Source organism: Panthera onca, chromosome E2 (assembly GCF_046562875.1).
Source record: "Panthera onca isolate mPanOnc1 chromosome E2, mPanOnc1 haplotype 2, whole genome shotgun sequence".
In the NCBI taxonomy this organism is placed as follows: Eukaryota; Metazoa; Chordata; class Mammalia; order Carnivora; family Felidae; genus Panthera; species Panthera onca.
The window spans coordinates 54,192,439-54,253,386 of record NC_138353.1 but is presented as its reverse complement, the minus strand read 5'-3'; the positions used below and the strand labels follow the sequence as shown (position 1 = coordinate 54,253,386).

At 43.2% G+C, this 60,948-nt stretch overlaps 2 protein-coding genes across 12 annotated transcripts; one reads left to right on the top strand and one right to left on the bottom strand.

Moving 5' to 3' along the window:
• Positions 1 to 248: 248 nt before the first annotated feature.
• CENPN (centromere protein N) lies at positions 249 to 26,965 on the bottom strand. Of its 6 annotated transcripts, none has more exons than XM_060650077.3 (11): positions 26,662 to 26,773; positions 22,379 to 22,559; positions 20,249 to 20,294; positions 17,598 to 17,657; positions 16,841 to 16,917; positions 9,830 to 10,006; positions 7,120 to 7,221; positions 6,010 to 6,070; positions 4,401 to 4,513; positions 1,662 to 1,788; positions 249 to 1,427 (listed from the first exon to the last, which is right to left on the bottom strand). In XM_060650077.3, the coding sequence occupies exons 2-11, from the start codon at positions 22,547 to 22,549 to the stop codon at positions 1,345 to 1,347; spliced, it is 1,017 nt and encodes a 338-aa protein (XP_060506060.1). In that variant the 5' UTR covers positions 22,550 to 22,559; positions 26,662 to 26,773; the 3' UTR covers positions 249 to 1,344. The 6 variants fall into 6 exon arrangements, 5 of the variants coding, with proteins under 5 accessions (XP_060506060.1, XP_060506059.1, XP_060506061.1 ...); XM_060650076.3 differs by lacking the exon at positions 26,662 to 26,773 and adding an exon at positions 26,391 to 26,618; XM_060650075.3 differs by lacking the exon at positions 26,662 to 26,773 and adding an exon at positions 26,786 to 26,965 and having other exon boundaries at positions 250 to 1,427.
• CMC2 (C-X9-C motif containing 2) lies at positions 26,954 to 44,663 on the top strand. Of its 6 annotated transcripts, none has more exons than XR_009615255.3 (5): positions 26,954 to 27,428; positions 34,603 to 34,717; positions 39,269 to 39,340; positions 43,134 to 43,295; positions 44,384 to 44,663. XR_009615255.3 is itself a non-coding variant. In XM_060650080.3 (4 exons), exons 1-4 carry the CDS (start codon positions 27,247 to 27,249, stop codon positions 43,218 to 43,220), a joined length of 456 nt encoding a protein of 151 aa, XP_060506063.1. In that variant the 5' UTR covers positions 26,954 to 27,246; the 3' UTR covers positions 43,221 to 44,663. The 6 variants fall into 6 exon arrangements, 4 of the variants coding, with proteins under 4 accessions (XP_060506063.1, XP_060506066.1, XP_078295136.1 ...); XR_009615254.3 differs by having other exon boundaries at positions 43,134 to 44,146; XM_060650080.3 differs by having other exon boundaries at positions 43,134 to 44,663.
• The last annotated feature ends 16,285 nt before the right edge of the window (positions 44,664 to 60,948 follow it).

The window sequence follows — 60,948 nt, the reverse complement described above, 5'->3', positions numbered from 1 at the left end:
AATTAGTATTATTGAGCCCCAACAGACTCAGTGCCTCACTCTGAGATTACTGAAGTGTCTATGCCACTTGTGAATGAAATCTAAAAACATATTTTTTCACGTACCTATAATCTATAGACAATACCATTAAATTATAAAGCACTGTTTAGCCCTTCTCTGATTGTATTTACATTTTCGTATACTGAGCCTGTTTTTGATTCTCATCAAAAGTAACTGATGTACCAGTTTTTATTTTTTTAAGTGTTTATTTTAAGAGAGAGAGAAAGAGAGCAAGTGGGGGAGGGGCAGAGAGAGAGGGGAAGAATCCCAAACGGGCTCTTTACTGTCAGTGCAGAGCCTGATGCAGGGCTCGATCTCACGAACCGTGAGATTATGACCTGAGCTGAAACCAAGAGTTGGATGCCTAACCCACTGAGCCGCCCAGGCGCCCCTGATGTACCAGTTTTTGAATATCTTCATTCACAAATGGTGTTTTCTTCTCTGCTCGGACCACCGGCTAACATCGCTCCAATTTTTCAACCTTGTAACAGATGGAGGCACTCGTATCTTGTTACATGGCAGTTTTATCTCTACCTTTATTCGGTCCTTGCTTTTTGTTTGCTTTCCCATTTGCCCAGACTGCCTCACCTTTTAATTTTATCGTAACTGTAATAAACGTTTTTATACCCCAAATCCTTTGTGGAACACAACAGGGAGTAGAGTTTGAAATGTTATTAAGAAAGGACATGCTATATTGTGATGATCACCGAAGAATTTCCATCAGAAGTGATGTACCAGTTTTTAAATCTTTATTCACAAATCAGTAGAGTATGGTGAGTTTGAATGCCATATGTAGGATAAAACAGACTATGAAAAGTATCATACTTACACAGCAACTATTATATTACTGAATCATCTGATATTGTACTTCCTGCAATAACTTAATAGACCCAACTCTACCCTTTGAAGGGACCAATTTTATGATTTTCCTAGAAAGTTTTGAGTTGAGGATAGTTTCTTGCTATTTCTTTCCATGATCCAAGGCTTCAGACAAAATCACTGGAAACAGCAATTAGAACTCAGTCTCTCCAGGATCGAGGAGAGACAGGAGTGAGAAACAGGACACCTAGTCACTTTTTAAAGGCCCACAATTGCTATGCTTTGCAGGATATGGGGGAGCGGGGTGCACACTGGAGGAGGAAAGAATCAGTCCCAACAAGCATATTGAACATTTCTGGACTGTCAATATTAAGAATGAATTTCTAAAACACAAGTTCATACACAGAAGCTGTCCAGCTAGCTGTTAACTGAAATGCATATGCAATATATTCAAGGAAAAAGTGTGCTTACAAAACCACACACATCCTATTTGTCTCTAATTTTAAAATAATTCATTCCCTTATTGGGTATGCAAGTGAGCAACGGAGAAAGTGGTGCGTCTGCAATACCTGAAATTAAAAAAACAAAACAAAAAAAGTCAGTTTAAAAATGGCCAAGATTAGAGGGTGGGTGGATCATGGACCCCCGTGACGTACAGAAGGAGAATATACGCAAAATAGGGCACGCGGGGATAGCAGATGGGAGCCAGGAGGAAGCTCAGAGGTAATTAGCCAGCAGAGAGAGAGGATCAGATATAGTGTGTCGTGAATTCTTCCCGCCTGTAAGATAAGCTGACTACTTACCAGCTGGTGCTAAGGATTTCAATGCTTCCAGAAGATGCGGGCTAGAGAACTTTATTAGGCACCGGAGGGGCTCTTTTCTCTCAGCCAAGATGCCTCCATGGAAGTCACTTTTGAATTTCGTTTCAAGCTGTCAACAAATTTATTTATAAATAACTACTAAATATATCAGCTGTGATGGCAAACTGTAATTAAATCAGGTGATGTGTTTCATTAATTCTTGTCCTCAAGAAATACAGGGATCGACGGGGGCGGGAGCCATTTAATTTGCTAACTGCAAACGTAGAGGGCAACCCGTGTGTCAAAAGGCATCATCCACAAAATGCCATGTATGCACAGTGCCCGCACACAGGAGACCTTGGAGGTCAACTCTACCCCCAGGTGATCTTCACCTGAGTATTTAGTTTGCATTCTTACTGGCAAATTTGCACTATCTTTTGAAATCTGTCATTTCGATGTAAAAATGTCATGTCTTTCGAGTCACTACCATGGTTTGTTTTTACCTGATTATGGAAGATTTCAAAAATACACAAAAGTAAGGAGCACAGGCAATGAGTCCCCATGTGCACGTCACCCGGCTGAAACCATTATCAGTTCATGGCTAGTCTTCTACCAGCCCACCTCCTGTTCCATACTGACCACTGCCACGGGACTATTCTGCAGTAAACCCCAGACACGATGGTATTCCATCTGTAAACATTCAGTACCTAGAAAAGACCTAAGAAGGACTCTTTTTTAATTTTTTTTTTTAATGTTTGTTTATTTTTGACACAGAGAGACAGAGTATGAGCAGGGGAGGGGCAGAGAGAGAGGGAGACACAGAATCCAAAGCAGGCTCCAGGCTCTGAGCCGTCATCACAGAGCCTGACATGGGGCTCAAACCCACAAACAGTGAGATCATGACCTCAGATGAAGTCGGATGCTTAACTGACTGAACCACCCAGGCACTGGTCTTTTTTGTTTTTTTTTTTTTAATATTTTTTTATTTTTTAGAGAGAAAGCATAAGTAGTGGAGAGGGGCAGAGGGAGAGGGAGAGAGAATTTTAAGCAGGTTCCACACTCAGCACAGAGCCCAACATGGGGCTCGATCCCACAACCCTGGGATCATGACCTGAGCCGAAATCAAGAGGTGGAGGCTCAACCAACTGAGCCACCGAGGAGGTGCTCCAGAAGGACTCCTTTTAAAACCTTCACCTCCGTAACAGTATCAGACCTAGAAAAATTAGTAACAATCTAACAGTCCTTTAATATCAAATATCCACTGGCTGCTTCAATAGGTACTGGAGTCTTAGATTCTAATTTCAAAATTCTTTTCCTTAAAGTGCCTCTTAAAATTTACAGGCAGTATTTTGAAATGTTTAGAGGGTGAGTATTGTCTGCAACTAACTCAAATGGTTCAGAAGAAATCAAGAAAAAGAAGGAAAGGAAATGTGCAAAATGTTAACAACTGGTGAACTGAAGCAAAGGGAAAATGGATGTTCATTGCAATGTCCTTGCAAGTGTTCTGAAGGTTTGACGTTTTTCAAAATAGAAAAGGTAGGGAAAATTAATAGCAGGCATGAATCAACGTGCACTCTGACTTACAGAACAGAGCGATTCTAAATTGTATCCACGGGGGGCTTTGCAGATTCTTACTTATTCTCAGTGGTTCTCTTTAGTAGGCAGAATCAGCCAGAGAGCTTGTAAGAACAGATGGCTGGGTCCCACCTCCAGAGTCCCTGATCCAGTAGGACCACGGTGCAGTGGGCCCAATAATCTGCATTTCTTACCCGTTCTCAAGTGATGCTGATACGGTGGCTTCAGAGACCACACTATGAACCAGTGTCCTAGACTATGAGTTGTTCAAAGGAACTGGGTTAAAACTGTCATGTAGGGAGCCCAACTTGAAAGATAATAGCTTTTCCCACTAAAAACAAATCAAAGAAAACAGGTGTTGGGCCTGGGTGAGCAGATCAATGGCGGATTTAAAGCACTGCCTATAACTGTAGAGGGTGCAGAGCAGAAAGAATTTACTAGAGGGGAGGAGGGTGTTATGAGTAGGAGTGCCAGTATTAGATTGGGGCAATCGTGATATAAACCTTGAATTTTTCTAATGGTGGCAATGGGCTTGCCCCCAACCTGGCTTTCCTGGTGGGCAGTGGCACAGTTCTGGAATGAGCTAGGTTTATAGTATTGACTAGGCTACTTACTGGTTTCTCTCCGGTGATGCCAACTGGTCTAGGTATGTCACGACTTCTTTATTCACTCTTTTATTCAATGAATATTTATGAGCACCGACTACAGGCAAGTGTGGACGGGCTAGAAAGGGGATAGCTCACAACTTTTTTCCCCTCAAAAATACAGATCACAGCTGGTTACACAAAACTAAATGAGTACCTAAGATGAAATCAAAAGGCAAATTCAGAATTTCTAGAAGTCTCCTTCGCTACCATGGGAACTTATTACATACGATAAAGACGTCTATTTTAACTCTTCAATTTATCACACAGAATACAAAGTGATAGTGACGCTACTTATCATGGTGAGCAATGAGTGATGCACAGAATCAGGCACCATGACCATACACCTGACACTGGCCTAACCTTGTGGGTCAACACCACTTCAGTAAGAAAAAAGAGAAGTTAAAAAAAGAAAACAGTGATAAAGGAAAAGAAAGTTTCTTATTATCGTTTTCCACCTAATTTTTTTTTCTTTTACAAACATATGGGTAACTCACAGTTCATGTTTATAGCAATGTCCCACCTTATATTGTGCAAATTCTAGTCTTGGTTGAGGATAGTCTCCAAAAGTTTCTTGAGTCACTCTCTGGACTCTCTCTTTTTCGATTCTGTTTTCATGAATGATCCTTGAATCCACTATACATGGAAGATTTCAAAAGAAAACAGACATTAGAAATATCTTTCATCCATAAAGTATCCTCCTTTCCTTCCTAACTTTTCAACTGGCTCGTGTCATTTAAAGATAACATTTACTGGGGTGCCTGGGTGGCTCAGTCCGTTAAGCGTCCAACCTCGGCTCACGTCATGATCTTACAGTCTGTGGGTGGACCCCGCGTTGGGCTCTGTGCTGACAGCTTGGAGCCTGGAGCCTGCTTCGGCTTCTGGGTCTCCCTCTCTCTCTGCCCCTCCCCTGCTCACGTGTGCATGCTCTCTCTCTCAAAATAAATAAACTTAAAAGAAAGTTTACTGTTTCTTCTCTTGATTGCAATAATTCCTTACTATAGGAAAATCTGAAAGCGCACGCTGGTAAATAAAATAAAAATCCCCAATAATTCTACCAATGAAGGAAAAGCATTGTTAATGTTTTAATATATTTTGTCTAGCTCACCCCTCACTTCTTAAAATTATTTATTTATTTATTTATCTCGAGAGAGGGAGCAAATAAGTGAGGGGCGGAGAGAGGGAGAGGGAGAATCCCACAAGGGGCAGAGAGAAAGAGAGAGAGAGAGAGAGAGAGAGAGAGAGAGAGAGAAAGAAGCGAGGCTCACCCAAAGTGGGGCTTGAACACACGAATCGAGATCACGAAGTCAGATGCTTAACCAACTAAGCCACCCAGGCACCCTTAGCCCCCTTTTTAGCAAATAAAAAGATATGTATTTTTAACTGGGATTATAAAATACACAGAGTTTTGTATCCTGCTTTCTTTACTTAACATGACATCAACAGCGGTTCCTATGCCATCAGAAAGTCCTAAACGTATTTAAATCATAATTGCTGTACTATCTCATTTTATCGCCAAATCATTGCTGAGAGACAGGAAAACGTTCATTTCCATAAATGTAGGCTGTACCCCTCCACTCTTCTGTCGTTGTTTACTCTGCTGTCCTGGGTTTTCCACGGACAGACTCGTGCCACCTGTGAGGAGCGACACAGTCACAACTGAGTATTCCAGAAGCAGTTTATCCAGCGCATTCCGAGCTGGGGCTCCAGACTCAGACAGACTTGGATTTCGTCTCTGGCTTCGGCAATTCCTAGCTGTGTTAACTTTGCCTGGCAAGTGGCTAAACCCATCTGAAACCCAGCTGCCCGATGAAGAGATTGTTCGGGCACTGCTATGAAGATGAAGGAAATGATACCTGTAAACATCTTTGTGTGGTACCTGGCACTAAAGAAATGCTTGACTATTAGTTAATTTTTGTTTTTAGTGTTACTACTTGCCATTCTAGTAAATGCTAGAAAGAACCTACGGGAGCTCGGTTTCCCCCTTTCAGCAGAAAGTTAATTTGCAATTTTTCGCAAAGCAGTAAATAGTTTTGAATCAGGCTCCTAGTGATTAGGTGTTTTACCGAGTGATAGAACTCTAAAAAGGAATGATGCGCTTCCAAATTTGTTTTATCTTAAAACACACATACTGTGCATGTCCAGCTCAAGGTTTTCTTGTAGAGGCATAGTGGAGTTGTGAGTTTCAAACTTCTAAAAAAAAAGAAAGAAAGAAAGAAAACTGAATCTTTTCCTAATTTTAACATCTTGAAATATAAATAATAAATGGTGTTAGGACACAGGTACTAAATGTATTTGCAATGTGATGTTTCTGCTTGATAGCTACGCCTTCATCACCACAAAACACCTGCCGACATTCCTTTTAGAAAAACCACTTTCCTCCTGGAAGCCAATCTCTCATTCCCTACTCACGCTGCAGCAACTGTTTTTGTGTTTGACGATGTGAATTTTCCTAGGAATGAATGCAACTGTCATAGAACAGGTGGAAGGGTGGTGGTAAGGCAGGGGAGTTTGCTATGGGAGAAAATCATTAACTTAATGTTAGATTTTTTTTTTCTTTAAAGAGTGGCTTGCAGAGAGCCATCACTTTTTTCTATTTAGAACAGATGAAAATACGTAAGTGTAACATATCTAAGGGCTCAGAGATATACAGAGAGCATCAACAATCCACTTACAGGGGTCTAAACATATGGGCCCGCAGTTGCCATGCAGAGCGAAAAATAACCCTGAGTCTGTGCAAAAGGCCAGATCTACTTTTATCATTAGAGGAAACAATGCATTCAAATAATCTTAAGAAATAAATAAATTGGGGGGCTTAATAAACCGACGCTTTCTCCTTTCCTTGTAACCCCTCTATTACCTGCTTGACTGATGGGACAAAAATTAATTCTGCTTCTGTCTTGCATAATGGAGTAATAGAATTTAGCTTCAAAAGACAGTGTCAAGTTACTGTAAAGATAAAATAACTTCTAACTGGAAGAGCTCATTTGGAAGCTGGGCTCTCTCACGTAAGCTCTAATGACTGATGAGCAGTATAAAACACAATGCAATTATAACAAGATGATAGTGGGGGACTGTTGTTTCCTTTCATGTTGACTGAGAGCTTTCTCCGCTTCAGTAATATCGGAAGTGATCTCCTTCTGTTGGAGGTGGACTTTCCCACCTGCCCAGATGCTTCTAACTCAAGTGTGAAAGAGAAAATGGAGACGCACACAACTTCACAGAGTCACTGATGGGCTCACCTGATTATACTGTTTGAAAACAATAGCCTTCAGAGAGTCCAGATACCGGCTTCTGAGGTCCATTTTCACAATCTTATGGTGATTGCTAGCAACGGTCAGCGCCTGGAAGTGAAAATTACCAAGACCATGAGGATTACCGTGTTTATCCTGATATTTATAATATCTATGGTATTTGATTGAATTTTTGCACTAAGCACACGTGACTTCTTCCTTTTCTTATATGTAAGGTAACCATTTGTTTATTTCCCAAACAAGGAAATGACTGATGATGAAAGGTGACAATAATAATACTTTAGAAGGCAGAATCCAAGACTCTGAGTTCGACAAACTGAGGTTATATCCTACATATTTTGTGATTTACTTTACAATAAGGTAATCACATGAAAATATAATTTTATGACTGTTGGTGATACAAAATAACCACAGAATTCACTCCTTCAGTGGCCATTTTCCAGTGATGTCAGTATCACATGTCCCTTTTTAACTTTAGAGAGAGAGAGAGAGAGAGAGAGCGTGCATGCGTGAGCAGGGGAAAGGGGCAGAGAAGAGAGAGAGAGAGAGAGAGAGAGAGAGAGAATCCCAAGCAGGCTTCACACTTGGTGCAGAGCCTGACGTGCATCTCGATGCCACAACCCTGGGATCATGACCTGAGCTGAAATTAAGAGTTGGATGCTCAACTGACCGAGCCACCCAGGCATCCCTCTGTTCCCTGTATTAATAATTAAAATTCAGCATCCATTCAGAAACCAAAATGGCCCCGTGCAAACAGTGGAATCTAGCACCGCATGCCAAGGGACCCAGAAGGGTTCCTGCCTTGTATACTGGGTAACAGGCAGACAAATCATGGGACAGGCTGTCCCTTATTAGACCTATCTTTTGCAAGTATTTTCTATCACTCTGTGGCCTACATTCTAATTCTTTTGATGTTTTCTTTTGCACAGCTGAAGTTTTAATTTTAATGAAGTTCAGCTTATCAATTATCACATATTTTTCTATAATGGATTGTGCCTTTGGTGTTACATCATTGCCACACCCAAGGCTATAGAGGTTTTCTCCTATGTTACCTTCTAGGAGTTTTTTGGTTTTTTTTTTAATTTTTTTTTAATGTTTGTTTATTTCTGAGAGAGAGAGAGAGAGAAAGAGAGAGAGAGAGAGGGAGATACAGAATTTGAAACAGACTCCAGGTTCTGAGCTGTCAGCACAGAGCCTAAACACAGGGCTCGAACTCAAAGCTTGGAGATCATGACCTAAAGTTGGACGCCCAACCTACTGAGCCACCCAGGTGCCCCACCTTCTAGGAGTTTCTGTAGTTTTAGATTTCTATAGTTTCTATAGTCTTAGATTTACTGCTATGATCCATTTCTGAGTTTATTTTTTGTAAAGGTACAAAGCCTACACAATCTTCTTTTTTTTCTTCCTTGTGGATGTCCAGTTGCTTTACCCTCATTTGTTTTTAGTTTTTTCTTTTCAACATTTTATTTAAATTCTAGTTGGTTAACATACCATGTAGTATTCATTTCAGGGGCAGAATTCAGGGGTTCATCACTTACATATAACACCCAGTGCTCATCACAAGTGCCCTCCTTAATACCCATCACCCATTTAGCCCATCCCCTACCCACTTCCCCCCATCAACCTGGAGTTTGTTCTCTATATTTAAGAATCTCTCATGGTTTGTTTCCCTTTCTCTTTTTCCCCCTTTCATATGTTCATCTGTTTTGTTTCTCAAACTCCACATATGAGTGAAATCACATGATATTTGTCTTTCTCTGACTGATTTATTTCACTTAGCATAATATACTCTAGCTCCATCCACAATGATGCAAATGACAAGATTCCATTCTTTGGATGGCTGAATAATATTCCATTGTATGTAGACACCACCTCTTCTGTATCCATTCATCAGCTGATGGACGTTTGGGCTCTTTCCATACTTTTTGGTTATTGTACACAATGCTGCTATAAACATCAGGGTGCATGTGCTCCTTCAAATCTGTATTTTTGTATCCTTTGGATAAATACCTAGTAGCACAATTGCTGAATCAAAGGGTAGTTCTATTTTTAGTTTTTGAGGAACCTCCCTACTGTTTTCCAGAGTGGGTGTACCAGTTTGCATTCCCACCAACAGGGCAAGAGGGTTCCCCTTTCTCCGCATCCTCGCCAACACCTGTTGTTTCTTGCGTTGTTAACGTTAGCCATTCTGACAGGTGTGAGGTGGTATCTCATTGTGGTTTTGATTTGTATTTCCCCGATGATGAGTGATGGTGAGCATCTTTTCACGTGTCTGTTAGCCATCTGGATGTCTTGTTTAGAAAAGTCTCTATTCATGTCTTCTGCCCATTTTTAACTGGATTATTTGTTTTCTGGGTGGTGAGTTTCATAAGTTCTTTAAAGGTTTTACACACTAACACTTTTATCGGATATGTCATCTGCAAATGTCTCCCCCCTTCCGTAGGCTGCCTTTTAGTTCTGTTGATTGTTTCCTTTGCTGAAGCGCATATTTCTTCTAGACTGAAAGACAATAAGAGAGCTCCAAACCAATACTTGTGTTATGCTCCCACTTGTAGAACACTTTCTGCTCCTTATTTTAGGAAATCAAGGATTACATGTGGCATTTTATATAAAACGCTTATTGAGCAGTTTAAACCTACATAGACCTCGGAGATAAGGGTAATAAAAATACTATAGCTTATAGTAATTGGTTCCATACCTGACTCAGAAGGGGTGTATTGCTCTTCAGGTGGCAGAAGGAAGTGAAGGCATAGGGAGTCTGGGAATAATACACCACAAAAACCGGTTTGTACTGGTTTGGCTTTCTGTACTGTGTTCCCCAGGCGATTCGAATCCATACTGCATTCTCCTCAGCGTCTCTGAAGCTGACCGTCACCTTAATAAAAAGAAGATTTAAGTTTCCTAATTAAAATCTGTGGCACCAGGGGGCCTGGCTGGCTCGGTCGGTAGAGCATGTGACTCTTGATCTTGAGGTTGTGAGTTCAAGCCTCACATTGGGCATAGAGATTACTTAAAAAAAAAAAAAAGTCACATTAAAAAAAAAAAAATCCATAGCACCAACAACAGGTGCTCCTTAGGGGTGAAGGATGTCTGTATAACCTTGCACACAGGCAGAGATCTGGCAGAGTCTGTAGTTTTCAGTACAGTGTTCTGGGAATCTTTGGGAAAAGGTTTTGTGGTTGTTTGGAATTCACATTTATGCCTTGCAAAGTCTTTTGGAAAGAAAACAAATTTTATTTTATTAAAAAAAATATTTATTTTTGAGAGAGAGAGAGAGCGTGAACAGGGGAGGGGCTGAGAGAGAGGAAGACAGAGGATCCAAAGTGGGCTCTGTGCTGACAGCCCACTTTGACAATCCCGCTGACAGCGGGGCTTGAACTCACGGGCCATGAGACCATGGCCTGAGCCAAAGTTGGACGCTTAACTGACCTGGCCACCCAGGCACCCCAGAAGGAAAACAAATTTTAAACCCTACAATCAGGGTATCACAATTTTTCAACAATTTCTTGGGCTTGTCCTGAAAAACTGTTCACTGACCTGTAAGAGTTTATGAAATAAGGCAAGCTTACAAATGGCATACCTGATTTATAAACAAGACTTTTTGACATCGAGCACAGACCTAGCGTGCACTATAAAGTTTAATGGTAAGATTTCTCTGGAGTAATGGGCTCAAATATATTAATCCAAATGTTCTTATGCATTTAGCTCAGATGCTAATGATTACTCTAAAGTTATGTGGCAAGAATATAGAAAATTCTACTTGGTTTCCATTTCATGGATAAAATACAGATCTTTCTAAACCGTTAAACGTAATTGCCAGTTGGGTTAGAACTTAATGGCCTCCTCCTAGACTCTTAACTGCCCCCCAATTCAGCTTCCCCTTGGAAGTCAGACCCTGGACAGGAGGCAGCCGATGCAGATGCATTTGGCTTGCCCACGTCTCCTTACTTCCTCCCTCTTGGATCCCCAGAGAAAGCAGGTGGTAAGAAGGCAGTTACTCCGACTCCGCCCACTCTTCATCTGGCTGCTTTCCCACATTCCCTCCGTATATGAGACAAGGAGCCCTCCCCAGACTGGGGTGTGGAGTGTGCGGGGCTGTCTGACCTGCCTGAGTGAGGAGCCATAGCGCTTGGCCCCGACAGGCACCCAGTGGGCCTCTGCTGGCTTGTGTCACATTATAAAAGCGAAGCCTGTAAAATCAAGATTGAAGGCACTACGTGGAGGGCTCACCTTTACCAGAGGGAGAATATCGGTTGCACTCAACATATTCAGGTTAACCTCTCTAGCCAACAATGAGGATAATGTAAGCAAGGGCTTTTGGAGAAGCTTAAAAGAGGTCTGTGTCCTTCCTAAATTGGATGTGTGGTTGGGCACACATGTACGCTTTCCTGGAGAGGGGTGCGGTATCATTTACCAAAATTTTCATAAGAGTCTATGATCCAAAAAAAGGTTAAAAATCAACGGGCTAAGATGTTCTATCTCACATTGTTCTCGTAAAGATGATATTCAGATACCTGAAGAGGTAAGGCCCAGATGCAGACCTTTGCTATTTTCCCAAGAAACTACCTTGATAGATATCATCCTTCAACAGCAAGGATAAAGCACGCTTCACTGAGGATAGCTCAGATTAATACTGTCCAAGCTGAACTAGGAGGTGAGTCCAGCCAAGTGTCCTAAGTGGTTTGGCTAACCTGGGATGGTACTGCTGGCCAGCGGTACCCTGGCCGTAAACTGCTCATAACTGGCTACTGAACATTGCAGAAAAAAGTTTAGCATGGGAAACAAATGAAGCTTACAACACACAGAATTGCTACATACTTAACTATGTTAATATATTTAGTACAGATTACCATTATTGTGCTATATGATGTATAGGTAAAAAAAGGAGAGTAAATGTGCTACCTTTTTACAATTGAAACATATTTTTTAGTTTGTCTCTTTTTTATAAGTTTTCTTTTTAATTTTTTTAAATGTTTATTATTTTTGAGAGAGAGAGAGAGACAGAGCACAAGCGGGGGAAGAGCAGAGAGAGAGGGAGACAGAATCTGAAGCAGGCTCTAGGCTCTGAGCTGTCAGCACAGAGACCGTCGTGGGGCTTGAACCCATGAATTGTGAGATCATGACCTGAGTTGAAGTTGGATGCTTAACCAAATGAGCCACCTAGGTGCCACTCTTTATAAGTTTCCTAAGAACAACGCATTTTGAATAGTTTTACCTGGTAAGACATACGATTAATGACTCTGCCTCTCTCTCCGTGTCTCTCTCCCTGGCATACAGAGAGCATACTCTCAAAGGCTCTGGATCAGATCCCCCGTAGCACAGGCTCCATCCATTACCCCCCAAGTTAGGCTCCCAGCTCCCTCTGTCGTACCAGCTTCTCTACCCCATTGGTTCAAGGGCAAGAGTTCGTAACCTGAAGGCCCTGATCAAAATCAGCATGTCTACAAACTAACTGAACTTTGGCATTTCCTTCAATCGTGAAGGTAGGCAACGAAACGGTAGAATGTTAGGAACTATTACTCTATTGTCTGGACAAATTTCTCACCCCATTATAGCCTTGCACATGCCTCAAAAATATCATTTATGCCATCACTACTTTGAAACTAGTTGTTTTTAGACCTACTGTGAGATTATTTACTGTGTTAATAAAGAAGCACATGAGTACTACAGCACGACTTCGTATTTTAATACCTTAATAATGGTATTTTCATGTATTTGGTTTTCCTTGTAATTCTCTATATTATAGCATTTAAAAACGACTTTCAAGGGGCACCTGGGTAGCTCAGTCAGTTAAGCATCCAACTTCGGCTCAGGTCACGGTCTCACAGTTCGTGGGTTTGAGCTCCACGTCGGGCTCTGTGCTGACAGCTCAGAGCCTGGAGCCTGATTCAGATTCTGTGTCTCCCTCTCTCTCTGCCCCTCCCCCACTCACACTCTGTCTCCCTCCATCTCAAAAATAAATAAACATTAAAAAAAAAAAAATTTAAAAAAAAAATGACTTTCAAGAAGTGGCCTATAAGCGTCACTAACAGCAAAAGGGGTCCTTGGCACAGAAAGGTTAAGCCACCTCCTGTAGAGCAACAGGCAAGTTACTATTCAGTCCTGGGCACCAGGAGACTCTACTTGGCATGACATCACCATCAGCAGCCTTTTGGAAAGTGGGGTTATCCAGCTGCTAGTTAAGTCAGGAGGAAGAAAGCGAAGTCAGCTGGGAGTCCTCGGGTAGTTGAGAAATGGGGCTGGCACACGTGGTCCAGCTCAGGGCAGGGGAACAGGGGAGACAGAGAAGACACCAGAGTGCTGGGCATTTGCCGGCCTTTCAGGCAGGAAGATCTGACCAGTAAAAAAGCTCCTTTGTTCACTCAGCCTTTTCCACTAGTCTGCCTGAAATTCATTCAGGAGGGAAAAGCTTTTGGAATGCAGAAGTGATGGAAGAGAAGAAATCTAATAACTGAGGCGTGTTTGGGTGGCTCAGCTGGTTAAGCATCCGACTTTGGCTCAGGTCATGATCTCAAGGTTCATGAGCTCAAGCCCCGTGTCAGGCTCTGTGCTGAGAGTGCGGACCTTGGGATTCTCTCTCTCTGCCCCTCCCTTTATTTTGAGAGAGAGAGAGAGAGAGAGAGAGCGAGCGAGTAAGCACAAAGTCCGATGTGGGGCTCGAACTCATGAAACTGTGAGGTTATGACCTGAGCTGAAATCAAGAGTCAGACGTTCACCCGACTGAGCCACTGAGGTGTCCCTAAATATTTTTAAAACTACAGCTATTAAAGGAATGAGGAGGTGGATAAGGAGGTGGCAAAGCCTGTGCCCAGTCCATTCATGCTGTCAGAGGGGAGCAGGACGGTTGGTTTCCTCTCAGGGAGACTATGGGACCGGAGGAAGGCTGACAATTAAAGCAGGAAGTAGGAGGCAAATGGTGACAGGAGCACAGGACAGAGGACCACCTGCCAGGGGGATCAGGGACACTCCCTGAGGGGGCCAGAAGGATATGGAAGAGTGAGCTGTGCAAAGGCCGGAAGGATAGGGAAGAGCGAGCTGTGCAAAGGCCAGGTCGGGGAGGTCGTTCCAAGGAGAGGGAACAGCCTATGGCGAGCTCAAGGGCTTGAAGACTGGTTCGGTTTGGGTGGAGTGTAGACTACAGGTGGTGACACCTGACAGGCAGGCAGGGGATCCAGGAGGGCACGAGGAGAAACACATCAGGAGTACGGACCCAAAGAGTGTGAATGAATCTGAAGAAGCCAACGATTATAAGCCAGCGGAAAAGGCTAAATTAGTCAACAAATGGTGTTCGGACAACTGATTAGCTTCTGACAGGGAAATGAGAAAGGACTCTGTCACCACCTCCCCCATCTCTCGCCGCAGCCGAAACTAACCAGGGCAGGGCTGAGTGCAGAACCTTGTGGTGATGCTCCAGTGAAGAGCAGGAGGAAAGGAAAGAGGGTGGTCACGAAGAGCAGTTTAGGATGGGCTGACGACAACCGGGAGAAGACGAGAGATTCAGGATCAAGAGGGTTTGGCTGTTCTCTGACATGTGACCTTCCCGAGCACAAGAAATGGATGCTGTGTATCTGGAACATGGAAGGTGGAGGTGTGAGACCCTGCCAGTGTAGATGTGAAGAGCATGACCTCGAAGCCATCTGCCTGCGTTTAAATCATGGCTCTGCCGCTCTGCCCCTGTGGGACCCACCTTGCTTCGTCAGGAGGGTGCAGTGAGTTAGTGAGTGGCAAGGGCTCAGTGCAAGGCCCGACACACAGAGGTGTTTGCAATCGGCGTTACTGCTGAAAGAGAACAGGCCATGGGATTTTGTGATATCACTGGTGCCCCTGAACAGGGAGGTTCTCAAACTTGACTGGGCATTAGCAAGCGCCTGGAGGGCTTTGGCCCACCCTTACAGCGTCTGAGGGAGCCCAGGTATTTGCATGTCTAATATGTTCCCAGGTGATGTTGATGATCAAACTGTGAGAACTGCTGCCTTTAAAATTCGGTTTCAATATGGCGGCAAGAGCGGTGGCCAGAATGGAAAGGGCCTAAGCATGAAGCCGGTGAGGATGCATTACCCTTTCTTTCTTTTCTTTTTTTTTTAAATTTTTTTTAATGTTTATTTATTTTTGAGAGAGACAGAGACAGAATGCAAGTGGGTTAGGGGCAGAGAGGGAGACACAGAATCCGAAGCAGGCTCCAAGTTCTGAGCCATCAGCACAGAGCCTGATGCAGGGCTCGAACCCACGAGCTGTGAGATCATGACCTGAGCTGAAGTTGGATGCTTAACTGACTGAGCCACCCAGGTGCCCCTGCATTACCCTTTCAAATGGTCTTTTGGGGAAGGTTTTTGAAGGGGGCCACTAAATACCACCCCTCTTCCCTGTCCTTCTGGATCAACTGAGAAATAAGGCAAAGAGTTGGCAGGTGAGGCCAACACATATTTACCAAGAAATGGGGACTGGCTCATATCCACAGGCAGGTGGCCCTCCAGATAACAAAATCCAGTCAGGCAGACCTAACCACATAAGTGGTGGCAGAACCACTCCGGGAAGTCTCCACTGGTAGGGGCAGAGCTGGCCTTGGATGAACAGATCAGAACGGGTGTCCCTGTGGGCACCTGCTCTCACTCAGGTTAAGTTGGCGCTCCTTCCAGAGAAAGGTGAAGGGGATGGTGGAGGGACGCCGGTGCCATTGGGCCTATGGGACCCCCTCCCTGTGAAGGACACATCGGGGGCAAGAAATAAATATTTCCTCCCAAGAGTGTTGTGGTAGAAAGAACAGAGCTTGAGGACGAGCATGGAGAATGGATGTCGTTCCACCAAGACCGGAGCATGCTTATAAGCAGTAGAGTGGGAAGCGGTAGAGAAGCGATTACAAATGGGATGGAGAACAGAGAACAAGGCAGGTGGGCCCTCTGAGGATGCGGGGGTAGGGCGGGGATTCAAACATCACACAGAAGGGTCTCCGTAAGAAAAGAAATGAGGGAAGATGCTCAGTGACGAGGGTGTGGATACGAGTATGGCAGACGTCACAAAGCGTGAGCTGAAGAGACATAAAGACCACGTCGCGGAGTCTGCATATGAAGAGGGAACGCCACTCTTCTGGAGCGGGCAGCCAGAGCACAGGGACAGTGATGGGTCCTGTCTTTCCAAGCAAGCAGGACTGAGGCAGATTGAGGTGGGAAGAGAAGGAAGTAAGGGAGGCTGTTAAAAACATGATCGCCTCAACCTACGAGAAGGTACTCGGTGGTACCTGTGGACAGTGGAGGGGAGCTGAAGATTCTACGGGCGCTCCAGAGTGACACCGACCGATACCGTAGCCATTGGCCTGAAATTCACTACAGTTACATGAGATTAATGTAGTAGTTTCTCGGTCATGCTGGCCACATTGCAACTGCTCCATAGCCACACGTGGTTACTAGCCCGTGTACCAGATGGCGTGGACACAGAACACTTCCATCACTCCAGATAGTTCTGGTGCGTGGTGCTCCTCTTGAGAAAGAAGCATTTGGCCTCAAATTGACAAGTAAGGGGTAGGAAAAGTTTCTGTAATGAAGTAGGATTTATCTCTGATCTGGCCTAGAATAGTATGGGATATTACTAATTAAAATTAATTAAAATTCTTACAAATACAAAAACAAACACAAACCAAGGTAGTAGCAAATTTTAACTGCACAGATGCCTTGAAATTGAATTTCGTGGAGATTCAGATGAATTTTATTCTTACATTTTTTAATGCTCTCCGAAGAATTTTCTCAAATGAACTTTTGAATTGTTCCATATCAAAAAGGTCAACGTCTTCACCTGTCAAGGTCAAAAGAAAGTAAAGACAAAACAATAAAGACAAATGTTCAAGAAATACATGTGCAAGGACTCTGAAGCTAAGCATTTTGTGGAACGTCAAAGAGGGACACTGATCTAATCAGACCAATGCTGCCGGTACCCCGGATACAGTGTCACTGAATATACTTCTCATGTTTCCCACAAAAGAGTAATTTTGAAATTGCTCATTTTGAAAGAAGACATTTAAAACAAAATTTTTTTTTAAGTTTATTTATTTATGTGAGAGATAGAGCGAGAGAGAGAGAGAGAGAGAGCGCGCAGAGCAGTAGCAGAGAGAGGGAGAGAGAGAGAGCCCTAAGCAGACCCCGCACTGTCAGCACAGAGCCTGACTTGGGGCTCAATCCCACGAACCATGAGATCATGACCTGAGCTGAAACCAAGAGTCAGACACTTAACCAACTGAGCCACCCAGGTGCCCCTAAGAGACATTTCAGAGGAACATATTAGCATTCCTTTTAAAAATGCCAAAATATAAAATATAAATTTCAGTTTAAGATGGAAAACACCGGGGTGCCTGGCTGGCCTAGTTGGAAAAGCATGTGACTCTTGATCTTGGGGGTTGTGAGTTCGAGTTCTGCGTTGGGTGTAAAGATTACTAAAAATAAAATAAAATTAAATTTGAAAAAAATGGAAAACATTACCTGGTTCTTTACTCATTTGAAAAACATCCCAAACTTTCTGGTGCCGATGAAATTGAGTATCTGAGAGAGGGGGGAAGAGCTTATTACTATCACATCACAGAACTCTCAAGTAATGTGCTTATACATACCTATTTTAAATATGTATTTAATGTAATATGATGCCAGAGAAAATAACAGTAACTTATCAACTAGGTCATACACATTTTTATTCAAATATAAATTTTACGTGGATTAAATCTCCCCCGGACAACTAAAACAAATCATAAAGAATTACTCAATATAGTAGAGGTTTCGCATCTACTCTTACTTAGACCATTTCTTCTATTCCCACACGGGTCTCCTCCATGGAACCCCTCACTCAGCCAGCAGAACAGGGATGCTGTGCTCCTCACGACTGGTGTTCGCACTGGCTGTTCCCTTTGTCGGGAGCCCTCTTCTCCGAGCTCGAGGTGCCCCTCATTCTGGTGTCTACTGGGAGGCCACCTATGCACAGCAGCCTGCCCAGATCCCCTGCCCAAAGCACCCGCCCACTGCGCCCTGCGCTGCTTTCCTCCGTAGCACTTACAGCTACCCGGGAGCTCACTCTGCTAGGACTGAGCTACCAGCCAAGTCCAGTCCGCTTTACCCCTTGCATTTCCTGCCCCCGCTCTCTTCTCTCCATCCCTCCACGCCCCCATCTCACTCAGGCTATATCCCTCTCTTGCTTGGCTGCTCCAACGGGCTGCTGTTGGGTCTCTCCCATCCTCCCTCATCCCTGTCTCTGCACTGAGAGTTTTGAAAAAACAAGAACCTGATTCTTTTCTTGCTCATAATCTTTGGAGGGCTTGGCTTTATTCTTAGAATAAAGAGTGAAATCCTTCGAGGGGCTTCTGAGTCTCTGAATTGTCCCCCTACCTATGCCTCATTTGTTTTGACCCCCTCCTGCAGCACTGGACTCCCATCTCCCGCCTTCTCTCTGCTCCCCTACTTACCCTCCTGCTCCAAGACCTTCTGGTGCTGTGCCCTATGCTCTCCTGCTCTTTATGTCCCCTTTCCCCTTTGCCTAGTTAATGCCACTCATCCTTTGTGGGTCTCAGCTCACGTCTTCAAGGAAGTCTTTCCTAAACCCTTGGTGTGGCTGACCCCACTCTGGTCTCACAGACCCCCTGCCTTTTCTCCTTCCCAGCACTTGCGACAGTCTGTGAGAATGCATTTGTGTCACTCGGTGACCTGTCTCCCCCCTGAGACTGGGGCCTCTCAAGAGAGTATGAATCAACCTGTTGGACCCAGCAGTGCCTAGCATATAGCCCACTGCGTGGTAGTAGTCAAAGAACATGTGAACAAATGCGTGAGAAAGGGAAACTATGTGGATCTACCCTTTATGGTCTAGACATCATCCAGTCACTGAAAATGAGACACACTCAACCGGAGGCAGATGCGCTGAATGAATTCAGCTATTTCGTAGTTGGAGCGGAATATAAAGCTGAATGTGGTTATGCCCCAGGTCACAGAAGGCAGTGAATATCAACTGATAATGATTAATTAGTAAATACCAGGGTTTTTTTTTTAAGAATTTTTTTTGTTTTTTAATGTTTACTCTTTATTTATTTTATTATTATTTTTTTAATGTTTATTTATTTTTGAGAGAGAGAGACAGAGTACGAGTGGGGCAGGAGCAGAGAGGGAGACACAGAATCTGCAGCAGCCCCCGACTCTGAGCTGTCAGCACAGAGCCCGATGTGGGGCTCGAACCCACCGCCCCAACTGTAAGATCATGAGCTGAGCCCAAGTCAGAAGCTTAACCGACTGAGCCACTCAGGCACCCCCTTGTTTACTATTTATTTTTGAGAGACAGAGTGTGAGCACGGGAGGGGCAGAGAGAGACGGAGACACAGAATCTGAGCTGTTGGCACAGAGCCTGATGTGGGGCTCGAGTTCATGAACTGCGAGATCACGGCCTGAGCCGAAGTCAGACACTCAGCCAACTGAGCTACCCAGGTGCCCCATACCAGACTTTGTTTTAAGAACATGACATGGACTCATTTCATCCTCACTGTCACCTTATGCGACATCATCATTATTATAAAGGTTTGTCCAATGATAATACAGAGGCAGAGATGTCAAGGGCCTCCACCAGGACTCACAGGGAGACAATGACAGAGCCATGAACTGAACCCGAGAAATCTGGCCCTGGAGCCTGTGTTCTTAGACTCCACAGTTGCCTCCTGATGAGGGAAGTAAACATCTTAAAGAAGAAAATACAGAGAAGAAACCTAGGATACAAAGGGGGGAAAAAAAAAGAAATGGAAGGGGAGGAGAGGTAACAAGTTACACCGTAATAGGAACAAATTCTCGGAAATTTATTTTCAATTTCTGTTAAAGATACAGAGCCTAACAAACGTGCTTAGTGTGTGCCAGTGACCGTGCTAAAAGAGCTTTTCAAGCATTATCTTATTTAACCCTCCCAACGACCCTGTGAAGTAGGTACTATTGTTTCTCCATTTTTCTTGGGAGGAATCTAGGCCTAGCAAAGCCATGTGACTGGGTGAAGGACTGGAGACTGGTAAGTGACAGAGGAGGGACTGAAACCAGGTCCACCTGACTGACATCCAGAACTGCCTCTCTGACAAAAGGGGATGGGGTAAGTGTAAATACAAATCACCAACACTCACAAATGATGTCTAAAAGGGCTGCGTCACGGAGACTTGCACGCTTATTCTGAAAGAGAAGATAAAACACTGAGTGAACGTGGGGGATAGTTGGGTTCTGCTACATTTACAGCACATTTTAGAGTTGCTTAGAACGAGTGTCACCGATCTCTGCTCTCCTGCCAAGTAGCAGATACACCCGACTCATGTCTCGGTAAAGGCACTCTCCTCTCCTCCCCCCACAATCTACTCTTCATTCAGCACTTTCAACTTCCTGTTTTGTTTTTTAATCAGCTGTATCCCTCTAAACTTCCTCTACATCAGGGTTTCCCAACTGGGCATTACTGACATTCAGAGGCGGATAATTCTATGTGTGGAGGGCTGTCCCAGGGTGTTAAGGAACATTCCGGCCTCTGCCCAGCATGAGCCAGTAGTATTCCCACAGCTTTGACAACCAAAAATGTCTCCAGACCTGCAGACAAAATTGTCCTGGTTGAGAACCACTGCCCTACACACATCCATTGACATACATGCATATTATATATCGTTTTTTGATGTTGTACATAAAGATCGAGTTTATCTTATTTAATGGCTGAAGAATATTTTGTTATGTGGACGTAACATTATCCTCCTATGTAGAGCTATTTCCAATTTTTTATTTTTTAAACAAGGCTACTTAACATCTTATTTATGTATAAATACTTACATGTTTGTACCTAAGTATATGAGTATCGATTATAATACTTATACCTCTTTTTTTTTTTTTTTTTATTTTTTAATGTTTATTTCTGGGAGAGAGAGAGAGAGAGAGAGCAAGACACAGAATCCAGAGTAGGCTACAGGCTCTGAGATGTCAGCATAGCTGACGCAACGTTTGAACCCATAAACTGTGAGATTATGACCTGAGCCAAAGTCGGTCGCTTAACCGACTGAGCCACCCAGGTGCCCCACCTCCTTATTTTTTATTAATTTTTCCATATAAATCTCTCACAGTGGAATTGCTGGGTCATAAAGCATATCTATTTAAAAGTGAGTGAGGGAAGAATGTACAGGAATAGGGGCGTTCTTTATTCTTATGCTTGCAACTTTTCTGAAAATCTGAAATTGTTTTAAAATGAAAAGTTGGGGCGCCTGGGTGGCGCAGTCGGTTAAGCGTCCGACTTCAGCCAGGTCACGATCTCGCGGTCTGTGAGTTCGAGCCCCGCGTCAGGCTCTGTGCTGACAGCTCGGAGCCTGGAGCCTGTTTCCGATTCTGTGTCTCCCTCTCTCTCTGCCCCTCCCCCGTTCATGCTCTGTCTCTCTCTGTCCCAAAAATAAAAATTAAAAAAGAACGTTGAAAAAAAAATAAAATGAAAAGTTAATAAATATACGTGAAAGAGGGGGTCTCTTCCCATACAACTTTACCAACACATCTGAGTATTAACCTTTTCATCTTTAGGTGCAAAATCTAATAGGTAAAAAAAGAATACTTCTCATTATTTTAACTAGTATGGATTGTATTTTCCCCCATGGTGGTCACTTTCTTACTGATACGTAGGCATTCTTTGGAAGTTGAAAAAGCCAATCAAAAATTAGCTTCTTCCTCACTGTAGTAGTAGGTAGCCCACATCCCTTCACAGCTTAGCAGCTGCACTAAATTTCTTTTAGACTCAAAAAAGGAAGTGGGGCGCCTGGGTGGCTCAGTGAGTTAAGTGTCTGACTCTTGATTTCGGCTCAGGTCATGATCTCACAGTTCCTGAGATCGAGCCCTGCTCTGGGTTCCGTGCTGACAGAAGGGAGCCTGCCTGGGATTCTCTCTCTTCCCCTCCTCCACTCATACTCTCTCAAAATAAATAAACACTGAAAAAAGAAAGAAAACCTTTGGAGCACCTGGGTGGCTCAGTCGGTTGAGCATCTGACTCAGGTCATGATCTCATGGTTTGTTGAGTTTGAGCCCCATACTGGGCTCACTGCTGTCAGTGCAGAACCTGCTTCAGACCCTATATCCCTCTCTCTCTCTCTCTGCACCTCCCCTGCTCATGCTGGCTCTCTCTCTCTCTCTCAAAAATAAACATTAAAAAAAAAAAAAAACCTTATTAAAAAAATCTTATTAAAAGAAAAAACCAAAGGAGTTGCATGATGCTTAAGGTTCATCATCTTGAACACTGTTATCACCTCACAGAGCAGAACCAAGTCTTGAACGAGAGATTCCTTTCTCTGCCGGAAGTTTACTGTCTGCAGTTGATTTTCAGGCAAAAAATCCCAGGCTTTGAGGATTGTCATCATTTCAGTCATTGGGATTTTCAAGATGGTCCTCTTGATAAACTCGGCAACAGTTTCATCCATTTCTTTGGCACTTCAATAAAAACAAAAACAGCACAGCAAAGTATTAATCAAATATCAAAGGTTAACTTAATGGAATTTTTCAGCATGTTTTTAGCCAGGATTTTGATTTGTTGGTCAAACACCCAAACGTTTACCTTTTTTTTTCAGGCATTCTGCAAAGTGTTTCAAAAGGAGGATTTGATTCTTCTCTCCTTAAGCCACATATTTAAATGGCTTTGGAGGTTTTAAAAATTAGTGCTCCCTCTCCTTGACAGGCTAGAGTATTTTAATCTTTGATGGGAATGACAGGTAAATCATTCATTCATTTACTCATTCACGTAACAAAATCTGAGCACCCATGTGTGCCAGGCACTTTTGCAGGCATGGGGGAGAGATACACCTTTAACCAAAAAGACAAAAATCCCAGGGCGCCTGAGTGACTCAGTTGGTTAAACAATGGACTTTGGCTTAGGTCATGATCTCACAGTTTGAGTCTGAGCCCGGTATTGGGCTCTCTGCTGTTAGCATAGAGCCCGTTTCAGATCATCCACCCCCCTGCCCCCGCTCTGCTCCTACCCTGCCCATTCTCTAATAAATAAATAAAAACTTAAAAAAATAAAAAGACAAAAACCCTGCTAGTGTGAGCATCCATTCTAGTGGGGAGAGAAAAGCAACAAGAAAATCATAAACTGTGTTAAAAGTGGTAAGTGCTGCAGAGAGAACAGAGCAGTGTTAGGAAACGAACCATAGTTAAAGTGGAGCAGGCTGGGAACAAGTCGGGGTGGTGGGGATGGAATGAGTAGGCCTCATACAGGTGACGGTTGAACCCGTACTTGGAAGAAAGAGTGAGCCATGTGGCTGGCTGGTGAAAGAACTTGCTGGGCAAAGGGTACAGCAAGTGCAAAAGCCCTGGGGCTTTCAAGGAACAGGGAAGGATGTGAAGGATGCCTCCAGTGAGGCCACAGTGTAGACAGTAAGGAGGCACAGAGGAGGTAATAAGGTCAGAGAATACGGAGGGCCCAGGGGTCACTGCCACGATGATGGCTTCTTCTCTGACAGACACTGGCTGCTGGAAGATCCTGAGAAGAGGTGGGATATGCTCTTGTTTAGGTTTTCTACCAGGATCAATCTGGCTACTGTCTTGGAGGGGGTGGAGGGCGGAAGTAGGAAGCCAGGTAGGAGGCTGCTGCAATGCAGATAGGAGATGATGGTGGACCGAGGGGGAGGGGTGGGAAGAGGTCAGATTCTGGATCTGCTTTTAAGAAAGAGCCCACGGGATTTCCTGATGGACTCGATGTGGGGTTATGAGAGAAAGAGGGACCAGAGGTGACACCAATGTTTGTACCAGGCAGCTGAAAGGACAGAACTGCTATCCCCTGAGTTGGGGAAGACTAGAGGTGTGGGCAGAGGCAAGCTCAAGAATTCCATTTCGAACATGTGCGTTTGAAGGTTGTTAGACTCCAAGAGGAGATGCTGCTAAACAGTAGGATGCAGGAGTCCAGAGGACACAGTAAGAGACAGAGGTGAAGAGGGCTGCAGTCTCTTTCTCATTTAAGGGATTACCAGCTAACATAGTGTTATTACCTCACTTTCCCTGCCTGCTGCCGGACAGGGAGAGTCTTCAACCATCCTAAAGGTCTTGAGCCCCAAATCTGGCATGGCTCCCTCAGCAACAGACAAGGGCAACGATCTTCAGGAGCATCTCTTAGGGGCTGTCTTACAGCTGTGGCACTGGGAAGGGGGGTTCTGAGCCCTTTCATTACCTTCCTCAGGGCAGAAGCTGTGGGCCAAGGGTGGCAGCTGATCTCAACTGTTACCTCATCTGGGGGCGCTGATGGGCATCTTCCCACTGCCCCCCATTTTAAAATATGGTACACAGGCGTGCCTGGGTGGCTCAATCAGTTAAGCAATGAACTCTTGATTTCGGCTCAGGTCATGGTCTCGCCTTTTGTGAGTTTGAGCCCCACGTCGAGCCCTGTGCTGGCAGCTCGGAGCCTGCTTTGGATTCTCTCTCTTTCTCTCTCTCCCTCTCTCTCTGCCCTTCCCCAACATGCGTGCGGGCACGTTCTCTCTCAAAAGAAATAAACTAAAAAAAAAAAAAAAAAAAAAAAAAAAAAAATATATATATATATATATATATATATATATATATATATATATGTATATGGCACATCAAAAGCAAGCATGGTTTCTCAACAAAGATGAAGCAAGGTGTCTGCAGAATTTAAATTTAAATTCTCTGCCTATCTGACAAGAAAGAGCATCGAGACCTTGGTATCCAAATTTAAGAAAAGGGGCAGAAGTCAGTCTGTCTATCTCATCTACTTCCACCACGCCTAGGAGATTAGCAAAAGGACAAAGAGAGAAGTATCCCCCTATGGGAATCCAGGCTGTGACTCAATGCTACCACCTGAGTGTTTAACATTGCATACAATCTATTACCATTGCCCATTTCCAAAAAGATACTGACAGTCGACATGATTTTAAGAAGATACTGAAAACAACACTTCCAGGAAAAAAAAAAAAAAGTGGGGAACTATTAGGACTTTAGAAAGAGAAAAATAATAGAGAGAACAGAATCAAGATCATGAAAATGGACTCTGATTAGTTTTCTTATCCAGATACAGGACCAACCTACCTTAATGTCAACACTAAAATCCTCACCATGGTCTATAAGGCCCTGGGTTTGCTTCTTGCCTCCCTCCCCATCATCACTCTCTCTCTCTCTCTCTCTGGCTTTCTGAACTCCAGCTACATTGGTGTTTAGTTCCTCTAGTAGAGAAGGATACTTCCAGAGAAGGCTCATTGTACCTGCAGTTACCCCTGCCTAGAACATTCAGGTTCATCATGCACATTATTCACCTGGGTAACTCTTGAATTTAGGTCTCAGCTCGGATGGCTTCTACTGAGAGAGCCTTATTCTGCCCACCCATTCTTTTTTTTTTTTTTTTTTTTAATTTGTTTATTTTGAGAGGGAGATGAAGAGAGTGAGCAGGGCAGGGGCAGAATTCCAAAGAGGCTCCAAGCTGTCAGCGCAGAGCCCACTCAGGGCTCGAGCCCACAAACCCTGAGATCATGACCTGAACTGAAAGCAAGAGTTGCACATTTAACCAACTGAGCCACCCAGGCGCCCCTGACCACCCATTCTAAAGGTATCTCCCCACCTTCCATTGCTTACTGTCTTTACAAAACTATCTAAAATGATCTTGCCTATTGATTACTGTCTTAAAATATTGAGCCACTAGAGTAGGAACTATGTTTGCCTTATTCATGGCTATATCCCTAAATGATAAATACATGTGGAATGAAATATTAGATATTCTCCGTAAGCAGTGTGTGAGGAGATACCCTGGGAAAAAATAGGGTCCAACAGTCACTGATATATCAAACCAAATTCTCCCACTGAAAACACTGGCGCGGGGCAGCGGGGGGGGGGGGGGGGGGGGGGTGGAAAGGGGGTAGGCTTGTAAAAATGCATTCCCAGGGCTCCATCAATTTGAACTGGGGGGAGAGGGGTGGGGGTGGAGTCGGGCACCCAGCTGCGCGTTGAGAGCTTGCACTTTTAGAATGCTTCAGAAGATTCTTCATTTTGGGTTAAGTTTGCAAAATGCCATTCTACAGACTTCTGGTAGAGAGCATTCAGTCTCACCAATAAAGCTGGTAAACCCTTGAACAAACTCCTGATTCCCTGTGACTAATTTCTTTTTACTTCTAGTTCTTAGTAGCACAGTGCCTGGCATATATATATATATATATATATATATATATATATATATATATGTATGTGTATATATATATATATATACATATGCATATACACACATATATATACATACACACACACATATATACATATACATACATATATATAGCAGCTCCTCAAGACATCTGTTGAATGAATACATGACAAGAGCCCTTTTAGGTAACTTTTCTGTAGATCTACATGGAAGGGCTGCCACTGGAGCATTAGGAAAAATACGACAGGCGCACGGACGGAAAAAAAAACGGATGCCAAGGCTGACTTAAAAAAAAAAAACCAAAACACCCGACTCCCAGCACAGCAGCAACCCAAGGGTCGGATAGCAGAGTAACCCGCCACGTGACAACTGGCGGAGGCTCCGGAACTTACGTACATCCCAGTAAGGCCCCGCCCCACTGCGGGCGGAGGTGATGTCACGGATAGTATCACCGCCCTCTCATCCCGGCCTCAACTGTAGTCCCCCACTTCTTGCCTGAGGCCCAGCGCCAATCCCGCACCTTGAGACGTGTGGCAGACGTGAAAAAGTCGCCCCACAAGCCTGAGATGTGGCTTTCTCGAGACTCCCGCCACACTCAAGGTCCCGATCCCACGCCGCGCGCGGGCCTCTTACAGTCGGTCATCTCCAGCAGTGTCTCTTCTCGGCAGCCGTTCCCGCCCGCTGCTCCTTCAAAGCCACCAATTGCAGTTCCCGTTGCCCTCCAGCCCCGCCCACCCCGGAGCTCTATCTTTGGACTGTACCCTAGGCACAGGGAGCTGCGTCGGGGAGCGGCAGAAGTGAAACTCGCCAAGTCCCCTCATTACTCTTGTTGGTAGAGACCATTAGTTAAACGCAGTTAAGCTCAGCCACGAATCTGGCCTGTTGGCTTGGTTTGCTGTTTTTAGGCCCGGCCGTGCCTCAGTGCACTCGCTCTCCCTCCCCCCAGCGCCCGCAAATGGGCCCGTCCAGGCCGGGTGGCGCATGCGCCTCAGAGGCCGGGAGCAGCGGGGGCTGGCCGCGCCGAGCCGGGTCAGCTGTGGAGGGCGCGGGGGACTTTGCCACCCGGAGCTGCTGCGACTCCGGCGCCCAGGCCGCCGGCCTTTGGATTGGGAGTCTTCGCTGGTGACTGTCACTTCAGTCCTCCCTGTGTGGCTTCGAGTCGGGTGAGTCTCAGGAGTCCCGGTCGTTCCGAGGAGCGCTCTCTTCCTGGCCGCGGTGTCCTGGGAGGCCGCGGGACACCCACCTGTCCCTCCTCTCGTGCCCTGCTCGCGCGCGCCCCGCCGTGTCCCTTCCTGCCCCTGTCGGAGGTTGGGACCTTGAAGGTCAGGTCCCTGGTCCTCAGGGCGGCCGTGGCTCGCTCTGCTCCGAGGCAGACCACCGCGCGGGGGGCTTTGCGGTTGTAGCTGGAGGCGCGTCCGGGCCCTTCCACCCGCAGGCAGTTGCCGAGGTAGTTTAGAGAATGTTTTGGTCTAGACCTTTCTCTCTTCGCTGCAGTCTGTCTCGCCACTCGCGAGCCTAGTGACCTGGGCGGGGGATGGGGTGGGCTCCTCCCCTCCTTGAGCCTCGGCTTCCACGCTTGTAAAATGGGTACAACCCATCGCATCGATGGTCAGAAGGGAAGCCATTCACAGCGTTTGACACTAGGAGCGGTGAGCGCTCAATGAATCGCATGATTATTATTATCATCTCGGAGTTAGAAATTGCATGTAGCTGCACCTGTCAGCTGCAGTGAAAGTTGCCACCAGTCTGTCTTGCGAAGCGAGAATCCATGGAGATCCCCATCAGTACACTTTGCAAGGAAGGTAGACATTCGGGTCCCTTTTATTGGAATTAAAAGTTACCGTGTTTGTAGGTTCACGCAAGGTGCTTAATGAAGAGTCTTAAGTAAATCCGCGTTCTGGAAACTTTCATTTAAAACCTTAACTGCATAAAAGAGGTTGGCGCTGGCGAAGGAATTCTGTTGTGATACCCATGTATCTCCTTTCCTGTACATACAGGCTTCTGCACGTGTTTAGTTTATTTAAAATGAGCCTCACTCATTTCCATTCTTTTGTTGTTGTTGTTAACTATGTTGAGGTGTGAACCAATTCTCAGTTCTACAATAATCCTGAATTCAACTTTTGGCAAGCATTGATTGGGCATTTACTATGTGCATTTACAAGAACGTTCCCTCACTAGCCTTTGCGTTCTTTGAGGTATATGGACTGATTCTTTTTTCTCTGAAATTCAGGTGATTTGGCAGAATGCCCAGCATCTGCTGAGTACTGTTGTTTGTTCAGGGAGAGTTGCAGCTTCCATTCCTTAGGAAACTATGTGGTGGAACTTGAGAGCCTTACGGATCTTTCCCCCAGGCAGCCCAGGGGTTCCTTTCGGTGGCAGTGGGGCATGGTCTGTGTTTGGGAGCACTAGTCACTCAATAGCAGATGTTTAGATTTGGTCCCTTTGCAACTGTGATAAGTAGAAGACTGTAGGGTAGGCGGTACCTTGCTGCGTCTGCTACTTCTGCTGAATATGGTGCATAGTTTGAAATAGTTGCAGAAATACTAATTTAACTAATTCCAGGGCTTTCTGAAAGTAGGCCTTAAAAAATGCATGTTGTAAAAAGCATTGTGTATTAAGTTTACAGTTTTTCCTGGAGAACAGATTTTTCAAACTCTAAACAAGGGACTTTTCTGGATTTGTTTTACTTTTTTTTATGTTTATTTTTGAGAGACAGAGTGCGAGCAGGGGAGGGGCAGAGAGAGAGAGAGGGAGACACAAAATCTGAAGCAGGCTCCAGGCTCCGAGCTGTCAGCACCAGAGCCTGATGCCGGGCTTGAACTCACGAACCGTGAGATCATGCCCTGAGCTGAAGTCGGACGCTTAACCGACTGAGCCACTCAGGCGCCCCTGTTTTTTGTTTTAAAAAGCCATTAGAAATTGCAGCTGTAGAGTACATTTCTTTCTGGTGCAGCCACAAAACAGCAAAATCTTTGGAAAGAAAACACAAGTGACATGAAAATAGGGGGTTTCCTCCTCGTGATTATAGATTTGCTGAGGTGTTATTAAAATGCTTACTCCTTTTTCTTTACTAGAGGTCGTGTATTGCTTACTTCTTGGCTTATTTTTTAAAACTGTGCCACCTGGTGGTTGAAATCTATCATGGAATACTCCTTAGGAAAATTTTACCTCTGTCTTGGTAGAATCAGGTGAATAAGACTGTAATCTTTATGTCTTTAGTGAGAGTACCATATGCTTCTGTCCTCCCAGCTTACCCCCAAGTAAAGGTTAAAATTGCTTTGCAGGGGCCAATCACCCAGTTATTGTCACAACTGAACATTTTTAAAGAGTTTCAGCATCTGTTTTAGTATAAATGTTTGCATGCTAGAGGCAGTGGGTGGAGTTGGGGAGGGAAGCCCTTTAACTGTGACAAGTTAACCTGGTGTTTTCTAAATGCCAGTGTAAAAGTGGGACTGAAGTTTTGTGTCTAAGTCATAACAGTGTGAATGGAATTTATTCCTCTTTCTTAGTGCACACACACACATGTGAAGTCTTAATCACAAATGTTCCCTTCACCTTTGTTTCATCAATGCTGCTGATGTTCATAATTATTTTGGCATTACCCTTTTGAATTTTTTTTTGTATTTTCCTAGTGGTGATAAGTGTTTATCCATTGCGAATTTCATTTCTGAAAATAGGTTAAAATCGTTTAGTTGTGAACTTCGATTTGAGAAGAAACTGAAGAATGCAGTGCAGAAATACACTCTGTGACATCCTTAATTGATGTAGCCAGTCTCTTTGGGGTACATTAAGACAGGTAACCGAGAACTTCCCATTGCAGCTTGCTTCATTGTTGGACAGCTCCAGGAAGATGACGTCTTCCACTCTTTGGTTTCCAGACCTGTCCTCAGAAATACCTTGGGAACACCATTGCAGATTCAGTTCAGCCTTTCCCGTCATGTGATGAGCATTTCACATATACAAATAATACTTTGCAAATGTCACGTTCACTGCTTACCATTTCAGATAGTCCCACATATGTTATTTTAAACCTCATGACCCCTCAGAGATATAGGTCCAGAGCTAATACCATTTTATGGAAGAAGAGACTTAGGTCAGATTAAGTAACCAAAGTGTTATAACCTATGGACAGATAAGTCCACAACTTTTGCCTTCAGATCCATCGTTTCTCCTACTTAACCAGGTTGTTCCTTTTATCTGTCACCTCTGATGGGGGCTTCCCTAAATTGGTAAATATTGCCAGTTTCATTAATAGCTTCTTACGGATCCTGAGAAGAAGAGTTTAAGAGTAGAGGCAAAGCCGTCGTCATCCTGAGCAGTCTCTCCAGGAATATTCACATTGTCAATATTCCGGACTTGGCTGCTCAGGACGAATACAGTATTGTTCTTTTTCTAGAGGTAGACTGACCCTCTGTTTCTAGGAATGCAGGATAATGTTACATTGACTTCTTTGGAACCCACAATTAGTGCTTGTTGGTCTCGTAGCCAACCAGAGACTCTTTGGGAAATAGTTTTTTCTATCTGAATTTATTTCACCCACAAACTGCTGGGAAGTTTTCTGTTTCGAACATGGGAATAATTTGTCCTGGTTTAGAGATTGCACTGGGTAGCAGTAACTCTGCCACTTGCTATGTGACCTGGGACTTATTTTTCATACGAAAATGTGAGTAATGCATACTTGAAGTGCAAAAAGGCAATTTCTTATGGTTCCAGTGAATTTACAGTTATTGGAAGGATTAGAAGGCTTGTGCCCAGTGTGTGGTAAGTGTTCAAAAATTATTTTCTACACTAATAATGTAGATATAGTCATGGCCTTGAAGGAATGTTAAAAGTAAGAATATGGAATATACATTTAGTTTTCTTCAGCTCATAAATTACTTTGAGTTATAGTAATGTTCATTGGAATAGGCTTTTATTTTTTATTTTTCTAAATGTTTGTTTTTGAGAGAGAGAGCGAGAGTGAGAACACAAATGGGGGAGGGGCAGAGAGAGAGGAAGACACAAAATCTGAAGCAGGCTCCAGGCTCCGAGCGGGTCAGCCCAGAGCCTATCACGGGACTTGAACTCGCCAACTGGGAGATAATGACCTGAGCCGCAGTCTGATGCTCACCTGCCACCCAGGCGGCCCAGAATAGGCTTTTAAAGATGACTGCTGGAAGATATCAGCACTCACAGCAAGTGTTGTGACAACAGTGGCATCGTTTTATAGCTGTGAGTGTGGCAGTACCCCCGTGTAAGCACCAACGGGAGGCGCAGCCAGCCGGGTGCTGGAAGAGAGTGTGGGTACAGGGTGGACAGAGGGAAAGAAGAAGAGGGTATCTCACTGAAAAGGTGGGGTGGAGGAAAGGGGGGGAATGACTGGTAAAGCAAGGAATTTGTTAGGTAAGGGATTAGGTAGGTCAGTGTTTAGAGCTGTAGATTGAGAAGTAGTAGTTTAGTTTTTTACCAAGAAGAATAGGAAAAGGAAACTATATGAAACCATTCTCTTCTTTGACATAGTTACATAGGATACTAAGTAGAGAGGAAGTTATCTTATTGGTACCCTGGCTGGGTCTACAGCGCATAAACTTTTGTAACTGAGGGAGGAAAAATATACATCATGGTATGTATGCATTTCTACTTATATACAATGTGGGCATATTTATCTCAGCCGCAAAGTCTTCTAAAGTATTTAATGGGCCAATCAAAGAGGTCATTTCAGTACATCATAAGCTTGTTTCCAAATTGTAAAAGCACAAATCTGAGGACTTGGTTGATAGAGGTGAAAATGTTTTGTCACATTTACAAAATAAAAAGACATTTTCTAAGTGACTTAATAGTACAACATTAGATGACTTAAATTTCTAGACCGTATGAGGCCTCATTTTTCTGAGGGTAAAGATTATGTCATTAAGAAGACTTCGTAGTCAGCGGCAGGCAAACAAAACTTGAACTTGGCTGCATTTCCAAATGTGTTTCAGAGACTCAAGGACTTACTTAGTTGGGCATAGCTGCCTGGTTTGGGATTGTCAGCTGTGGTTTGCGGTGTGTGTGTGTGCATGTGTAGTCAGTCACTCAGTGGAACAGTGATCCACTGGTCTTTTTGGAAATGGAGTTCTGAAATAGTAGGGATACTGTAATGCTCTGGAATTCTTTGTTTAGACATTTGTAAGGACTTGTTGAGAGTGGAAAGTAGATAGGCAGTTTGAAATTCTCAAACGTTTTTGTATTAGCTCTGTGAAGGTATAATTTACATTTCATAAAATTCACCCACCATGAGTTCAGTGATTTTGGTAAACTGCTATTGTGCGACCACTGCCACAATCCTGTTTTAAAATGCTTTCGTCGCGCGGATGTATTCCTTTGTGGCCAGTGACAAATAATCCTCTCACTTTCAGGTGTAGGCAAACCATCGGCTTTTTTTCCTCTACCATTTTGCCTTTTCTACACATTGCATATAAATGGAATCATATATAGTCTTTTGAATCTGCCTTCTTTCATTCAGCTTGGTGCTTTGAGGTTCATCCACGTTGGCGCCTGTGTCCGTGCATTCCTTTTAATTGCTAAATAGTATTCCATTGTCTAGGCATGCCGCATTTATTTATCCAGTTGGCAGGTTATTGGACATTTGCATTGTTTCCAGTATTGGCTATGATGAATAATGCTGTCAAAATTAGCATACATGTCTTTGTGTGGTTTTATGTTTTCATTTCTTTTGGGTATATTCTTAGGAGTGCGGTTTCCGTGGTCAGGGGTCATTTGGTAAGTATGTGTTTAACTCCTTAAGACACTGCCAAATTAAGTGTGTCCTATTTTGCATTTTCATTAGCAATGCATGAGGTCTGTTTTCTCTGCATCCTAACCATTGCTTGGTATTGTCTGACTTTTTGATTATAGCTATTTGGGTGGAAATGAGTGGTATCTCATTGTGGTTTTAGTTTGAATTCCCTGTGACTAATGGTGTTCAGCATTTTTTTATGTGCTTAATTAACCATTTTCGTACCATCTTCTGTGAAGTATTCAAATCTTTTGCCCATTTTGGGGGTCCATTTTAAACGTTGGGTTGGTTTGTAAGCATTCTTTATATGTTCTAGGTAGCAAGTCCTTTTTCAAACATGATTTGCAAATATTTTCCCCTAGTCTCCAGCTTGTAGGATATTTATTTTTTAGAGCAGTTTTAGGTTCACAGTAAAATTGAGCAGAACGTACAGAGAGGCCCCATGTGCTCCCTGCCCCACACATGCACAACCTCCCCCGTGATCAGCATCCCCCGCTAGAGTTGTGTGTTTTTACAACTGAACCTACATTGACACATCATCATCACCCAAGGTGTGGCTTATCCTTTTTTTAAAATTTATTATATACATCATGAAATGCTCACCACGAGAAGCATATTACAGTATTATTGACCGCATTCCCTGTGCTCTACTTTCCATGCCTGTGTCTTTTCATTTTCTTAATGGTATATTTTTGAAGCGAGAAAGTTTTAAGTTTGATAAGATTTTACCAATTTTTTCTTTTATGAATTGTGCTGTTGACCTAAGAACTCTTGGTGCTGCCTAAGGTCATTATTTTAGGTTGTCTTTTTTGAAACCTTTTAGAAGATTAAAGCAATCATTGGTTCTTTCTTTTGGTAATCTTTTCCAAGTTAAAAAGAATAGGTTACAAAAAAAGAGTAGGTAAATAGTGCTACATAACTATAGCAAACACTTCAAAATAATGCTTTTCCTTTGACCTTGGCTGCTGATTTTCTCCTTTGTGAATGAACCAATTAAATTTAATTTCTGGGATTTCAGCATCTTGCTTTCATTGTAATAATTGCGTTTTATGGACAGATCTGCTAAACTGAAAAACTTTTTTCACATCTGCTTTTTGTTTCTCTTCATTGTTTAGTTAGATTTTCTCAGCCAGATGTTAGGAAGAAAACAGTCCCTGTTAATTCACACTAATGTGAGACTGATGGGGCTTTAACCCTCTGAGAGGAGTATACATTTTAAAAGGATTAATAAACCAGTTCTCTTGTTTTGTAGAATTTCATCTGAACAAAATGAGTTGTAATCCATTTCAGGAATGTGGGGAAAATAATTGAAATCAGGCTTATTAAGAGAGGCTAGCTGTTTCTGCTAGAGCACTTCTTTCCTGGGTTGGGCCTCTTTAGAAACTGCAGGTTCTCTGAACACCTGATAACTTGCTGAATCTGTTAAACCGCTGGATAAGGAAGCTGAGGCTCAAGGTTAATCATTTGCCTAAGGTGAGCATTCCTTTCTGATAAAGCTCACTGCAGGTTTTTAGTGAAGTAGCTTTAGGTCGCATTAACAAGTACAGTCACACATATTCAAGACACTCTTGTATCCACAGGTCGCTCTGCTGCGCTCCATCCCTTCTCCTAAAGATGCATCCTGACTTATCTCCACACTTGCACACTGAAGAATGCAACGTCTTGATTAACTTGCTTAAGGAATGTCACAAAAATGTAAGAGTTCAGAAAAATGACCATGAAGCAAAAATGAAACTTAGGTACAACACAGTGATGTGCAATGTTGCCTCCACTGATGGAAGGGGAATGATAATATGGCCGATCTTAGCTTACTAAAGATTAGTAATTGATGCTGTGATGTTTCAGATACCATTTCCATTCGTGATTACTAAAAATTAAGCACGGTCGTTTGTTAGGGAACTTTTGAAATGATACGTAACAGTCAGAACCCATGTTCTTTCAATAAAATACTTTCCTGTTTTTAATTACAGGATGTTAGAACGATTACGTTAATCTGACTCTTCTGATCATAATGCAATTATTGTTAAGAATTTTCTAAGATTTTCCTTGATGTCCATCATTCTGTGTTCAAAGGAGATTGAAATTTTTTTTTAATAATTAGATATTAGCTAGGTTTAAATTATGATTGGCCTAATTTGGCAGGTTTACTTACTTGTTAGTGGAATGGAAGTAAAATTCCATGGTTAAAACCAAAATGGAAAGGAAACCCATTTTTGGAATATATTCAATTAAGCCAATATTTTTATGGATGTCAGATATTAAGCTTTTTTCATATAATTGATGCATGAGACAGTTATAAGGAGCATTTGTGGTTTTCTTTAACTTTGCATGATGCGTTTTCCTCATGAGATTCATAAACTGTAGATATATAAAATTATAATACCAGTATGTATCATTTAAATGAGTAACATTTAAAGGCTAACAGGTAGTAAGTACTACCTCTGATCTGTGAAGTTAGATATTTTTTGTTCAAAGAACGTTGTTGGTGACAATATACTTGAGACAGACTTTTTTCAGCATACATGTAGATCCAGAATTGATATCATAAGTCTTTATTTAACGTTATTTTAACGTTATTTATACATTGTACGTTATTTTATTTGTACGTTATTTTAATGATATTTAACGTTATTTTGTGGGTGTGCAGTCGCGTCCCATTTGGTTTTAGAGTGTGTTTCCCTGATGACTGATTTTGAGCATCTTTTCATGTGCCTGTTGACCATTCATATAGTCTTTTGCCTATAGTTTATTTTTTTTAATTTTAAAAATTTACTTATTTAATTATTATTATTTTCTTTGCCCATATTTTAAAATTGGGTTGTTTGCTTTATGGAGTTTTAAGAATTTGTTTTCATTTGACATTCAAGACCCTGTCTTGACAATTGAAGACATTGACAAGCGTGTGGTGAGTATGTTCTCAGTCTGTGGCATCCTTTTTCACTTTCTGAAGGTTGTGCTTCAAAGAGCGGTTTCTAAGTTTGATGAAGTCTAATTGCCAGGTTTTTCTTTCAGTGTTTGTGAGGGGTTTTGTTTTTGTTTTGTTTTGTTTTTTGTTTGTTTGTTTGCATTCTAAGGATCTTTGTGTGTTTCCTGCTCACAAAGATTTTCTCCTTTTTTTCTTCCAAAGGTTTCAGGCTTTTAGCTGTGCCATTTAGGTTGGTGACCCATTTCAAGTTACTGTTTGTGTCTGGTATGAAGTAGGAGTCAGTGTTTTCCTTTCTCTACGGCTATTGTTTTTCCAGCACTATTTGTGCAGACACCAGCCTTTCCCTCCTAAATTAACTTGCTGCCTTGGTCAAAAATCTGTTGACCACACATGACTGGGTCTCTTTCTGGGCTCTGGTCCGTTCTGCCGATTTATGTGTCTGTTCTGAACACCAGTTAATTCCAGTGTTCTCCTCGTGGGGCCAACTGGGTCCCCTGACGGGTTTGTCCTCTCCTCTACCCTCGATCACTTTCCACACCGCGTCAGGAGGGACTGTTCAAACGACGTTCAGGCATCGTTCCCCTCTACCGGCTCCCTTTGCTGCGGTACGCGATCTCACTTTCTTCCTTCGTGTTGTTTCAGGACCTTCATGAACATGGCCCCGACTTAGCCTTGGGTTTCACACCCTCCGGCACTCTTTTTTTCCCCTCGCTCCCCAGCGACCTTTTCTGCAGTTGTGTGGGGCACACATTTCTCTCTTCTGAGGCTTTGGGCTTGCTTTGTCCTTGGCTTATCTTGGAGCCCTCCTCACTATCTCCTCTTACCCACATGCTATACCAGGTTTCATCATCCTCCAGGTTTCATTGTCTGTAATCTGTCCTTGCCTCTTCATTTCCTCCTTTCCTGGCCTAGATTCTCTTGGCGTTGTCACTCTGTCCTCCAGTAACACCATACGTAGTCCATTTCCTACTTCAAGGTACTTCTCACACGTTTTGGTCTCAGGACTCCTATACACTCTTAAAAATTCTTGAGGACCCCAAATAACTTTTGTGTATGTGGATTCTAGCTACCGATATTTACTGAAGTAGAAATTGAAACTGAGAAATTTAAAAAAATGTAAATGTATATAAAAATACAATAATAAATCCAGTACATGTTAACATAGTAATTTTTCACAAAAAAAGATCTTATTTTCTGAAACAAAAGACAGAGTCAAAAGAATGACATTGCTTTTGGGGAGCCTGGGTGGCTCAGTTGGTTAAGCTTCTGACTTCAGCTCAGGTCGTGATCACGGTTCATGGGTTTGAGCCCTGCGTCAGGCTCTGTGCTGTCATTGCAGGGCCTGCTTTGGATCCACTGTCCGCCCTCCTCTCTGCTCCTCCCCTGCTTGCGTGCACGTGTGCACTTTCTCTCTCTCTCTTAAAAATAAATAAACATTAAAAAAAAGAAGAATGACATTATTTTTGCATTTTTGCAATTCTCCTTGATATCTGGCTTAATAGAATATAGCTGGAGTCTCCTATCTGTCTCATGTCCAGTCTTTGGTGATGTTGTCCTCTGAGCAGCCTCTGGAAAGTTCTACCGTAGCCTTGTGAGAGAATGACAATGAACAAAACAAATAAGATCTTTGATTATCAGGAGACTAGTTTTTATCTTATACACCCCCTGGAGAGCTCCTGGGAACTCGTGGGTGCCCCTGGACTGCACTTGGAGAACAACTGTTTTATAACAGTCACTCTGTTCGTTGACTCACTCTGTTCTGTGACCGTGTTCTGTGAGAGTAGGGCCCAGGTCCACCTTCCTCACTACTGTATCCCTAGTCCTTGTCTTCGAGATATCGATTGATTGCCCATTTATTCAATCACTGGCCCAGTTTGGTTTTCTGGAAACAGACATCACACACTGGAGGCCTTTGCTCTGTGTGTGCAAGAGAACTGCAGTCCATGGGCGTTCCTTTTACCAAGTCCAGCGGGGCACTTTGGGTTTGTTTTGCACATAATGTCACAAGAGTGTATTTCTTTGGGCTTAAATACTGGGGTGAAAGCAAAAAAAAAATAGCTGTTGTCCTTGATTTAAACATAAGATGTGTGTGTATGGGGTGATAGGAATCACTGTGAACTAAACTGTGAAATACTGCCTTACATTCTAAACATTAATCCTTTCTTTTGTTTCTGCCTCACCAGAAAGTGTGTGAAAATGCATTGTTCCCGTTCATCTGTGGTCAGAGAAATAGTTGAGGAAAAATACACAAGAAATACTTATTCTGAAAAGGTCATTAGGCAACCAGTAGGAGATGTCAGTTTACCTTAAATGTTTGCCAGAAAAACCAACCCATTCATTGATTGGACCAGAAGAGGACATTTAAAGCGGCGATGAGGCAGGGGGAAAGGAGTAGCGAGGGACATAGCTTATAAATTATGTGTTGTCTGTTTCCATGAAAGCCTTAATTGGAAAGAAAATGAACAGGTGCCTATTATAACTACAAGTTCAGCATTTATGGCATGTCGTTTTAGGCCATCACCATGCTGTCCTGGGCACCCTTAAAAATCGTGATGTGCAAACGCACTAATTATGGCCCTACTAAAAATTCGTGTTCTTGACCTCAGCCTTCATCGTGATCTGCTTTGGAGCATTTGTACTTTTTGCCACGATCATTGTCGTAGGCCTTGAAACCACTAGGAGATTTTTATTTCTGCTTTTCAAAGAAAGCAGACTTTGAACTTCAGACACAGATTTTCTGATATTGTGGATTAGTGGCTTATTTATGTGGTCCATATAGACCGTTTAATAGTGTTACGTGTTTCTGATGTATTTTGATGACATTTTGAATGGAGGCCAATGAGAAAATAGTGTTGGCACTCAGCATTTATTAGGTAATTCTTCAGTGGGACAGAGTGTTTGCTATTGAAGGAAGTTACTGGTCATGTTAATATGGCCACAGTGCACTTTGACATCACTCCCCATAGTAGATGATGGATTGTGCTGTGATGTTAACATGCCCTTAAAGACAGAGGTACTTGAAAACAGAATTGTTTACACTCTGTCATTGTGAGGTTTTGGCGGTTTAATAGGCTTCCCTTTTAGTAAGGAAAAGTCTTGTGGTTTTTCATTTCTACCTACAGAGCTTTTATCTCTCCTTTAGGATGGCCAGGATAAGTCCATTTATTTGTACACCTCATACCTGTGATTTACCTGTTTGCTTATTAACAATGTGGTGACACGTTAAACCCATTTCTGTAGGAATAAGTATTTAAATTCTGTGTGCCAGAGACCTTAGCATGTTGTGGGATGAAATATTTTACCCCTTTTCTTCCTTTTAGCACAGCATTCTGAAATTTTTTGGTCATTGCAATGATCTTGATCGGGAGATGAGAAAGTGCTTGAAGAATGAGGTAAGAAAAGTGTTAAAGAATAAAAATGGTTGAACAGTAGAATAGAACATTTTTGAACAATATTTTACAATATTGCCATTATTAATTTTTATTCCGAATTTTAGTATAACAGAGAGAATTGACTTTAGACGTACATCCTCCCCTAAAACCAAGAGGAGAAATAAAAGCCTTTTCTGGGGACAGAACATTGCTAAGATTTTTGTTTTTTGTTTTTTGTTTTTTGCATGCACGTGAATGAAAACAACTTCCTTATTGTAATCATTGTAACTCTCCTATATGAATTGCAAGGTTTGGGAAGTTGAATTTGTTTAGCAGAAAGACTTCGGACAGTCACCTATTACCTGTAGTGGGTAACAGATACACTTCGGGCCTGTTCCCTCATAGAACATGGCGGGAGCCAGACATGGTCTCCTCACAGGTTTAAAATTGTGAATTTCTTTATAACCATGGCATGTACCAGCCATAGGGATCTAGTTTGACTTGATTGGAAACACTCATTTCCTAAACTCGGTGTTAGGCCATGACATGGACTTGGGCATATAGTAGAGTGCTTTTGAAATCTTTGAAAAGACATGTATTTTTTAATTTTTTAAAAATGTGTATTTATTTTTGAGACAGAAACAGAGCATGAGCAGGGGAGGGGCAGAGAGGGAGTGAGACACAGAATCTGAAGCAGGCTCCAGGCTCCGAGTTGTCCCCACAGAACCCGACATGGGGCTCAAACTCACGAACCGTGAGATCATGACCTGAGCCAAAATCCGGCGCTTAACCGACTGAGCCACCCAGGTGCCTCAAAAAGAAATTTAATTCCCTTTGTTTTCACACATGAGTTGTGTTAATGTCCAAAACCTTAAAAAATCTATAACTATTAAAAACCTGCCTTCCAGTTTTTTTGCATTTTCCATATTTTTGAACTTCTTTTCCTATTTGCCTCATGGTGAAAGGTATTAGTTATAATATTTGAAGCTGTCCAGCATCTATATTTTTGTTTTTTGTATTTTCCAATCTGAGGCTTTGGGGGTTTTTGGTTTTGTTTGTTTTTTCTCTTCCTAGAGTCCCTTTCTAGTGTCTTTACTGTTTGAAGAACTTTCTGGAGTTCTCACTTCAGGGTCATCATTTTCTTTGCACAAACATGTACATGTATAAGTGTTTTAAATTGATTTTTCAAGAGTTTTTCTTCACTGGTAAAGCTAGTTTATATGAAAGCTGAACCTAGGGCTTTGTTTGGTTTTCATAAGGATTATGGGAAAACGAAGCCCACGCTGTGGTGTTCATTGCAGCGATTTATTTCTCACATGCTTTCTGTTGTGTCTGATCGCCTTTTCCCCTAAATTTAGATTTTTTTTTCTTCTTATGGTTCAATAATTTTTGCCATTGGTGTGGTGATTAGATCTTTATATGAAATTTTCTTCCCAGGTGGTCCTGAGACGTTAGTGACCGTTTGGTAGGATGTTGTAGATATTTTTCTTACTTTGTTTTCATATAAATTTTAGATTTTCTCCTTGACTTATTTTCTAAGTCCTCTATGTGGTTTTTATGTTGCTTCATTACCTGATTTATAGATGTTTTTCTGTCTGTACTTTCATGCTTCAGTCCTCTGAACCTGTGCTCATTTATTTCCTCTCTGCCTTTAATGCTTTCTGGTTTACCATTTACTGCTCTCACGTGCTCCTCTACCATTTCCTTCATGTGCCATTTGAGTACTTTATTCCTTGAAGCTTTTAACTAGAAGGACCTGGCCAGTTTCCCTTTGCCTCTCTTTGCCACTGTGTTACTGCCCACCCCCACCCCCCCTTCCCCATTTTATTGAAAGAATCACTAATACTACTTTTGCAGCGTCCTTTTTGTCCCTCTTAATTGTTCGGTTTGGTTTAGTTTTTGGTTAATTGAGCTTCCATTCTATCTACATTGTTCAGTGAAGTTTTGTGAGTAACATCACATGCGTATATTTTTCTTTTCCTTCTTTTATTCAGAGGCCATCTGGACTCCCTTTGGGGATATCTTAACATATTTTTTTTTTTTTTCTTAACATATATTTTAACATAGAGTATAATTTGCTCTTTAACCTGTTTTTTGGGGCCACCTACACAGTATTCTGAAGATTTACCCTTAAAACCCTTCTCCCAACCTGATTGCTGGTGGGCAGTCCAGCATATGTGATTAAAGACAGATATCAAATATTTTTCTCCGAGTATGTATCTCTCCATGTTCTAGAATAGTGCCTTTAAAAAAAAAAAACAAAACCAAAACTTGTTAAAGCAATGAAATGCCCTTTTCCCCCGAAAAATCTTCAGAAGAAAATTAATGTATGACAGATAAAAGGAATGATTTTGGTTAAAGGGACCTGGTGTTTCATCTGTAATTTGAAGTGGTCCTTTGATGGGGAAGAAAAAAATTTCGGAAACTATCATTCCAGAAGCTATGTTAGAACTCTTCAATCAAAACTTTAGATCCAGAAAACTTCTTAAAGATCATCTAGCCTAGCTCCCTGTATTTGAGGTTACAGGACCCGAAGATGTACTGATCATGAACCTCCACACCATTGTCTCAGGGGTCAGAGGCGGGGGATCCAGTCAGGTCTCTAGTTAGCTATCACTGATTTCATTTCTGTGGCCTCTTCCCATATCTCTGGCTCCTAAAAGATTTTGATGTCTAGCTGTTCACAATACTTAGTTTTTCCAACTTGAATTTACTTTTATATTTTTCCCCTTTTTCATAGGGACCCTTCATTCACCTTTAAAATAATGTCTGTATTGGTGTATATAAACCTGTACATATATCCATGTAAAAACACTTATATTCAAGTTTCTCTGCTTTAAATGAGTGCATTGTCTAAGTGCCAGGCTGTGTATTTCCTGTTATTTAATAACCTACTGATCAGATCAGAATACTAGGCTGAAAACCTCCAGGTGAAAACTGCATTTAGATCCATCTAATACAGAAATGTAGGATTTGGGGAGAATCCGTTTGATGACTCTTTATAATGAAAAAAATCCTGGGAAGTTTAGCTGACTAGATGTTTCCACGTGAACTAATAGGATAATATGGTTGCCAAGAGCCATTTACTTTTGAGAATATTTATAGAAATAACATGTCTAGGTCCTAAGAACTAGTAGGTCCACTGTAGCCCACATCTATCAGACTGTGTGGAGCACTGTATTTAATTCTGGTTGTGATATTTTTTATCAGGAATATTGATATTAAAGCGCTTTATAAAAGGTGCTTGGTAGCTATTAGAAGGCAAAAGCCATGTTCTGTGAACCTCTATGGAAGCCAGGAATGTTCAGCCTAAAAAAGAGGTAGTAAGTGGGTCATCTGTAACCAGATATTTGCCAGATTATAGCAGGCAAGAAGAAATAGGCAGTAGGAGAATTTATGTGGAAACACTGGTTCAACACAAAAAACACTTCGGAACAAGTAGAAGTGGCCAACAGTGAAAGAGGTTACCTCTCAAGGTAGTGAGCTCCTCATAACTATAAGTGTTCAAGCAGAGGTTAGATGTGTGTGATAGATCGTGAGTTCCTAAAGAACAGGGACAATACTCACTCATCTTAAATATTTCCTGAATTCATATTTGGGGAAGAAATTAATTCAGTAAATATTTTTTCGTCTATTAGGATGTAGGTGCTGTACTGTGTTTGCAATTTCAGATTCAGTGAAATAAAAGACAAATAAGAATTTTATCAGCAGAAACAACTTATTTTGCAAATATTTTAAAATATCTAACTCAGCTGATATATAAATGGTAATATAATCTGCTGTCTCTTTTCTCCCCCTTCCTTTTATTTTCCAGTACATGGAAAAGAGGACCAAGAGCAGGGAGCATGGCAATGCGATGAGAAAAAGACTTTTTAATCCCGCAGAGGAATCTGAAAAATAAATTGCAGGCATACCTCGTGTTATTGTGCTTCATTTTATTGAGCTTCGCAGCTAGTGCATTTTTTTCAAATTGAAGGTTGGTGGCAATCTCGCGTCGAGTGAGTCTATTGGTGCCATTTTTCCAACAGCATTTCTCACCTCGTGTTTCTGTATTGCATTTTGGTAATTCTTACAATATTTCAAACTTTATAATCACTATTATAATTCTTATGCTGGTCTGTGATGTTACTATTGTCATTGTTTCGGGGCATCATGAAGCGTGTCCACAGAAGACAGTGAACTTCATCAGCGTTGTGTGTGTTCTGACTGCTCACCTACCAGCCCTTCCCTCGTCTCCCCTTGTCCTCGGGCCTCCCTGTTCCCTGAGACTCAGCAGTATTGAAATTAGGCCAGTTAGGAACCCTACGCTGGCCTCTAAGGGTGCAAGTGACAGGAAGAGTCCCTCATCTCTCACTTTAAGTCAAAAGCTAGAAGTGATTACGCTCAGGGAGTAGGGCATGTCGAAAGCGGAGATAGGCCGGAGCCAGGCCTCTTGCGTCATTTAGCCAAGCTGTGAGTGCAAAGGGAAAGTTCCCGAAGGAGATCAAAAGGGCTCCTCCAGCGGACACGCAAATGCGAAGAAAGCAAGAGGACTTACTGCTGATGAGAAGGTTTCAGTGGTCTGGATAGAAGAGGAAACATTCTTAAGCCAAAGCCTAATCCAGAGCAAAGTGCTAACTCTCTCCAGTTCCGTGGAGGCTGAGAGGCGAAGAAGCTGCACAAGAAAAGCTTGAAATTGGCGGATATTGGTTCGTGAGGCACAAAGGAAAGAGACTGTCGTCCTAACCTCAAAGTCCAAGGTGAAGCAGCAGGCGCTGTTGCAGAAGCTCCAGCCACGTGGAGGCAAGGCCCTTCACCAGCAAAAAGACTGACTTGCGAAAAGCTCAGGTGATATGGTTAGCACCTTATAAACAATAAAGTATTTTTTAATGAAGGCGTGTACATTGATTTTTAGACGTAAAGCTATTGTATACTCACTAGACTACAGGGTAGTGTAAACATAACTTTTATATGTGCTGGGAAGCCAGCAAATTCATTTGACTCATTTTACTGTGGTATTTGCTTTCTTGTGGTCTGGAACCAAATCTTTAGGATCTCTGAGGTTTGCCTGTATACTTCCACTAGGTGCCTTAGCTGAGAGAAGACCTAAAACCTCTTGGTGGATAACTGAAAGAATCTTAACCTCATTTGGTCTCCAGAATCCTTTGGACAGAAAGTGACCCATGAGAAATCAAGCCATGGAGAAATATGGAAACCCCGATTCTGAGTATTTTGTTAGGCAGAGAGCTTTAGGTACTCTCTCCCTTCTGCCAACACACCTGACTTGTAACATGTTCCTTCCCTTTGCCAACAATCAGTTAACATTTGCGTAACTTATCTCCTTCAATAAAATAATTGACTTGAATCATATGGTCTCTGTTCTCTTAGACTTTCTTGCAATTAGGGCAAAATAGTCCCATTAGACTCTCCTTTTTGACCATGTACTGATTTTGGAGCTTAAACATTGAAGACACAAGCTAGGGCAAAAAGAGTTTGGGGGAGTCTCAGCTGTATTAACTATATGAAAATGGCCCAACTTTATTGTTTCCAGATTCATTTCTAGTGGTCACCACTACCCCCCTACCCCCCCACCCCCACCAGGGCTCTTTCTGCCAGGTGTTTCTGAAACTGGTGACAATCTAGAAGTCAGCAGCTTCCAGCCACAGCCGCAGCAGGGTCTTGATCTTCTTGTCAGTTGAGATGTCGACAGATTGTGAGCTGTGTGCACCTTCTAGTGAAGTCTGTGTATATGTCCAGAGTGAGGCCTTGTTGATAGTAGTGTTCAATAAGTGCTTTTCTCATCATAAGAGGTGTTCAAGGGGCTGGACATTCACTGAGCAAGGTGGTCACAGAGAGTAGCAGGCATTTGCTGGAGAGATGGAGAAAGAAGTAGAATTAATTCTGAGGGCCTTTCTGAGACTGAGATTTACGAATATTTATTCAGCCCCTTCCTCCTTGTCAGTCAGAACAGGTGCAGAAATGAGACATCTTGCCTTTAGATGCTTGTAGTAAACACATGAGTTGACTATTACAGTAGCATAGTAGTGCCATGATGAGGTGGGTGTCATAGAAAACATAGAAAGGGCATCCATACCCAGCCTTCAGGGAGAAGGAGCCATTCCAAGAAAGCCACTTAGCAAGGTAATCTTTGACAAATGGAGTAAAAATGGAATGCATTCTAGGGAACTTCAAATTGTTTAACATGATTGGAGTATGAGAGCTGTTGGTGGAGGAAGATAAAAGATGTCTTTGAATTCAGTTGGAGCTTTTTTCTTTTTTTTTAAACGAATGAATTTTTTATTAATTTTTTTTTTTTTTTTTTTTTTAATCTGAGAGAGGAAGCAAGCGTGAGCTGGGGAGTGGGCAGAGGGAGGGAGAGAATCTCAAGCAGGCTACATGCTCCTTACAGAGCCCGAAGCGGGGCTCAGTTCGACAACCCTGGGATCATGGCCTGAGCTGAAATCAAGAGTCAGACGCTCAGCTGACTGAGCCAGCCAGGCGCCCCTGGAAATTTTTCTTCAATGCTCTCGTGACCAGTTGCAGATTTTAATATGGTGATTAGGGATTTATGGAGGGGCCTTAGTTGGAAAGGCGATGTGTTTCGATTTGCATTTTAGTAAGATCTTTCTGGTTATGGTTTAGGAGATAGATTGGAGAGAGAAGTTATACCCAGGGACACCTGTTCGAATTTTGCCCTAGTTTGGGTGGTAAGTGAAGGCCTGAAATAGCAAAGAGGCTTGGAAATTCAGACGAATGGCTGGATTTGAGGGCAGTTTGAACACGGATTCAGCATGGCTGGCGAGGGGGTCTTGGGCGTTTGTGTCTGCATGCTGCTGGGGTCCTGCCCCGAGTGGGAGTGGAAGGGGGGTAGCAGAGGTGTGGGGGAGAGTGCTGGGTTCGAGGTGTGTGCGGAAGGCCCTGGGCGGAGATGGCTTTTCGGCTTCTGAGGACGCAGGTCCGGAGCGTAGTAGTTGTGTGGATGACGACGGAATTGGGAGACAACAGCTTGCGTGTGGCCGCTGGCAGCCCGTGGGCCAGAGGTGCTAGCACACCGCCTGAGGTGCTTTATAGATGAAACTTCGGGGTCACTTGAGTTTTTAAAATTATGTAAGTACTACATTTCGGTGCAACACTGAGACAATCTAAGTTTGATAGATTTCACACCCTGATGTCCCTTGGCTCCAATAATTGACAGTTGGGTATGTCTTCTGTGCATTTCCGTGACTATTTCAGGACAAGAAAAGGAGCCCCATATGTGGAGAAGGAGCAGGTGTAGGGAGAGAAGGCAAACCGTAGAGAATGGTGCCACTCCACAACCATAGAGATGGACAGTAAGCGTCCAGAGGACGGAGTGTCACTGGATTAAATGGCTGAGCCGGAGGGACACAAGTAATTGGAAGGGCTTGGCTCTATGGAAAGGACAATGTGAGGTCGAGAGGGGGACTCGCAAAATCGAAAGGAAATGGTGAGTGACACTTGGGAAAGGGTTGTCTCCTGAAAAGAATGCCAGAAAGGAGGGAGGTGTTCATCTGTGGAGTGAAATCTTTGAGGATGCAGAAGTGAGTGAGATTCAGGGCCCATGCCGACAGGGATACTGTTTTGTTTTGGGTTTTTTTCCCCCCCAGAAAACTAATTCGACACCGAAAACGAAGCACCATAGGAAATGGAAAGTATTCCTTTCAGAGAGCAATAAGTAACCTGTTTGTATGGGATGTGCTGCTGTCACCCGGGCTCTGTTTCTGCTCTCCGGGGACCCACATCTCAGGCACACTAACATGGTTCTCCGTAACTAGTCGTGTCTGGTAAATGTTTAAAAACCCTGGAAAAGGAAAATAAAAGGCACTAACTGGTAGCGTTTGCTATTTTCTGTCATGTCCATCCTGCCACGGCAGATTTCAGCCTGCCAAGCCGATGTCCCTGTCCCTGACGGTGGAGCTGGGAAGAGGTGCTCACAGGAAGGCTCCCAGAGCTGGGACCAGCTGACTCCGGCCCCCTGCGGCGCACCGCTGCTGGGCAGAGAGAATGCAAAGAATCCTCACTGATGGCCCACTGATGGTCACCTCTCCCACTTGAAAGTACCTGTCCCCCAGAATGTACGCTAACGCAAGACCCTTGTGCCCTCTGTGACGGAGCACCTGTAGTCCAGGACTGCTGGAGTTCACAGGGTCTACAGTCACCGTGTGCCAGGTGGATCAGGGAGGAAATGGGACCTGCCTGTGCCTCGATGGCTGGATTTGTGCCCCAGCACCGGGCCGTCTGCTTCTCTTTCTGTTGCGACACCACCACCTTCTTCTGGTTTGGGACATGTCGCCAGTTGCCTGCTATTCCCAGCCCTCTGCGGATCCGACTGAAATCTCAGTTTTCTCTCTCCTTTGCGGAGCAAGTGCACTTTCCTCCTGGGGGTTTCTGGTTTATTTTTTAATTTTTTATTATTTCTTTAATTTTTAATTTTTTACTGCCACTTGTAGTAGGAGCCTGAGAGACTGGAGGGAGAGGGGGTGGGAAGGAGCAGACGTCCTACGTCCTCTTGCATTTATCAGGCACCTGGCACCTCATCTCATCGTGTGCTGGTCCTACAGTGCTGAACGAGGTAGACACAGTCCAAGTGAGGGCAGGGCGCGCGTCACAAAGGACCACCTGAGTCCTGCTGAGGAATCTGGGTTTCCTTTCCAGGGCGGTGGGAAGACACTGTAGGGCTATGCAGGATACGGAGTGAAGTGATAGATGTACTTAGTGTGGATTTCTAGCGGCTTTGGATCCTAAAGGACCGTCTCTCCAAGTTGAAGAGCTCAGGCCAAGGTGTTCCTGAAAAATCTAATTGTGTAGACTGCCCTGAGCCCTGATTCTCTGTTTTTGACAAATTTATTAACATTTTACTGCAGCAAATACTGCACAGTTGTACTTAAGAGTGAGGATAGAAAGTTGAACTTTTTCTGACCCTGCATAAATGGGGTTTAAAACCACTTTAATCTCCATGGAGTTTTTGGCTTAAAGCACCAAGTTCATTTCCTGAGAGCGTTTGGGGTAAATCTATAAAGGTGATGTCATTGGCCTGCCAGGTGGACATACCAGAGATCTTTCTGTGCTTAGCAAAAGAACAAGTCCCCAAGTCCCAGGTGAGGTGGCTTTGCCACCACAGTCAGATGAAAATTGGTGCCCTTTATGTGCTCTTATATCCGGGGGTTCAGATCTGCCAAACGCTGCCCCCCGCACAGTGAGTTTCCTGGAGGAGAAAGTCCATAGTGGAGAGTGCAAGCGGAGGCCCGAGGAAGCCTTGTTACCAGCCTGCTGACTCGGTGGTATTCCAGGTGGAGCAGGTGGCCTAGGCTGGAAGCCTGGGGGGCAGTCTCCTTCCTCCGAGCGCATCTCGGCTCTCACAGCCAGCTGGTCATCTGGGAAGACGGGACGTTGAAAACGAGACTGATGATAGAGAGGCGGGGCGGGGGATCGAGCTGGCTGAGCTGCTCTCGCTTGCAGAAACTTGTGGAAGACACCCGCTCAGTGTGAACCACTTCTGACAGCATGAGGGACACACACACAGTGTGTCACCTTTGTTAAGCTAGCCAACCTTGCCGTTCTCTTTGTAAAGGAAACCTCTCAGGTTCACAGAAAACTGTACATATTACACGAACACCCGCGTACCCACTATCCAGCTTTACTAATTAAAATTTTTTTTAACTTTTATTAATTTTAATGTTTCACTGTGTTTCAGGTCTTTTTTTTTTTTTTTTTGATAAATAACATGTTACAGATGTAGGTGAAGCCTTCTGTGTGTCTCACTCCAATCCCATTCTCCTTCCTTTATCAAAGGTGACTACAGACTGCTCTGATATATTTCATTCCCATGTATGATTTTATACTTGTGATATATATGTAAGTACACATGAACTGTATGATTTTGCATGTCTAAATATTTTGTTGAGAAGTTGCTATGATGTGTATAGCCTTCTGTAGCTCACTTTTTTCACAATTATGTTGCTAAATGAAACTCTTCTTTATTCATTTTAACTGCTGTGTAATATTCCATTGTATGACTGTACCACAGTTTATGCATTTTCCTGTTGATGGTCACTTTAGACACTGGATTTTTGTTGCTTTTAAAATGCTTTAGTTAGCATTCTTACATGTCTTGTGCAGTCTGCGAGAGTGTCTCTTGAGTATAAACCTTGGATTTTGTTGAGCTGTAAGGATACGTCTTCAACTGTGCTAGAAGTTTCTAAATTATACTGTAAATAGTTGCAGATATATATGAATACATCTCACTGATATTAAGTTGTTTACATCTATGAACATGGTATACGTCTCTCCATTTTTTTCTGGTCTTCTATGTTTCTAAATACGTTTTTTATGATTTTTAATTTTTTTTAATGTTCATTTATTTTTCAGAGAGAGGCACACACATAGAGCATGAGCAGGGGAAGGGCAGAGAGAGAGACACAGAATCCAAAGCAGGCTCCAGGCTCTGAGCTGTCAGCACAGAGCCCATTGTGGGGCTTGAGCCCATGAACTGTGAGATCATGATCTGAGCCGAAGTCGGAAGCTTAACCGACTGAGCCACCCAGTCGTGCCCCACCCCCCCCACCCGCCAGCTTTTTAAATGATTTTTAAATGACAACCTTACGCATCTTTTGCTAGATTTGTTCTTAAGTGGTACTTTAAAAATTGCATATTCTATTTTATTATTATGGGTATAATGCAGTTGCTTTCTTTATATCAATTTTATATCTAGAAAGCCTGCTGAATTTTAATTCTAATAGTTTATAGATTATTTAGGTATTTCTATGTAGACAGTCATGTCGACTTGTGAATGTATTAACAGTATTGCTTCTTCCTTTCTAATGCTTACACTTTTTTAAAAAAAAATTGCACTTAGGCATCTAGTACAGTGTTTAAAAGCAGCATCAGACTGGTTTTGTTACTGACATTAAATCCGAACATTTCACTGGTTAGTGACGTGTTTGCAGTACGTTTCTTTTTTAAAAAAAAAATTTTTTTTTAATGTTTTTATTTATTTTTGAGACAGAGACTGAGCATGAGCAGGGGAGGGGCAGAGAGAGAGAGAGAGGAAGACACAGGATCCGAAGCAGTCTCCAGGCTCTGAGCTGTCAGCACAGAGCCCGACGCGGGGCTTGAACTCACGCATCCAGGTGCCCCTGCAGTACGTTTCTTGAAGACACCATTGCGTGGTTAAGGAAGTCCCTGTCTGTGGTTGATGAACTTGCTCAGCGTCAGTTACATGTGCTTCCCCATACTGCTTCATCTGGAAAGCCAAGTCCCGCATTTTCTCAGATTCTCTTACAGTTAGGCTTTACTGAATTGGCATCCATTAAGCAGTGAGACTTGAATTTGAAATGGACTTCAGCTGGGGAGAGGCAGGATGTCAGCTATTCGATTTGCTGGTGTGGATCATGGCGGACAGGGAGTAGCTATAGGACCAGCAATTTTTGCTGCAGTTGCCCCCCCCCCCCCCCGCCTTTTTTTTTTGCCAGGCTGCTACTGCTGCTGCTTTTTAAATTTACTTATTTATTTTTTTGAGAGAGACGACAAAAGCACGAGCTGGGGAGGCGCAGGGAGAAGAGAGAGAGAATACCTCTACACCCTTGAGAGCTCTGGTATTTGCCTCTGCTTAGGTACCCCAGAGGGATTACGGAGTCAGAGCCACCTTTTGTGCTAAGTTTGTTGTTTAGGAATTCCTAGACCACTTGAGTAATGAGGTGAGGGAAGAAAACTCATGGTTATGAATTCTGGGTGAAAAAATTTTTTTCTTCTTGGAGCTCATGGTGTCAGGCTTTGGTCTCCCTATGGTAGTTACGTTTTCTTAGAGGGGTGCCTTTTGGGGGCTGGCACCACGTGGGATTCTTATCTCCGTACCACTCCTCCTACAGACCCAGTGTTCTCCATCTTTGTCCGGCCTATGTATGAAAACCTGTTTCTAGGTTTACGGGGCTGGTCTAGGATACTGTGCATCTGTTGATGCATTTACCTGTTTGGCTTACAGTTTTCTGTTTCAGCCTCCATAGATTTTTCTGTGCTTTCCTGTAAGGTCAGCTATGCCTCACACATTTCATCTGAAATGTGTTCTTTAGTATTTTCAAGTACTTTTTATCGGGAAAGCTTTCAGATGATAGAATCAGCTGCATTACCAGGAGCAGGTGTCCCGTGCATAAGATTTTAGCCCACAGAGACGTTGCTCACAAGGAATGGTTGTACTCTGAACAGTTAGAGGACTGAGTGTTCATTCCTAGAGGATGAGTGGGTATGAAAGGAGCTGGGAGGATGTGGGGAGGTAGGAAGGGCAGAGAGGGAACATTCTCGTTTCACTAGGCCTTCATCTACATCTGGACTCCGGCTGTTCAAACTGTGGTCCATGGACCAGCAGTGTCAGCATCACTTGGCAGCTTGTTCAAGATACAGAGTCTCGGGACCTACCCCTCACCTACTGACTGAGCACCTGCATTTTAATAAACTCCCCAGGAGATAAGTATATTAAAAATTTGATTTAGACTGTCTCTGATGTGACTACCTTCCATAAAATGACTACTTTTTTTCTTTTGTTTTAAATGACTACATCTTTGAGGTTAAAGACCTTCCTCCACTCTCCTTGGCCACTTCTCTAGCTTAGTTCTTTTTCTCCAGTTAATTTTTCAGCACTTTTCTGAAATGGCTTTTGTACTGAAGTTTTTGAGAACAGTTCCTATTGGTGATATATTATATTGAGGGAGTGTTAATTTGACATGTTGTCATATTGAATATGACAGCAAAATCTTACTTAACTCGAGAGCAAAGCCGTTATGAAATTCTCAGGGCATTTGCTTTCTACTGTGCTCTGCCGGGTGGGGAGCTGAGTAGTTGAAGCATTCTGTACGGAGTGATTTAGACCTGGCTAAACTGGAGTGTTTGCTCTGTACCCAGAACATTCGTAATTCCCAGTATCCCCAAGAGCCAAGGGTTCCCTTTTGTCTACATCCTCCCAACACTTATTATCTTGTCTTTTTGATGAGTCATCCTCAAGAGTGTGGGGTGATATCTCATTGTGGTTTTGATTTGCATTTCTCCGATGACTAGTGATGTTGAGCATCTTTTAATGTACCTTTTGACCATTTATATGTCTTCTTTGGAGAAATGTCTAGGTCCTTGGCTCGTTTTTTAATCTTTTTGTTTGTTTTTTGATTTATTTTGTTTTGTTTTTTTGCTTTTGAGTTGTATAAATTCCTTATATATTTTGGAGAGTAACCCTTTATCGGATATATATGGTTTGCAAATATTTTTTCCCATTCTATAGATTGCCTTTTCATTTTGTTGGTTGTTTCTTTTGTTGTGCAGAATCTTATTAGTTCGATGTAGTCCCACTTGTTTATTTTTGCTTTTGTTGCTTGTGCTTTTAGTGTCCTAGGCAAAAAAATGTTGCCCAGATCACTCACTGTCAAGGAGCTTTTTCCTAATTTAGTTTTCTAGGAGTTTTATAGTTTTCAGGTCTTAGGTTTAAGTTTTTAATCCATTTTGAGTCCAGTTTTGTGGGTGGTGTAAAATTAAGAGACTCAAGAAACATAACCAAATGTGATATGTATGAATCTTGCTCAGATTCTGATGGGAACAAACTAACTGCAAAAAAAAAGACATTTTGGGGAGCAGTTGGAGACATTTAAGTATGATTGGGTTTCAGATGATAAGAGATTACTGTAATTTTGTTAAGTGTGATAATGGATTGTGATTATGTTGAAAAGGTCTTTATCAGTTAAAGATGCATTCAAAGTTTTTGAAGTATTCACAGGGTAACTGATAGATGCCTGGCCCTTACCTTAAAATACGAGCAAACAAAGTGAGTGTAGGGGGATTAGATGAAACAAGACTGGCCATGAGTGTATAACTGTTGAAAATAAAAGGTCGATCATAGGGGTTTATTATATTTTTCTCTCTTCCTTAATGTTTGAAATTTCCATAATAAAAAAAATTTTTTAAAGAGTCTTAGACTCTTAAGAGTCAAAAAGTAATTTCCTCTAGAAATATAACGTGTCATCAATATGTACTTTTCTGAGAAAAGGACTCAGTACCATTGGTTCTTCTTTTCCTAGATAACATTTATTTATTTATTTATTTTTTAATTTATTTTTGGGACAGAGAGAGACAGAGCATGAACGGGGGAGGGGCAGAGAGAGAGGGAGACACAGAATCGGAAACAGGCTCCAGGCTCCGAGCCATCAGCCCAGAGCCTGACGCGGGGCTCGAACTCACGGACCGCGAGATCGTGACCTGGCTGAAGTCGGACGCTTAACCGACTGCGCCACCCAGGCGCCCCAACATTTATTTTTATTTTTGTGGACTCTGGTGCGTTCTGGGTTTTCCTGCTAAAGACAGAGGGAAGCCTTAAAAAAACAAACAAACAAAAAAACAGGTGTTGACAACGGAAACACAGAGTGGAATTAGGAATATGTTTAAAATATGAGATAAGTATGTATTTATCCATGTAGAAGCCTATTCATAACTATTTTGAAGAATTTTTTTCTCCTAAGGCCTTATTTTCCATGACAAATTCCTATAAATCCACCATGTCTCTTTCAGGCTTTGTTGAGAGAGTATTGCCGTGGGAAGGAGCTTAGAATAGGACAAACGTGTATTCAGGTCCCAGCTCTGTCGCCGTCCAGCTGTAATGATGGAGAGCAAATTTACTTAACCTTCCTGAACCTCGGTTTCTTCAGCTGTGAAATGAGACTAATTCTAGCACCTACTTCATAGAGTTGTGGTTTAATTGACAACATTTCAGGTGTGGTGAGGTTTAAATTATATTCTTGGAACACTGTGAGTGTCCACGGATTCCGTGTGTGTGTGTGTGTGTGTGTGTGTGTGTGTGTGTGTGTGTGTTACAAAAACCTCCAGAACATGGCCACATGGGCACAAATGCCTGTTGTCTGCCCTGAAAACCCTGTCTCACTTGTGGCCCATAGCTTCTGTCACTATGAGGAACTCACTTCTCTGAGGTTGATGTGTGCAACAATCCTCTATTTCTGGAGTTGACTACTCAGAAGGGCACTTCCAAGTACTTACTGTACTTCCTAACCTTGGTTTGCAAGCATAACTCGTTCCAGAAACATGCTTGTGATCCACAGCACTTGTATACCAAAGTAAATTTCAAGAACCGTTGGCTCAGTTGTGATCATGTGACGTTCGGCGTCACGTACTACTCACGTTGCAAGACGTCGCCCGTTTATCAGGTTAAAATTTATTAGAAGTGTTTGCTCGTCTTGCGGAACACCCGCAGAACAAGTGACTCACAATCCAAGGTTTTACTGTACTTGACTCATTTCCCCCTGGGACTTGACTTGTCTTCTTAACTTCTACCTGGGGAAGGGAGTGAGGTGTGAAAACCAAGCCTAGGCATTATTTGATTGCTTGAGGAAGACCCTGCTTAGGTATCACGGGTGAGCTACACAGGTGAGTGGGCCCCCGCCTGTGCTCTCAAGAAGGCCTAGGACTCATCTCCGTGTCTTAGGGGAAGAAGGAAGATGAGATGGTACGCAAGGCAAGTTTAGAGTCAGGATTTTTCTCTGGAATGTTGGCTTCTTTGTGTATCTTTGGCAAGCCGTCTCTCGTTAATCTCTTTGAATCTCAGTTTTCTCACTATTGAAAGGAGGTCTCTGCTTCCCCAGTTGTATGGATCAAAGGAGACCAGGGCATTGCTTTTGAACTATGAAGGGCCGTACAAGTATTCATTGGTGTTTTCTAGAGAGAGCGTGTCATACTTCTGTTGGTATCCCAAGAGGCATCCAAAGAAATTAGGAGCAGCCCCCGAATGGCCTCTAGACTCTCCTGGGACATTAGCCGGGTCTTGGGAGGGTCTGACGCAGTCTAGCCCCCTTTGTCTTATTCTTGGCCTCCCAATGCTGCTCTTGGGCTTGGACAAGGAAACTGCCTGAGGTGCGGTCCTTGCCATATATTGCAGTGCCCCTCAAAGGAGACAAGAAAGCCCTTCTCAGTGAGGAGAGGGTGTGAGGGGGTCACAATTCCTGGTGTCACTCTGCACCTTCATAGAAGTCCTTACGGGACTCCCCAAGGCAGGCCAGCCAGTGTACTAGGTGTTGGAAACGCAAGAGGAACAAACAGACATGGTGTTTTTAAGTTTGGTGAGAAGTTGGCAGGGCCTTCTGTGTGCCTAGTCTAGCACTGTCCAGTCCAGTAAACTTCCTCTAAATGATGGAAATGTTTGCCTGTCCTGTGTAATTCAGCAGCCGCTAGCCACATGTGTGTGTAGGGGTCATGAAATGTGGCTTGTGTGCCTGAGGGACTGGATGTTGAATTTCATTTCATTGTAATGAATTTAAATTTAAATAGCTACAGGTGGCTAGTGGTTGCCATATTGGATGATATCGGACAGTGCTGGAAACATTCTGAGAAGGTTCAAAGGGCACCCCCCCGAGCAGGCCACAGGTGCGACTTCTCTTCTTTGAAGGGAGCTGTGACACTCAGAAACTTGGTCCTGGCTCCACCTCCCATTCTGTGTGGATTTACCATGGCACTTGGCCTCTTCTCTGCTTACATTCCTGGTCTGCAAGATGGGACAGAGGGAGGACTGGGTTAGGTTTTTTCCAGTGTTAAATTTTGACTCTGTTATGATTTGCTTTTTATTTTTCTAGTATATTATTATCCTGTGGCCACTGTAACAAAATGCCACAGACATAGTGGCTTAAAACAACAGAAATTTATTCTCTCACTTTGGAAGGCCAGAATTCCAAAATTGGTTTCATTGAGCTGAAATCATGGTGTTGGCAGGACTGTGTTCCCACCTGAAGCTCTTGGGGAAAACCCATTCCTTGTCCCTATAAGCTTCTGGTGGCTGCTGGCATTCTTTGGCTGGTGGCTCCGTCACTCCAGTCTCTGCCGCAGTGGCCACATGGCTTTCTCCTCTTCTGTTTGATTTCCCTCTGCCTCCTCCTTAGAAGGACTCTTGTGATGGCATTTAGGGCCCACCAGATAATCCAGGATAATCTTCCCATCTTGAGATCCTTAATCATCCACAAACACCCCTTTTCCAAATAATGTAATATTTATAGGTCTCAGGTATTGGGACCTGATCTCTTTGGGGGCCATTATTCAGCCTACTCCACATAGTAATAGTTAACGATAGTGGGTTTGCTTTAAATCTGTGTAGTTGGATGTGTGAGAGTTGCTGCCTGCCCACATACTCTCCCAGGGAGAATTTTCTCAGCTTTCTGTATAGGGACTTGAGTTTGATTAAAGAAATATATATAGCCTTCCCTGCTGCTACCTTGATCTGTTTATGCCAGAGCGTCTTCACGAAAAGATCAGTCAACGTATGAATATGCCCCAACTCATGCACCACCACTATTGAGACATCCCCCACATCATAGCCACTCCCTAAAACGTGTGGAAGGGGACTCTGACTGGGATTTGAGTCAGGGAGATCTAAACTATTGCATGTGAACGAGAGGAGAGAGCATATTTGTTGGATCAGCTGGGTAAGTGATGTTTCTCTAGTAGCATACTCATAAATTTGAAAATATAAAGGATTGGCCCTGACACAGCCCAAGAACAGCTTGTTACTCTGATTTGGAATGTCATGTTTGAGTGTTACTTAATCAGATCTGAGAGCCGCGGTTGGGGAAGTAGGCTTTGTAAATATTGCTCTGAAGCTTTCACATTTCAACAGAAAACAGATGCCAAATGTTTTCATTATTATCAGTGTTCAAAGTTATTGGAATAAAGCACAAATCCACTCCTTCGTACAGCAAAATGCCAGCAATGGGACCCAGTGGAGAGAAGGTGGAGGATGGGGGAAGAAAAATGTAAAGGTTGAATGAGGAATAAGTTGGCTCGAAGACCTTCTTTTTGTTTTTCTTTTTTCCAAAAGAGGCCCAATAGTGAAATATTTATCACCAGAGGGATATAGAAACACAATTATAATTTAATGTGAATCACAGCACCGTTGGTCAACCAGGGAACAAAAGGACTTGGAGGCAGAATAAAATTACTTCATCTATGTCTTTTAAGAACAGGATGTTCTGTTGGTCTGCTCATGTCCTTGGGTTAAATGGCTGAGTGTCGATTTTATTCTGCAAGGCAGTCAGTGGCTTTATTACTGGCTATTTGGGGTTGCTTTTCAAAGAATTAGTAATGATAATGTGTGTTTTAAGTGCCAGGCACTGTGCTTCCTGCTTTACCGACACTGTATCACTTAACCCTCACGTTACCCCATAGGGTAGGTATCGCCATTCCCATTCTATGGATGAGGGGACTGAGGCTTGGAGAAGTTCGGCGGCTTACCCAGCTACTGGGCATCACAACTGAGGATGGAACCCTTGCCTTCTGATCTAGAGCCCAGTGCTTAGTCAGGCTCTCTCCTTTCAGCAGGACGGGCTTGCGAACTCCCTTCACTTGCTCCTGATGGCCCAGGAGCAACTGCTTTGGCAAATTTTGCTTTGCGATGTTCACTCATGGTCACTGTCATATGGTGGTGGGGTTGGGGGGAAATTGTGCATAAGGTTTTGGCTGCTTTGTAATGTCAGAACACTTATGCTTTTTTTTTTTTTTTTTTTCCCTATGACTGTATCTCTTTAACACCCTCATATTTCTAAATGGGAGAAGTGACAGGATTCCAGGTGATAGCTTTCCAGGGACAGAGAACACAGTCTTCCCCACATCTGAAGATTATTTCACGCACTTTCTGGCAGAGAGGATATTTCCCCTTTAGATTCCTAGTCTGTTTCTGACTGATGAGTTAGCACTCTGGTTTCCAGTGTGTGCTTGGAGCCGGCACTTGGGTTCTGTGAGCTGGTGCTATGCTACAGCATACTGGAGTCCCGAATTCTTTTGCTCGGCAAGCATTTATGGAGCCCCCACTCGTGCCAGACTCCCCTGGGGACACGCTTGTGAACATGACAGGCCTCTCCCTCAGCCTCCCAGAGCCCACGGCGATTTCAGTGGGGGGCGGTATTGGCATTTTAGGCTAGACAGTTCCTCACCGTGCGGGTCTGACCTGTTCATTGTGGGCATTGTTGGCCATGACCACTAACTAAATTCCCAAGCAGGGAGACAGCTAAAAATGCCTCCACGCGTTTTTCATGTGCCTCCAGAGGGCGCTGCTGCCCCTGGTTGAGAACCACTGCAGGGAAGCTGGATTTGGAACAAAAAGTTTGGATGCGGTCCCCACTGTCTTGGGTGTGGTGCACGCTTGCCTTTTTCTAGGAATTTGGCCCATACTAAGTTAGGACAGTAGAAGGAGGTATTTGAAAAAGCACAGAGAAAACCAAGTGCATTTATGAGCTCAGCAATTGATGTGTTCATATGCTCCCCACCAAGGTGGGACCAGGAAGGCTGCTTTTCTTCCCTTTTCTTTATCCCTTCTTTCCTGCTCACCCACCCATTTCTCAACCCCCATTGCCATTAAGGGGTGAACGAGATGGACCTGAACAACTGAACCCGAGCCAGAGGCTGAGGAAGATGCCGGCCAGGCGTCTAGTTTGGGGTTAGGTACCCAGAGCACCGGGGGGTACGGAGAGAAGGGAGGCAGACTCCTGACTGACAGGCAACTTGAGGCCAAAGGTAGAGACATCTTTTCTCCACACTCTGGATCCCATGTGTGTGCTGATTCAGCTAATAGCAAGATTTTCCCAGTAACCAGACCATGCCTACCTTCCCTTCTTACTGTTAACAGCATAGCGAAGGATTTATGCAGAGAAGAATGAGGCTGGGAACCTGCCCTAAAAACAGTGAGCATCGGCCCATCTTTATGTCATGAAGTCTACCAAGTGCTAAGCATTGTCGGGGGTCTGCGAGTGAATGAGGTAACCACAGTGGTTGCCCGAGTGGAATTTGGAGACTAGTGAGAATGACAGACCATTTAAAGAAGATTTACAAGACTAACAGATTTTAAAGTTAGGTCCGGCATGTGTTGGCAAGGGTGTGGAGGGGCAGAATCCTCATATGCAGCCGGTGGGATATAATTTGGTACGGCTTCTATCGAGAACAGCCAAAGTTAAAGATACACATACCTGATAACTCGATGATGTTCCTTCTGTCACGTGCTCAAAAGAAACCCTCCTAGGACTGCACAGAGGCACGTGCTGAGAATGTTCACGGCAGCTTTCTCTGTAGTAAAGAAAAAAGTGTCAACCTAAATGTTCACGGACAGGAGGATTAATGAATCCATTCACTGGAACGCATCCATGAAAATGTGTGAACTAGAACTTCATATATTCCGTGTGGACGTGTCTCACAAATCGGTGTTGGGACAATAACAGCAAGTTGCAGAATAGTACATACACATCCCATTTATATTAAGTTTAAAGACACACAAGAGAATGAAACCGGCTTCGGCATACAGACATACAGTAAGAATAGATGAATAGTAAGAATGGAATACGTGGCACTGATAAGCCCCAAGTTTAAAATAGCAGGTAACTGAGGAGGGTGAAGGGATGTAATTGTGCAGGGGAATGCAGATGCCCTCAACCATGGATATATTTTATATTTTAAGGTGGATGGGATGGTTGGCACATTGGGATTGTTGCACTGTTGTTTATATACAATATCTGCCCATCAGCTCATTCAATCCTTGCCCTTCCTGACAGACCTCCATTTTGTTTAAGTAACTACTCTCCATTTGAATGCATTCTGGGGAGGCCGTGGGGAAGCCAAACCTACCTCAACAAGTTCAGGGTGTAGGGCCTCATTAGTTTGAGAATGACGCATCATTCTTATCAGCAATTGGTTCAAAAGAGGGCATGTGTTTTGCTCAAGTCTTCTGGGAAGTACCTTCTCTAAGGAGAGAGCTACAGAAAGCGTCTCTCTCTGTCTTTGTCTCTCATTCTCTGACTCTCTTCCTGGACCTAAAAGAAGAAGCATGTAGCCCTGCTTACCTGTGACAGCCTTCCTCCAGCAGTGAGAGGAACAGCTTTAAAAAGTAACCAATGCTGTAAATGGCAGGGTGGAGAGATGATTACATCTGCCGACTTTACCAGCCGGGCACTGAAGTCCATCCCGGGTTTGCTGGTCCAGAATGTGACCAGTAAGTGTTCTTGAGGTTAAGCCACTTTGGTTTGGGTTTTCCATCGTCTTGTGGCTGAAAGGATTCTAACTGCACCACCTAGGTTGCTGCAGAAGCATGCGGCAATCACTTCCTAATCAGCAGGAAAATTAACTGTTTCTTAATTTCTCAGTTTTAAGTTTTTTCTCCTATTTTGACTTAAATGTTTGTAGCCTGCTCTGATGGTTGGCCATCAGCACTGGCAAGAAGTAGCCACTGAAGAAATCCACAAACAAGAAGGAAACCAACTATTAATGGAAAAGATCTTGCAAAGTCCAGGGTGGTTAATGTGTTAAATTGCCTTTTAATGTGAACATGTGTATTAGTTTCCTGTGTCCACTGTAGCATATTACTACAAACTAGGGGTCTTAAAACAACAAAAATTTATTCTCCCACAGTTCTGGAGCCAGAGATCTGAAATCAAGGTGTGGGTGGGGCTGTGCTCCCCCTGAAGGCTCTAGAGGGGATTCTTTTCCTTGACCCTTCCAGCTTCTCATGGCCATTGGTATTGCTTCAATCTTTACCTCCGTCTTCCTGTGGTCTCCTCCTGGGGTTTCTGTGTCTCTCCTCTTTAGCATCCTATATGGACACTTGTCACTGGATTTAGGACCAC

Bases quoted from the DNA above. Each gene is read 5' to 3' on its own strand.
- CENPN (XM_060650075.3), bottom strand. From the start codon at position 22,549: ATGGATGAAACTGTTGCCGAGTTTATCAAGAGGACCATCTTGAAAATC. The intron at 10,007-16,840 runs GTAAGAATAAAA...CTTTTTATTAAG, and splicing joins TTCGGAGAGCATTAAAAAAT to GTGACGGTCAGCTTCAGAGA. The intron at 1,428-1,661 runs GTAAGTAGTCAG...TTTTAATTTCAG, and splicing joins GAAATCCTTAGCACCAGCTG to GTATTGCAGACGCACCACTT.
- CMC2 (XM_060650080.3), top strand. From the start codon at position 27,247: ATGCGCCTCAGAGGCCGGGAGCAGCGGGGGCTGGCCGCGCCGAGCCGG. The intron at 27,429-34,602 runs GTGAGTCTCAGG...TTGTATCCACAG, and splicing joins CCTGTGTGGCTTCGAGTCGG to GTCGCTCTGCTGCGCTCCAT. The intron at 39,341-43,133 runs GTAAGAAAAGTG...TTTATTTTCCAG, and splicing joins GAAAGTGCTTGAAGAATGAG to TACATGGAAAAGAGGACCAA.